This window comes from Electrona antarctica, assembly GCF_951216825.1.
Source record: "Electrona antarctica genome assembly, chromosome: 6".
Lineage (NCBI taxonomy): Eukaryota > Metazoa > Chordata > Actinopteri > Myctophiformes > Myctophidae > Electrona > Electrona antarctica.
The window spans coordinates 41,041,123-41,113,211 of record NC_136811.1 but is presented as its reverse complement, the minus strand read 5'-3'; the positions used below and the strand labels follow the sequence as shown (position 1 = coordinate 41,113,211).

The 72,089-nt window shown below is 41.1% G+C and overlaps 3 protein-coding genes across 4 annotated transcripts in view; all 3 read left to right on the top strand.

The window, feature by feature from the left end:
* Positions 1-26,696: 26,696 nt before the first annotated feature.
* Positions 26,697-33,049, top strand: LOC306925079 (cell adhesion molecule CEACAM1-like; the record flags this gene model as incomplete). The annotated part of the gene is made up of 4 exons (XM_079503760.1): positions 26,697-26,748; positions 27,206-27,547; positions 30,335-30,610; positions 32,922-33,049. 4 exons carry the CDS (start codon positions 26,697-26,699, stop codon positions 33,047-33,049), a joined length of 798 nt encoding a protein of 265 aa, XP_079359886.1.
* A 10,407-nt stretch (positions 33,050-43,456) lies between these two features.
* On the top strand, positions 43,457-59,061 carry LOC306925078 (cell adhesion molecule CEACAM6-like; the record flags this gene model as incomplete). The annotated part of the gene is made up of 7 exons (XM_079503759.1): positions 43,457-43,496; positions 53,875-54,186; positions 54,374-54,457; positions 55,754-56,032; positions 56,414-56,683; positions 56,862-56,936; positions 58,949-59,061. The coding sequence occupies 7 exons, from the start codon at positions 43,457-43,459 to the stop codon at positions 59,059-59,061; spliced, it is 1,173 nt and encodes a 390-aa protein (XP_079359885.1).
* Positions 59,062-65,352: 6,291 nt separating this feature from the next.
* Positions 65,353-72,089, top strand: part of LOC306924729 (cell adhesion molecule CEACAM5-like) — a 13,473-nt gene continuing 6,736 nt past the window's right edge. The window contains exons 1-10 of one of the 2 annotated variants that reach the window (XM_079503357.1): positions 65,353-65,563; positions 65,835-66,134; positions 66,870-67,151; positions 67,614-67,877; positions 68,039-68,305; positions 68,850-69,101; positions 69,349-69,624; positions 69,876-70,121; positions 70,468-70,749; positions 72,060-72,089. The exon at positions 72,060-72,089 is cut by the window's right edge and continues 222 nt beyond it. In XM_079503357.1, the coding sequence (XP_079359483.1) occupies positions 65,509-65,563; positions 65,835-66,134; positions 66,870-67,151; positions 67,614-67,877; positions 68,039-68,305; positions 68,850-69,101; positions 69,349-69,624; positions 69,876-70,121; positions 70,468-70,749; positions 72,060-72,089 (2,254 nt within the window). In that variant the 5' untranslated portion in view covers positions 65,353-65,508. The remainder of the gene's footprint in view (positions 65,564-65,834; positions 66,135-66,869; positions 67,152-67,613; positions 67,878-68,038; positions 68,306-68,849; positions 69,102-69,348; positions 69,625-69,875; positions 70,122-70,467; positions 70,750-72,059) is intronic. The other variant, XM_079503358.1, reaches the window with a different exon arrangement.

Sequence of the window (72,089 nt, the reverse complement as noted above, 5' to 3'; positions counted from 1 at the left end):
TGGGATTGAACGCACAACACCTGAACGGTCCCTGGTCATAGCGGGTCACACTGACGATGGTGAGAGTGGCGCCTCCATCACCAAGCTGAACTCCCTCACTGGCTGTGACCTCAGAGCTGCCATTGAGCCAGAGGTAAGAGATGGAGGAACCAGAGGAGACAGAGCAGGACAGATGGACAGAGCTGCTTAACTCCAACACGTTGGTGTTGTTGGAAGATACTTTTACACTGGAGACAGGCACTGGGAATGGGACACAGGCACGCATGTGCACACACAAACACACAAACGCACGCACGCACGCACGCACGCACGCACGCACACACACAACGCACGCACGCACACTCACACACACACACACACACACACACACACACACACACACACACACACACACACACACACACACACACACACACACACACACACACACACACACACATTGCATGGAGTCTCTTTTCATCATTCTGCTCCATCAGATATTACAGACATGATCAGTTTTCTTGATGTCACATTTCAACAAGTAGCCTATACTGTAGATACATTATATTTAAAATGAAATATATTTTCCATTGAATATCATCACCAAGTATCTACGGTACTTACTGTATATATTTAGATTGGTAGATCCTTCCATCCTTATTCCTCCATCTGAAGCTATAAGGACTGTGTATTCTCCTTTGTCATTAAATGTCACATTTCTGAGCTCCAGTGCTGCAGTAGATCTGTTGAAGGTGATTCTGTCTTCATATCCCGGTGCAGGTTCAGCTGTACTCGTATCTGAGGTTATTATTATAATTTCATGTCCTGTGTCATTAATAAAAGTCCAGTCTATTAGAATTGTTGTGTTTGGTGGATTGGTTGTTGGGCTGAACGTCACACTCCCTCCCAGTGCTCCATTCAGATGGTCTGGTAGAACTCCTGTTCCATGGCTTAAACCTGGAGGAGATCGTTGCAGGTTTAGGCAGGATTCAGGATGGATTCCATGTCATGGAATTTTGGGAGCATCAATCCAATTAGATTGAGTTGTTGTGCAGTAATCACATTCTGCTTAAATTATTATTATTATTATTATATATTTTAATAATAAGATGACCTCACCTGAGAGCAATGTCAGGATGAACAAAGGTGTCATGCATGTGCATGTATCCATTACTGTAAAATCAGGCATGTATGACTACGAAGATGAATACAGCAATAATGATCTTTACAATTGAACTCTCAGGTGATTTAGATCTCATGGAAACAGTAAAATAATAAAGGAGTGGCCTGGGCCATGGCTCAATGGTCCAGGCACCTTGGCTGGTAATCCAGTCTGGCAGTGTGCCGCGGGCTCGACATCCCCGAACCCGACGGCCTTTACTGCATATCTTCCCCCCATCTCTCTCCCCATTTCCTGTCAGCCTACTGTCTGCCCCTCCATAAAAAAGAATAAAAAAGGCGAAAGCCACAAAAAAATAATAATAATAATAATAAAGGAGTCTGGAGTAATAACAATTAGGGGGGGGGGGGGGGGGGGGGGGGTAGGTCAAGTTTCCCCTTATCTTACCCAATAAAGACCAACAAAGTCTACCATGATTGATCATTGTGGCCATATCTTTTTATAGCCATCATTTTACACACATTGATCAATCTGTTACTAATTAACCAGCTCTATGCTTTAACTTGCTGCGTTATTGATATGATGAAAGATATAGCTGCCATCCCACTATACTGTAATTGTGGATTGGGTGTTTGTGTTCGTTTGTGTCTTTCCAGAAAAAGCACTCTTCCTACAATCGCCTCCAAATATATGCCAAAAGAAACAAGGTTCACGGGTCCTGCCTTTGTATAGGGATTTTTACATTTAATTTAATTGCAATTAATAGCAGCTACCTTTTATTTACTGTTTGTTGGTCACGTGGTCTGTCTGTCATTTCACCACTTTGGTCCCAAACTATCTTCTTTGCCCCTGACTGGATTAGCGTTGGATTTTCTGTGCACCTTTATGAACCCAAGAAAGAGAATCTAACTACTGATTTTGTTGAACCCATGGCCTTTCCTCTAGCGCCACCATTAGGTCAGGTTTCCACTTGCACACATAATTTACATATTTGCAAATTAGTTTTTGAACTAACCACAACCTTGTTTTACAATTGTTATGAACCTCAGTGTTTTATCAACCTTTATCTGTAATGATGAAACCAATTTCATTGGAGGACTTTAGAGATACCGGTACAGTTGATTCTGTTATCATGATTACATTATTACTAGTTTAATTATTGATGCAATGATAAGCAGTTTTCTTAAGCAATTCTCTTTTGAACATGATCAGAAATTAAATAACAAAAATAAATGTTTTACTTGAAATAAATATATACTGTATATATTTATATACAGTATATATATATTTTTTAACAATATGCTTCTGTATCTCATTGGTATACCTCTCTGCATTGTATTGTTTAAAATAATATAACCTCACCCGAGAGCAAAAAAGTGCTACAAATAGTGCTCCTCTGAGCACAGGTCTCTGCCAGGTCAGGTAGGGTATTGTGGTCCAGCAATGTGGAATTCACAAATCACGATGGAATATGAAAAACCTTTGATCACTTGACTATAGGGATATTGTGTACTGATAGACGTGATATTTGGACACAAGTAGGAGTATTAAAAATGGTGTTGCAAAAATCAGCCTCCTGGTGGCTATAGTAGGGCAATGTTAAAAGGGTGCCATTAAAGAAGTGTGAATGTGCTTGCAAGATGCAAGATGCTGCGCTCATGATTTGCGGCAGACTAACATCTGCTGATGTTAGTCAATTGTGTTTTATCAAGTCCAGAGAGTCAACACAGCCATCTACATCTCACGGACATAGTTACACACCTACGCCCATCAAATTGTCCCTCTGACTGCATTACCCCCAAGCTTCTCAAAGAGGTTTTTGGTGTGGTCGGCCCCAGTGTCCTCCTCCTAATTAATTCCTCCATCACATCCGGCTCTGTCCCCCACTCTCTCAAACATGCCTCTGTTCGCCCTTTATTGAAAAAGCATAATCTTGATGCTTCCCCCCTTTCCAATTTCAGGCCCATTTCCCAGCTCCCCTTTTTGTCCAAAGTCTTGGAGAAAGTTGTCTACTCCCAACTGCAGTGTTTTTTTACTATCCCACGGCCTGCATGAGAAGTATCAGTCTGGCTTCAAACCTGGCCACAGCACAGAGACTGCTCTTCTCAGAGTTTTTAATGACCTTATTTTAACAGCCGACTCTGGTACCCCCGCTGCCTTAGTCCTCCTAGATCTTTCGGCCGCTTTTGATACAGTCGACCACACTATTTTATTATCCCGCTTAGAACATCATATTGGCATCTCTGGCACTGCCCTTACATGGTTCCATTCCTACCTTTCTGAGAGAACCTTCTCTGTCCACTTAGGAGAATTTGCGTCACCTGCGGCCCCCCTCTCCTGTGGAGTGCCCCAAGGCTCAATATTGGGTCCTATTTTATTTCTCCTTTATATTGTACCTCTAGGCCCTATACTAGAAAAGCATAAAATGGCTTTTCATTGCTATGCCGACGACGTCCAAATTTATATACCGCTCAAATCCAACTCCAATAATGCATTCCAGCCATTCCTTAACTGTTTACACGATGTCAAGTCCTGGATGAATGCCAACTTCCTCACTCTCAACGAAAATAAAACCGAAATCATAATCTTTGACCACCATTCCACCACATCATCCTGCACCCTAGGTGCTTTAAATGCTAATATACATCCCTTTGTAAAAAACCTTGGTGTCATTTTTGATAAAGATTTTAAATGTAATAAACAAATAAGCTCCGTTGTAAAAACGAGTTTCTTCCAACTTAGAACTATTGCTAAGATCAAGTCGTACCTCCCCCCCAAGCAGCTCGAGATGGTCATCCACGCCTTCATTTCCACACGAATTGATTACTGCAATTCTCTGTACACTGGTATCGACCAGGCGTCACTTAGGCGCCTGCAGTTAGTGCAGAATGCAGCTGCCCGTCTTCTCACCGGAACAAAAAAACGAGACCATATTAGATCTGCCGAGTCAATTGGGGTTTTTAAATCCCTCCTCAAAACTCATCTGTTCTCCCTCGCCTTTAATTGCACCTGATTTACCTGTATATTGATTTCCAGCTGTGCTATTGTATGCTCTGTTTTATATTTGTCTCTTTTCATTGTTTTATATTGCTCTACTGTCTTGTTTCACTCTGTTCAGCACTTTGGTCAGCTTTGGCTGTTGTAAAGTTTGATTTTATTTTATTTGATCTACCGGGTGATTGTATCCATATGTTTCGAGTCGCTTTATGGAGATGTTGATTCCCATTTATACCAGCAGGACTTGGCACCTGCCAACAGTGCCAACACTAGTATGTGCTGATTACTGTGCTTGATTGGCGAGCCAACTCACCTTACCTGAACCCAGTAGAGAATCCATGGGGTATAAAATATAAATAAATTGAGGCTCAACAGTAACAGTACTGTGTTAGCTACAGTAGCTGTGTGGAGGGATATGTTGTATAGGGAAGTAGGCAGACTAATGATTCTGATTTATGTCAGGTTGTGTTCCCACATTATATTGACTGACATGGATGACAAACAGGATGGAAATTCACGCAAGGGCTCAAGGGACACTGGAAAGTTTTGAATAGTGACTATACTCCAATGTGTGGGTATGAGACCTACTGTATGTCAGATTACTTTATGTTTACAGTCATCAGATTAATTACATTTATTTGGCTGACATAGCTCACAGTGGGGAAAAGAGTCAATGATAAAGGCAAGGAACATTTATTTGTATAGCAAATTTCAACAAGGCTTTACATAAAACATAATTATAATTATATTATACTAATAATAATAATAATAATAATAATAATAATAATAATAAAAGAAGAATATATCACTGGATGATACTTACGGTTCACCGTCATGTAGTAGTTAGCATCCTGATGGTTGATAGGGTTACTGACTCTGCACAAGTAGTTTCCGCTGTCTTTTTTCTTCACAGCACTGAAGGACAGCACTCTGTTATTGTCCTGAAGAGTGATGTTACTGGTAGGGGTCAGAGGTTGGCCGTCCTTCATCCAGACTCTGTTAGGGATGGATCCTTCAGCATCACAGGTTAATGTGATTGGTGTTCCCTCAACTGGTTTGTCTGTTGATGGCCTGATAACGACACCAGATATCTTCTCTGTTGATGAAACACAAATATTTTAATTTCAGTATTTTAGCACTCCATTCTCAAATTGCATATGATTTTTGTTTGTATACTTTGGTAAACTATTAATTTACTATGCTTTTGGACAAATCATGTATTAAAAAACAAAACAAAGCAGTATTGTGAGTATTGTAATTAAGAAAGCAGGGTTATTTTATGTTCCCATGGTACAGTAGGAGTTTGTATGGAAATAATGTTGCGATGACCACCTTTCGGGCTGTTAGTCTAGTAGCCAGCCCATAGAGCCCCATTGGAAACCCGGACATGTTGAGTACACCAAGGTTTTATGTTAGAAATGTTGAGTATGGGTCCCCAGCATGTAGAAACTGCCGGATGCTAACTTTCATATGTTGAGCTTGTTTTAAAGTATTTGTTTCTTAATTGCTTTGATTGAATACTAACAGAAATTTGGAACTTCAAACACTGAATAACTGAAATAGAACTAGTCGGCACAAAAGCTTTCAATGATCACTAATAGTGATCATTCACTAACAACAAAAGCAACATACCAAACAGCCTCTCGTCTGGATAAATGTATCTACTGTCCCTTTGTCTTATAGATGCCTTAATACAGGTTTCATATTTTTCCAATCCACTTTCTTTCCACTTACCCAGAACAGTGACAACTGAGGCCTCAGACATGTGATATCTCAGAGTCTTGCTATTAAAGGCCTGACAGCTGTAGTTACCACTCTGTTTAATCGTTATGTTCAGTATTTCTTCTGGTCCAGTAGCAAACATAGTTCCATTCAGAAACCAGTAAAACAGGGCAGTAGGCTTGGAGACAGCTGAGCAGTTCAGAGTGAGGTTTGACCCTTCTTCATAGTAGCCTTTTGAAGGGGAAACCGTCATTGTAGTCTTTTCTGGGCCAACTGTAGATTATTTTCACAACAGACACCAGCAAAAAAAAGCCACCAGTACATAATATTAGTAGTTGTAGAGACAAACAAATGTAGATGTAGAAGAGCAAGTATTTAGCATGCAAGTGCGTTCCTTGCAGTGCAGGTCTCCACCAGGCCAGGTTGCCTATCCAGTAGGGCCCGTAAATTAGTGTTGCACGATATATCGTTCTCGTATCGTTATCTTGATATTAACATATCGATATCAGTATCGCAAAAGGCAACGATATGGACGATATAATTCCCCCCGCTCGTCCACTGCTAAAGCCAGCAACATCCCTTTATTTTAGCCAGTGCCCAGGAAAGTAAACCACACCTCCGTTTCTCCCTCTCTTTCATGCGTCTATTGGTGTGTGTGTGTGCGTGCGTGTGTGTGTGTGCGTGCGGAAGCGGGAGGTGTGGGGGAACTGGGACCGTATGAGGAAAAACAGGGATGCTCCATTTCTATGCATGTTGCGTTGTTGTCAAAGCCAGTTCAACTCTGGCAAGAGATGTGTGTGTTTGACAAGCATACATGCGTGTATCAGACTGCTCCTACCTGCTTCATAGAGCACCTGCACTCGTCTTTCATTGAAAGCTTTCTAAAGCCTTCTGTATTATAAAGCTCGACTGATCCATTCGTTAGTACTGGAGATTTGCTGCTCATAGAATGACTGACTGACTGACTGACTGACTGATGGACGGACAGGAGCAAAAACATACTGTCCGTCCTTCGGTCATCCAGCCTTTGGCCACCTGGCCTGGTGGAGACAATGACAAAGCAACTGTTCAGCCAAGAGCACTAAAATGCAGTGTGAGCCATACAGTAAGTTGTCTTCTTCTAAATATGTTACAGCAAATGAATCAAGATAGGAAGTTAAACGTGCATGATGCAGGTTAATAACTCACAATCGGTGTTGAGCTTTACTGGTACACTGGTATTACTATTGATGGGATTGAACACATCACACTTGAATGGCCCCTGGTCATAGCGAGTGACATTGGCTATTGTGAGAGTGGAGCCTCCATCATCAAGCTGAACTCCATCACTGGTCGTGATCTCAGAGCTGCCATTGAACCAGCGGTAAGAGAGGGAGGAACCAGAGGAGACAGAGCAGGTGAGGACTGCTGTGTCATTGAACTCCACATACTCTGCAGTGTTGGAAGTTATGACTGCATTGGAGACTTTTGCTATTGGTGAAAAAGATAATGGTTTTCACTTTGAAGCAACACATTAAGGTACAATTGTGCATGTAGATGTTGAAAATGAATGCATCAATACTTGTGATGAGCAAAACTGATTGAAAGTGGTAGGCCTGCCTTATAGCTCCACACAATTAACACAAGGGGGACAATTCATTCAGTCCTTCAGTGTTTGAACTCCAAATAAAACGTCAGTATCTGCATCGTAATGCAAGTTCAGAAAACAATACTGAATCCAACTATAGTTAAGATTGTATAATACCAGAATACATTGAAATGAATACAATCATGAGGCTGAAATATTCACTGACATATTGAAGTTATTGAATCCCGTTGTGAAATAGGTTTTGTTTTGGATTTGTCCCTTTGTTTGCAACTCTGCACAGTAAAACAACAGTTGGAAACAGAATGTATCCCTAATTATCCCCTTAATTATTATTATTATTATTATTATTATTATTATTATTATTATTATTATTATTATTATATTTGTCAGATTTCAACATTCAAGAAAAGTAATTTACCATTATTATTTATCTTTCAAAATAGCTGTCACTTTTCAAAGGGCACTGTAGTATCATGTCAATGATGCAACAATATAAAGTATACTTACTGAAGCTTGTCAGATTTGTAGATCCTTCAAATTCTTCATATGGAATATGGATTATAGCCTTAAGTCTGTATACTCCATTGTCATTGGAAGTCAGATGTCTGAGCTGCAGTGATGCAGTAGATGTGTTCATGGTGATTCGATCTTGATATTCTGGTGTAGGGAAACCTGCACCAAATGTTATGCGATTAGTGCCTGTTTCATTAATAAAAGTCCACTCTAATGAGGCAAATGGTTGGTCTGGTGGACTTATTGTGGTGGTGAACGTCACACTCTCTCCCAGTTCTCCAATCAGATTGTCTTGTGGTAGAACTCCTACTGCATGGCTTAAACCTGGAGGAGATTGTTACAGGTTTAATCAGGATTGTAGGCCTACATAATGTTAGGGCAATCAATCAGATTATTTATTTATTTCTGACATGCTAGCTTTAACCTGACATTGTAGCTCATTTAGCCTACTATGGATTCTGATGAAACGGCATTAGTAGGATCAAATATTGAAGATATATAGATACATATAGGCTACTATTACAAAAGGTCAACGGACCACAACAAAGAATGAGAATCCAAAGCTAATGGGCTACCATGGTGAAATGGAAGATTTGAAATGTCTCTGCTTTGTTGCATAATGATAGGCTAATTGGTTTCGTGATGAGATTGAGGAAAGTTTTAATGTAATTTGCTTTCACAAAAGTTAGCACGTGACAGCACACTTGTTGAAATATGTACCGGTATATAGTATTGCAGCCTGTTCTCAAAGTTTGAAGTTGAACCATGTTGGGTGATGTCAGTTGATAAAACCTTCAAATTCGCTACTTCAGTTTCCTGCACCCTTTAATTCACAGTATTACATTTACTAAAACGGTATAGGCCTATAAGAGTTTGGCAGCTGAAAACAGACATGGCTAATATTCAGTTCAGGTGCACTTACCTGTAAAAGCCAAAAATACAGGGAGCATAAACATAAAAAGTAAGGCAATCATCGCTCAATCTTCCGATCAGCTCTGGTGGGGACAGATGAAAGTGAGTGTGACACATGTTATGTTGAGGAAATAAATAATTGTACACCTCGCACTGCCCCTTGCACACTTCAGTCGTTTCAAACGTATGCATTATGTCTCCCTCTAGTGGTGAAATTGATTATTAACCCTCCTAGAATTGATTGATTGAAGTATTTATTATCAGTTTGCAGAATTACAGTAGGTACATTTCAAGCACAACTCAATACTAAAACTGTCAACTGTGAGTGGACGACCAATAAAGCACTATGCTTGTTTACAAGAGGGTCGACCATGTTCAATTCATCATAACAATTAGAGACATACAAATATACACTTCTATAAAGCCAAAAAACAGGAAATCATCATCATAAAGGAGGTAAAAAGGGAAAAGAATACAGTGAGGGGAAAAGGGGGTGGGTGGGGGATTCAGATTTTACAATTTCGAATTGCAGCTGTCCCTGCAGCCGTGCCCTTTGAGAACGGTTTTGAAGGAGTCAAGGGATTCACATGTCTTAATGACCGGGCGTAAGGCGTTTCACATTTTGGTGCCATAGGAGCGAAATTAATTTAGTCCCTTGTTTGTGCCAAATCAGGGTTCCACACATAGACTGTGGTTGCACATGGTTTGTTGAGCTCCCTGGGTGTGGACTTCGTTGACATTAAGGAAGTATTTAGATGGTGGTGGTGTATCGAATCTTGTGGACCAGACCCATTGCAAGATGCTGTACTCTGTCATCAACCCTAAGCCATTCCAGCCTGTCAAAGTGGGCAGGGGTGAGTTGGGTTCGGGGAGTGAGCACAGTCTATGGGAGTGAGGCCAAGTTAACTTTACCAGATTGCGGCAGTATTGAGTTCACAAGTTCTCTCCTCCTGCCTGGTATAGTAGCTATATTTTACCTAATCTCTTTTTGAGTAGTGCAACCACATATAGACCGCTATGTGTGTCCCTGCCTGGGTCCCTGGCTGTATCCGAGCACGAAAATAGCTTTTGGCTGGTTTTCACAACCAAGTGTCACTGTTGCGCAGCCTAATAACACACACACACACACACACACACACACACTCACACAGACAGACAGACAGACAGACAGACAGTTACAGTACACTACAGTGACAGTACAGTACAGTAGAGGCCCGGGGTCGGGACCTCCACACGGAGTTGCACCACTCACTTCACACGGCTGTGATTTTTTATTTACGCTGAGGAAGGCCTCCGGGCCGAATCGTCTGTATGTTTGCTTGTTGCTGGGGGAACGTTTACAAAATAAAAACAAGAATCCTACTGGACTATGGGTTGATGATACCATACCTAATATTGCCTATCATATTAAACCCATCTGGCCTCTCTCACACTTTGTTTTAAAATGCTAATTTGGTCACAAGTGGTATAGCCTTAATTGGTAGGCTACAATGAGCTGCTTTACAAAGAAAGACAACTATTAGGGGACTAACTATTAGGACATTTGAACACTGATGCCAGCCAGTCACAATGTGGGACAGGGTCTCAATTTGTGGGACATGGAACGCCTGAAAAATCTTGGAAATTACGGACTACCAAAATGCAATTTTTTTTTTAGGGTATAATATTTTAGGGGATAGGGTTACCCAGGTAACCCTATATCTAACTCTAACCTAAACATAACTGTTATGATTCATGCTAAATACAGCTACGTAAGTCTGTGTACTGAACTTGAGATACAGTGTACTTCATGAGTTACAGTGCAGCTTGCATTGTGCTTGATAGCGAGATGTTTCTCTGTCTGCATTGTACTGTCTTGATATGTGAGGCATTCTGTTAGGTGGCACCCATAAGGTCCGCCTGGTATGCCGACAGTAAGGCTAGCCCTGTAGCCTACATCGTGAGGTCAACCTTGCGCATCATCATGCCACGTTCCTATGTCGCGCATCTTCATATCTTGCTGTCTCGTTTCTATGATCCAGCAGTATAAATATTCCCTGTCTGTCTAATAAACGTACCCCTCACCAACCTTAATCCAAAAACTACTAACGTACCCCTCATCCAACCGTAATCCAAAAACTATTAACGTACCCCTCACCTACCTTAATCCAAAAACTATTAACAGACCCCTCACCAACCTTAATTCAAAAACTAAGTAGTGGCGGCAACAGGTGAAGCATGGTATTACAAGTCGGTGTAGTAATCCACTAGACTAGCGAGGCAGCTGGCAGAATGGGGTTTTGTGTTTGTATTAGAAGGTGAGGTTCCGCCCACGCGGGCGGCACTTTCCTTTGCTACTAGTAGTAGTGGCCGGCGTAGTAAAACGAGCGATCCTTTCCTGAGCTATCCTTGGAATAAAAAACTTGCCTGCGGGAGGTTTGTTGTGTTCCAGCAGAGATGCTGATAGATAAATTCTGACATGTTGTTTACACGTCATGTCAAGTTGGCCACTCCATCATATTCTGTTGCTCAACACATATAGAACTTTGGCCCAGACCGTGTTCCATATAGGTCATATTTTGTCATCTTGCCCTTTTATCATCATTTTACTCTTAGCCTACTGCCTGTTTACTCCGGGTTGTTCTCCTTATCCTATTTATGTCATGTCACCATCCACGTGCCTAATCATCTCAGCCCTATATTATCCTTTATATTATTTTATCATATTTATATTATGGATTTCCTGACGCCACATTCAGATGTAATATCTTACTGCCTGTTTACTCCTTATTCGGTCTCCATACTGTCTGTCCCCAGTCAAGTAAACTTGCCATAATGAAAGGTCTATTTTGATTCGAGACTACATGTATTTGACCTTGATGCCTAGTGAGAAAAGAGATAGCTGCTCAGTGGGAGTCAGGGAGTGTTCCTCTCTGTCGAAAGTTCACAGTGCAGGGAAAGTTATCAACAGGTTGCCTGGCAACGCCAGCGTCCACGCTCTCCCGGCTTGAGGCGACATCAATGATACCAGTCTCATCATCCATGTGCTGGTCCAATGAGTGCTCGACAACCAGCACCACCGTGGATATTACGGATATGAACTATTTACCAGCCAATGAACGTTTATCAACAACTGACGTGATCTGCAGTATATGCCTGGGACATACTGTGAAGAGGAGTTCAGGTTCAGTTCGGATCCATATTGGAACAATTGAATACTCTAAATTATAGTGATGTATTGTACTATTATTATTATTATCTGAACCATGTAGCACATTCTCTATGTAAATTGACTTTATTACCTACTAAAAATTACAGTTAAAACCTTAAACTTCCTCTCAGAACTTTATTTCGTCTGTCTCCAATTCGTTTTTAAGGTATCTTTCTATTTTTTATGGTGGAGTGACTGTCATTCAAGATTTAAAGGGCTACTCACTCATTTTTAAGGTAAATACAGCACGGTATTTGGTCTCCCTGCTGGGTTATTGAAGGTATATATTTACAGTCCTTTCTAATTAGCATTACAGAATAGATATAATTTTTATCCATTAGATGGCCTTTCTCGCCATCTTTCCAACAAATTGGTCTTCGATCCTTCCCTTATCTTAGATTTATGCAACAAATTGATCCTTGGGTCGCCGGATTTTTATACACAACAGATGCTAGATAGAAAGATCAAACCTTGTGATGTAAATAATGAGATCCAGAACAGTTGAGAATTAAACAGCAGTCACCCTTCCCTTTTCAAATGTTTGATATCATCCACAGCACTTGAATGAACAGTATCCATGTTCCTTTGTCATTTCACAAAAATAAAGATTTAACACATGTACTACAATCTATGACATAGCTCACAGTGGGGAAAAGAGTCAATGATGAATTCCTGTTCTGTCTATAGAAGTGTCTATTTGTACGTCTCTAAATGTTTTGATGATTTGAACATGGTGGACCCTATTGGAAACAAGTGTAATGCTTAATTGGGTCGTCCACTCACAGTTAACAGCCTTTGTATTGAGTTTGTGCTTGAAATGTACTGTAATTCTGCAAACTGTTAATAAATTCTTCAATCAATCAATCAATCAAGGCACATTTATTTGTATAGCAAATTTCAACAAGGCTTTACATAAAACATAATTATAATTATATAATAATAATAATAATAATAGGCAGTGGCAAACAGAAAAACGTGTAGCTTTTATTTACAAGAACTGGAAGTAGATTTCAGTTTTCTGTGAGTTTGTTCCAAATACTGTATGTGGTTGGTGCAAAACAACTGATACTGAAGATGAATGCATAGAAAAATATTTTTCCCTTTCTTTTTCAAATCCAGAGACATTCTTTAATCATTGATGAATTCTTAAGGTGATAAAAGGCTGACTTTGATTCCATGACTACACCAATATTTCAAGTTTTAACAGCATTATGATTTCCAAAATGTGTCCCTTGAAGTTACAAATCAATAATTCCATACACAAGACAGAAACATCTTATTACTAATGCTTTGCAAAGAAACACAAATAAAAACATTTCATTTCCTTCTTTCTTTCTTTCTTTCTTTCTTTCTTTCTTTCTTTCTTTCTTTCTTTCTTTCTTTCTTTCTTTCTTTCTTGCTTGTAGATTAAAGCCTTTGAACAGGAAGAATACACATTAGCAAACATGCAGAAGTGTGATGCAGGTCTGTTAGCCTACAGTAAATCATATCAATATCTCTTAGCAACCAGTACATCCTCTTTTCTTTGGCTGTTCATCCGTCATGGCTATTGGGAAGTCAGGCGACCAGCCTTTTTGGGGGAGAAAATAGACCATTGCAGTTGTCTAACCTGACAAAAAGGCATGGATTTTGTGAGTCTTGTTTGCACATTAATCCGGCCTCTTATACCTTAATTATCTTCTAAGATAATTAATATAATAATTAATACAATAATTCATAATTCAAGCACATTCATTGAAAAGCCTATTCCTTACTAGACTTGTTTGCCTAGAGATGGTCAGGTATTATTTTAGCCAGACTAGAGGTGAGATAGAAATGCTGTGAATTAATTACTTGTTTGCATTGATGTTAATAATGTTAGTGAAGCTTGGAAGTGAACATTTCATTTCCAAGCTTTTGCTGTTAATGAGTATAACATTATAATCTATATCCGTTATTTAATTTGTGTCAACAAAACTCCTGTTCTCTTGCATTCTTAATAACATTGCACTGTTTCTCGTATTACCTTTGAAAAGATTGAGGCCAAACAAACAAACAAACAAACAAACAAACAAACAAACAAACGATCCAACACCAGGTGACAACCTTGGCATTTAGTAATGATTAATTAACCATTAATTGGTGTCCCTTATTACAGTGTGTAAAAAGTGGATAAGATTGTCATGCTAGAAATTGACCCTTTGACCTTTAGATTGCTCGTCAATTCCTTAATTCTTAGACCAAAAACTCACCTTGTGAACAGCCGGAGATTAGTTCTCATATATATGTGGAGATTCGTTCTTAATAGTTGGAGATTCGTTCTCATATATAGGTGGAGATTCGTTCTCATATACATGTAGGCCTACATCTTCAGATTCTATAGAAACAGGATACAACGACTTGTCTTAATCTTAATTGATCTTTTCTATATAATTGCCTCGTTGCTTTGGCTTGTGTAACCAAGCAAGGAACCAAAAATTAACAGCTTTGCTGGTATTAATGAACTGTTGTCAGGCTTTCATGATCATCTCAAAATACAATAATACATTATAAAATTATTATTTAATGTGCTGGAATTAATTTCGTATCACATATTATGTTAATGTACAGAACTGTTTTACAGACTTTTTCAAATTTAAAGGTTGCTGTAAGTTATATTTTGTATTGTCTTTTGTAACAAAAGTTGTTAAGTTAAAGCTATATTCCGATCATTACTTAATCATTGCTAGTGTTTGCTCAGTAACAGGGTCTCACATCTCTCCAGCTCCAGTAAACATAATTTACATTTTCCGGTGGGTTACACATTTCTTCCAATCAGTAGTGACAGAGTGACAACACTATGAAGATAAGTTGTCAGCTTGTGTTCCAGTTCCAATTTTGTCTGGACATTGTTTTATCACATGCAATTTCCCGTTTATGCTGTGAGTTCTCGCTCCTGATTTGCCACAAGTCCCTCTGGGGTTACACCAGGTCACCTGACCCCAGGGCCACAAGTCCCTCTGGGGTTACACCAGGGTGAGTCACCTGACCCCAGGGCCACAAGTCCCTCTGGGGTTACACCAGGGTGAGTCACCCACAGGTTGAAAATGTGTACTGCATATTATCAAATTTTGAATTGACTTACTAATAAATAGACACACAGAGATGTGGATGCATACTGGATATAATACAATAAAAAAGGGAGAGAGAGAGAGACTGATTGAAGTCCTGAATCCCAAGGATACAGCTGTTATGTGTTGTCAACATTTGTCGGCACACTGTCAATATAAAACTATAGAAAGACAAAGTTAAATTTGCTCCAGGTTGACATGATGTGAGTCTGAAAGCACCTAAAGATATACACGATTTTTTTAAACTGATAATATATTATGTTTAAGGAGAAAATTGATATGTTGGATCAGATTAACACTGACCTCTTGGCTTTTGTGCATCACTGGTCCAGCTTGGGCCGCAGGTCTTGCTGTTGGAAGATAGCAAAAATAATGCTACTCATGAGTCATGATCATAAGTCAATAGTACAGTATGTAGCATAGGTTCACACACCACAATTTGTAACACACACACACGCATGCACGCACACACGCGCGCACACGCACGCACGCACGCACGCACGCACGCACGCACGCACGCACGCACGCACGCACGCACACGCACGCACACACACACACACACACACACACACACACACACACACACACACACATCACCCCTCCCTCTCTCTGTCTGTGTGTATAATATGGCCTATAATATTTATACTTACCGTACATACTTTGTCCTTACAATGAAGAACCCCGCTATCACAGCCATAAAACATGCAGCTGTTATACCAGCAGCCCCAGCAGCTGAAATGTCACCAGTTGGATGTGGACATGAAATACCTATAAGGACAGTGTTGGAGCTTAATTATTTAAACATAGAAATATAGTATCAGTATGTTGTTGTGACTCAACAACCAGGTGGAGCTCTCGCTTGCAATACTACAGCAATAAACACCAACATAGTAGTTTTCTGTTTTGTCACATTTGTAACAGTTAACACATGGTCCACTGTTTGACTGAGTTCTGAAGTACAGGTGTATACTTCCCGGAGTCAGCAATGGGGCCAGATGGTATCACATATACACAGCCTCTCATTCCATTGAATAACCATGCAGGTGAAGCTTGCACATGGTGGCTTTGTTATAGATCCACACTTGGATCCACACAGTTCTCATGCTGATCCCGTCATCCACATTATTGACATTATTTAAAAGGAAGGCCACTCTTTTCGATTTTCCCCCTATTGAAATAGGTAGGCCTACTATACACTGTCCTGAGTGTTATAACACAAAGGAATTTTTCTGTGTAGGAAAGCTAAGAGTGGAGTTACTGAACCACATTAGATGCACATGATTAGCTCAGTTTCTTCTAAACAATGTTTATACTACTGACTCTGAGTCTGCATAAAGGGTTGGATTGGGGTAACCCCCTGCGACATAGTGGCATGTCCAGGGGGTGTACTTGTACATCAAGCTGTCTCACGCTCTACAGAAACAGGAGATAGGCTCCTTCCCTATGGGCCTCATGGCTCTGCAAGGCAAACATACAGTATACTATAATGAGATACATTACATACGTTACTTTCTGTATTGTCTGAAATTGATGTTCAAGATCAATAACAGGACAGGAACCAGGATGCTACAGGCTGTGTTGTATTGTTTGTGTCGTTTTGTCTGTTACATAATGCTGTTCATGATAGCACATCACTCATAAACACAATCACCCATAAAACAAACACTGGAAAAAAACAAAACAATTAAATAAAATCACTGATACTTACTATTTTCTTTCCACTTACCCAGAACAGTGACAACTGAGGCCTCAGACATGTGATATCTCAGAGTCTTGCTATTAAAGGCCTGACAGCTGTAGTTACCACTCTGGTCGATCTTTATGTTCATTATTGGTTCTGGTCCAGTCTGAGAAAACATATTTCCATTCAGAAACCAGTGAAACAGGGCGGGAGGATTGGAGACAGCTGAGCAGGACAGAGTGAGGTTTGACCCTTCTTCATAGTAGTCTTTTGAAGGGGAAACCTTCATTGTAGTGTTTTCTGGACCAACTGTAGATTATTTGCATAACAGACACCAGCAAAAGAAAAGCCACCAGTAGATAATATTAGTAGCTGTATATATCCATATTTAAAAAATGAAAACTTGCAATACATTAACACAAGCTGCCAGACAAAGACAGAACCAAAAGACAACTAGAAAAGTGTGTTCCTTGCGGTGCAGGTCTCCGCCAGGCCAGTTTGCTATCAAGGGCCTGCAACATTATCGCAATAGGCAACGATGTGGGCGATATATATCCCCCCGCTATAGAAGTGTATATTTGTACGTCTCTAAATGTTTTGATGAATTGAACAAGGTGGACCCTCTAGTAAACAAGTGAAATGCTTTATTGGGTTGTCCACGCACAGTTAACAGTTTTTGTATTGAGTTGTGCTTGAAATGTACTGTAATTCTGCAAACTGTTAATAAATACTTCAATCAATCAAGCAAGCAATCAATCAATCAATCAATCAATCAATCAATCGTCTCTCTCTCTGTCGCTCTAATTAATTAGTCTCATGTCCTGCAGCTGCGTCTAGTTTCTCCGGGCGGATCCTGACGGCCAAGGAGCATGCCTATGCCATAGAAAGCATAGGACAGTTCCAGTCTACTGACTGACTGACTGACGGACAGAAGCAAAAACATACTCCCTGACCTTCGGTTGTCCAGCCTTTGGCCGCAACTTACTGTATGTCGCTGAAATGTTCAGCGACATACAGTAAGTTGTCTCCTCCTAAATATGTTACAACAACTTCATCAAAATAGAAAGTTAAACAGGTTAATAACTCACAATTGATGTTGAGCTTTACTGGTTCACTGGTATCACTACTGATGGGATTGAACACATGACACCTGAAAAGTCCCTGGTCATAGCGGGTCACACTGACTATGGTGAGAGTGGAGCCTCCATCACCAAACTGAACTCCCTCACTGGCTGTGACTTCAGAGCTGCCATTCAGCCAGAGGTAAGAGAGGGAGGAACCAGAGGAGACAGAGCAGGTGAGGACTGCTGTGTCATTGAACTCCACATAGTCTGCAGTGTTGGGAGTTATGACTGCACTGGAGACTGGTGCTGTTGATGAAAAAGATAATGGTTTTCACTTTGAAGCACCTCATTAAGGTAAAATGGTGAATTGTTGAAAATCAATTCATCAATGATATTATTAGCCTATAACAAATGATGTTGTTGTAATGAACACAAGTAAAATTTGAAGACCTTTTTTCTTGCCAAGAAAGACAATGTGGTGCAGATCTCTACTTGGTGCTAGATATATAGCCTAATATATCAGAAATCATTACACATGAGGGTCAAGAAATGAGCCAATTAAGCTCTTACAAGCTTTATCTCTTATATATATTTTTTTTTCTTCTTCTATTTATTTATTTATTCACTAATATTATTTGATTTTATGTTTATATATTTAGTATTATTATTATTATTATTATTATTATTATTATTATTATTATTATTATTATTATTATTATTATTATTTTTTGTTGTTTATTAATTATTTCTGTGAACATATATAACCTTGTGATCCCTCTCTTCGTATCTTAGTTATGTACTCAATAGAGCACCGAAGTCCTGACGTCACTGTCAGTAGAGGGCGTCAGTCCTCAGGTTCTTGTACTTTTTATTTGCATTGTAATCTCCATAGGGGGATTTTAGATCGCCTCATATAAGAACTGTGTTTGAAAAATAAACCGATCACCCCGGCCTTTTCACTCATATGGATATGAAGCATCGACTGAAGGTGGAAATGTACAAATATACCCAAAGAGTAACAAAATAAGCGTTAGAAACGAGCCAAACAACCCAGAGACTACATTTACGGGTAGGAGGGTGGCTGCATCTGCCCGTCGCACAACAGAAACTGGCTGTATCAAATATGAATGGACATCATTAACGACGCACAGCCTCCCCTGACAGAAAGGCCGGGGTGGTCGGTTTATTTTTCAAACACAGTTCTTATATGAAGCGACCTAAAATCCCCCTATGGAGATTACAATGCAAATTAAAAAATGAACATGAACCTGTGTATTGACGCCCTCTACTGAAAGTGACGTCAGACTTGCTCTATCTATTGGTTTTATACCTGTATATACTGTATGTTGTTTGTACTGTATGTCTGGCCTCGTGGGGAAAGATGGTGGGTGGATGGGGAGGATTGGGAAGGGAGTTCTTTTTGTGAAACTTAATTGCATATGATGTCATGCTCACACAATCTGCTTCATTTCACATTTTGGCCTAGCTCTGGTATACATATCCCTTAAGGCTATATGGGACTCTCCACTTCCTGCGCTCACTTGAAATACGCACAGCCTGGCGACTTCTGCTAAAATTAAAAGAGCGATTTCGCTACTCACCGATCCAAACATGGTTTTGTGATGAAAACAGTCTACTTTCCCTAGTGGACACAATCTGAGCCCACCACCAAACGTATAAAATGCACTTTTTGGCCAGAAAGGAAAATGTTTCACCAGAAGAAAAAAATATGTTTTAGTTACTCCACTCCGCCCTCTACCGATATTGTCAAGAGAAAGACCCCATTCACTGGATTTTTTTCTTCCAGTGAAATATTTTCCTTTCTGGCCAAAAAGTGCATTTCATGGTGGGGGGCTCAGAGTGCGTCCACTAGGGAAAGTAGACTTTTTTCATCACAAAACCGTCTTTGTATTGATGAGTAGCAAAATCGTTCTTTTAATTCCCATAGCCATAAGGGAAGTCCTTAATGCTATGGAACAGAGATAATTTTGGCCTATAAAACTCTGATGCTGGCATTCAGCAACCAAAGATATGGCACCCGCATATGTTGCAAGTCTGATCGAACCCTACAAACCCTCCCGCACGCTCAGATCAGCCAACGCAGGGAAGCTGGAAGTACCTTAACTAAAAACACAGGGACAATTGCTCCACATGTCCCAAACATCTCCCTTCTGGCTCCAAAACTATGGAATGCACTTCCCATTGCAATCAGAACTGCAGACTCACTCCCAATCTGAAAAGTCTGAAAAGCCACCTCTTCAGACTCCATCTTTGCCCGTAGCACTTGCCGTAGCACTTGCCCTATCCCCTTACAGGCGTATGCAAAGGCTCAACTTATGTAACTTAGATAGCATTTTATGTAGATATAGCAAATATGCTTATATAGATATTCCACTGTTAGGTTCTTAGCTTACAGTATGTATGATTCATGATAACTATTTGTATGCCTAAATTGTAAATTGTAACTAGGTCATACAATATGTTTTTCCCCATGAAAACTCATGACACAAAGTCTCACACACATCTGCCTATACTAAATGTTACGCGATTTTCTTCTAAACACTTTTACTCCTGAATTTGTCTAAAAGTCACACAATGTTCACATATTGTGGTTGTATCTCTCATGTTTTAGCTATGTTCTGCTATGTATTTCAGTATTTGTAAGCTGTAGGGTGAAAACAAGAAATTATGACATAGTCATATTATACCAGCTGCTTTTATATTTGCGGCGGTGGTGGAAAATAGCAGATCTACAAGCTCCCAACGTGTCGAGATATGTATATGATGCAGTGTGAGCTTGTAGATAGGCTATTTTAACTATTTTATTTATTTTGTATTATTAAGGAATGGTTTTGGTCATACAAGGTTTCCACCTGACAGCAATATATTGTTCTGTATAGGTATCAGTGAGTTTGATCAGATTCCATTCGAATTGGCTACTATGACTGGCCTGGCGGGGATGTGCGGCCCGGTCGCTTAGCACTCACAGCAAGTGAGTTGTCTCTGTTGCACACCGAAAACGGCTTGAACAATGTCAAACTGTTGTGATTCTGTCATGATTGTTGTAACCTCCCAGTTAGATCTATGTTTAAATGATGAAGTTGTAGCATAGTATAGACGGACTGCTGCTGCTATATTATTATCACAACATGAAGTTATACCATGATGTCGACCTAAATGACCGTTATGAACAAGGATAGGATGATAAACATGAAGCGCTGTCCGTCCGTTGTGCATTTGTGAGGCAGCCAATCAGAACTACTCGTCAGTATGACTAGCATGTCGGTCTGTCGTCTAGATTTCATGGGCATTGTATAACCAGCAGCTTTACAAGCAGCTGGTAAAAATTGTAGACTACAATGCAGAAACCAGTATACAAGTGAGAAAAACAGAGCGGAGGGTGCCCGTTTTTCCGGCACGGGAGGCCGGGTCCCTTTGAGACTTTCCCCGGCCGGCCTCCTCAGCTCCTCCCTTCCCGTTCGGCAGAACGTCCAACCCCCCCACCCCCCATTCGTCTCACTTGTACTGGTTTCATTCTCACTTGTACTGTAAGGTATATCCTACTATTACTATTAATTCCTCAGTATATATTTTCCATGCAATGACATAAATAATCTACTTACCATAGATCACCATATGCGTAGATCCTTCCAACGGTGTCGTTGTCGTATCAAAACTGACGGTGTATTCTCCACTGTCATTAAACATCAGATTTCTGAGCTCCAGTGATACAGCAGTTGTGTTCAAGGTGATCCTGTCTTCATAATCTGGTGCAACATAAATTACTACACCTGTACTAGTTGAGGAAATTATTATTATTATCTTATTATTATCATTAATAAAACTCCATTTTATTGATATAATTGGTTGATTGACTGTTGTGATGAACATCACACTCCCTCCCAATGTTTCATTCAGTAGATTGTCTGGTAGAACTCCTGCTCCATGGCTTAAACCTGGAGGAGATAGTTTAAGCAATAACGTTCTGTTAAAAGTGTACATTAATATCACACTGCACACATGATATTAGGATAAGCTATCTTTGTTTATAAACTATTATAGATAATGAACATGTATTTCCGACATGGATAATAGCTTAAATTAACGTCTCATTGTAGCCCATATAGGCCTACTATGATTATGATAAAAAATGGTAGACAGGATGAACTATTGCTTACAATTTAAATGTATAATTAAGCTAAATACACTCAGCTAGACCTACTTCAACCTGAATACAAATTTAAACTGAATAATGAAATGCAGGATTAATTAAATATGTCTGTGTTAAAACATTGTGATGAGATTGCGAATTCTTAAAGTATAGGCCTAAAGGTTAGGTTTGTCTTTTCCCCCCACTAAAGTTAGAGCAGAAGTTTGAAAGATACAGTACACTACATTGCATTTTAGGGTGATGATTTATTAAACTTTTTTCTCAGTTTTCTCAGTATTAAAGCATTTCAGTTTCCTTGCACCCAGTATTACATTTCATTACTAAAAGGTTACATGGTTATATAATGAAGGGAAATTTGGGCAATGTCATCAGACATGCATGGCTAATCGTAATACTCAGTTCAAGGTGCTTACCTGTAAAAGACAGAAATACTGGAAGCATACAAATCAAATGTAAGGAATTCATCGCTCAATCTTCTGTTCAGCTCGGGTGGTGAAAGATTAAAGTGACACAATCATGTTGTGTTGAGTAAATAAATAACTGTACCTAGCACTGCCCCTGCAGACCTCAATCGTGTGAAAATCTGCACCATCTCACCATCTAGTGGTGTAATATATGTGAGCCCATTGCCAGGTTATAGGGTTAGGGTTAGTGACATACAGACATATGGCACCCATGACACCCTCAAGCAACTTGGAATTCATTTGGAAATCAAGGTCGCAGAGAATCTGGAGTAAGAGTGAGAAGCATTGAATCCAATTAAGTTGCTTGAAGTTCAGTGTGAATTGGATGTCATCTGCTGGTGTTTTACAAGTCAATACAACCGTCTGCCAAGAGACTGTAGAACAATTCATGCTTCCATAGTTGACAAGCGTTATGGATATGCTAATTTCCTTTTTCAGTAGGACTTGGCACTGGTGTGCTGCTGATCATGTTATTACTGTGCTAGCTTGATTGGCCAGCCAACTCACCTCTGACCTGAAGATAATCTATGGGGTGGTATTGTCAAAAGGAAGATAAGAGACACCAGACGCAAAACAATGCAGACAAGCTGACCGGTATCAAACCTGGGTTTCAATTGACCTTATGCAGACCGCATCCATCTTGCCAGCAAGGTGCTAACTTCCCATTGACAGCCCATTCATTCAAACAGAAAAGTCCTGTCTAATTGTGTTAAACAATGTCAAACATTGCAGCTGTACGAAAAGCTTGAATTATCCACTTTCTATCGTTATCCACTTTCTGAAAGTGTTTGTTTCATAAAACTCCACTGTAGACATGTTATGAGTTACTTCCTGTCAAGCAATTTCTTCAGCCGCACCCGGCAGCCAGCAAAAACTAGAGTTCTCAACAGGCCCGAAAATTAAGGCCCAGCCCTACCTGGGCCCTCATCAAACCCTGTACACTCAAGACACTGCCCCACACTGCCACGGTAAGGCTATACTGGTCTGTGTTGATTTCCAGGGCAGATCCTCCCAGTCCGCACAGCTGGCGGCATGTGCCGGTCGGCAAGCGGCAGCTGGCGGCATGTGCCGGTCGGCAAGCGGCAGCTGGCGGCATGTGCCGGTCGGCAAGCGGCAGCTGGCGGCATGTGCCGGTCGGCAAGCGGCAGCTGGCGGCATGTGCCGGCGGCAGCTGGCGGCATGTGCCGGCACCTGGCAGCAGCTGGCGGCATCGCCGCTGGCGGCCAGCACCACCGGCAGATCTGCTGGTCCGCACGGCAGCTGGCGTCTCTGCCAGTGCCATCTGGCAGCACGGAGGAGGGAAATAATATAAATAAATCCATAAATAAATAGATAAATAAATAGATAAATGAATAGATAAATGAATAGATAGATAGATAGATAGATAGATAGATAGATAGATAGATAGATAGATAGATAGATAGATAGATAGATAGATAGATAGATAGATAGATAGATAGATAGATAGATAGATAAATAAATATTATTTATTTTATTCTTTTTCTGAGGTTGTTATGCAAGCATACATTCATTTTATTTATTTAGCATATTCCTATAGTTTTGAGGTTGTTTTGTAAGCATGCATTATTATGAGTGACACAACAGTGGCAGAAGCAGGCAGCCGCCGGTTTGTGGCGGATTAGGAAACACCGCAGCGGGTGTTGTCGGCAATACCACAGACGAATAACAGTCTAAGTCCACACTATTGATCCATAATATATAAATGATAGATAAGGGTTCAGGACAACGAGGCCTTTTCGTGGAGTGGTCAGTCTGAAATTTGGACTTAGACTGTTTTTCGTCTGTGGTACTCTTATTGGCAACACCATGGCTGCTGCCGCTGCCAGAAAATGCACTCGCACTCGCTGTCCCTCAAATTAAAAGGTTGCGTGCACGCATCCGCCTGGGTGACGGCAGACTGCTGGGTGAACGCTGGCGTTTTGGCATGGGGGATCAGATCAACATATGGAATGAATTATCTTATGGAGATCTAAGGGTGGCACTGTGGCAGTGGGGGTAGTGTCTTGAATGTACAGGGTGAGGGCCCAGGTAGGGCCGGGCCTTAATTTTCGGGCCTGTTGAGTGCAGCCACTGCTGGGCGTGGCTGCACTAATGCATCTAGGTGATGATCCAGTCTTCTCCGTGTATGGCTATCCAGGGTTTGATGAAATCAGTGTCGTGATCTTATGGAGACGGCCTTATGGTGGCGTGACATGTCACGAGGTGTGATGTCATGAGGCCTGAGTAGATTACATAGATTAGATAGAGACAATTTGAAAGTGAAATATCCCTTTAACTATTGTTATTTATAGAAATTGTCTTTGTACAAAACGCAATTGGTCACTGCGTTCATGATTCGAGGCATTTTGTTAAAAAATCTGCCTCCTGGTGGCTCTATGACAGGTCCAAGTGAAACAATTGGGGCAGAGGTTCTACTCTGGCATCCAGGGAGTGTGTGCACAGTTTCACTTTGATTGAGCCAACGGACGTACCAGTGTGCAACCACCTTTCTAAGTGTCAGAGTTTGGAAGCGCTCGTTATCAGTAAAAAGCAACCTCCTGCTGCCTCCTGAGAACGAAAATACATCGCTTGGATGCACCTGGGACGTATCCTCAGTGATGTATGATGTATCCCAAGGTCATCGGGGTTTGGGGTCTCGCGAACATCATACTCCTCACTCGGGTGACCCAGCCGGGGTGATCAAGTCCCGACTTACGTCCCAGTAGTTACCCTCGATCAGACCCACTAGGGAAAGACCAGGGCCACACAATCCGTTGGATCCACTCCGGAACTACTCTGCCGGGACTGGGACGCACAATTCTGGCATGTGGAGGGACTAGGCTCTGTGGGTTGACTCCTGTCCGAGCCCCTCCTACGTCTCACCAGGTCCACTCCTGCTCTCACCAGGAGTACCGCCAGGACCTGTGCGTTCCACCAGACTTTCTTGAGCCGCAATGGTTCTGCAGGCTCCACCTGGGCAACGGTGGTACTGCAGGCTCCGCTTGCGGCTCGAATGGCCCTCCTAAAGGCCTCATCGAAGGTTTTTGGGCTTCCTCCTCACGGAGGATGCAGGCTGGGGCGCCAACCCATACTTCTCCCGGGGGGGGCGTCTACATTCCGACTGTCACCCGTCTCTCCGGTGGTCACCAGACTATACCTGTTTGTCACATAGTCTATTCCTATGAGTCACTATGAATAGAATACCTCAGAACGAAAATACATTGCTTGGATGCACCTGGGACGTATCCTCAGTGATGTATCCCTGTATTATGTGCAAATCAAAACAGGTGGTACGCAATACGCATGGGCCGTTGAGTGATCTTCAATGAGCACTTCCAAACTTCAACACTTAGGAAAAAAATCACCTGCAAGGTATTTCTTGACAGGAAGTAGCTCATAACATGTCTACAGTGGAGTTTTATGAAACAAACACTTTGCAGATAGAAAGTGGATAATTCAAGCTTTTCGTACAGCTGCAATGTTGGTGAGTTTGGCGTTGTTTAACACAATTAGACAGGGCTTTTCTGTTTGGATGAATGGGCTGTCAATGGGAAATTAGCACCTTGCTGGCAAGATGGATGCGGTCTGCATAAGGTCAATTGAAACCCAGGTTTGATACCGGTCAGCTTGTCTGCATTGTTTTGCGTCTGGTGTCTCTCATCTTCCTTTTGACAATACCACCCCATAGATTATCTTCAGGTCAGAGGTGAGTTGGCTGGCCAATCAAGCTAGCACAGTAATAACATGATCAGCATCACACCAGCGCCAAGTCCTACTGAAAAAGGAAATTAGCATCTCCATAATGCTTGTCAACTATGGAAGCATGAATTGTTCTACAGTCTCTTGGTAGACGGTTGTATTGGCTTACACCAGCAGATGACATGCAAATCACTGACTGGGTAATCTTCACACTGAACTTCAAGCAACTTAATTGGATTCAGTGCTTCTCACTCTTACTCCAGATTCTCTGGGACCTTGATTTCCAAATGAATTGCAAGTTGCCTGAAGGTGTCATGGGTGCCATATGTCACTAACCCTAACCCCAGCCTGGAAATGGGCTCACATATATTACACCACTAGATGGTGAGATTTTCACACAATTGAGGTCTGCAGGGGCAGTGCTAGGTACAGTTATTTATTTCCTCAACACAACATGATTGTGTCACTTTAATCTTTCACCGTCCGAGCTGAACAGAAGATTGAGCGATGAATTCCTTACATTTGATTTGTATGCTTCCAGTATTTCTGTCTTTTACAGGTAAGCACCTTGAACTGAGTATTACGATTAGCCATGCATGTCTGATGACATTGCCCAAATTTCCCTTCATTATATAACCATGTAACCTTTTAGTAATAATGTAATACTGGGTGGAAGGAAACTGAAATGCTTTAATACTGAGAAAACTGAGAAAAAGGTTTAATAAATCATCACCCTAAAATGCAATGTAGTGTACTGTATCTTTCAAACTTCTGCTCTAACTTTAGTGGGGGGAAAAGACAAACCTAACCTTTAGGCCTATACTTTAAGAATTTGCAATCTCATCACAATGTTTTAACACAGACATATTTAATTAATCCTGCATTTCATTATGCAGTTTAAATTTGTATTCAGGTTCAATCTTGAACCTATTATCCTAATATCATGTATGCAGTGTGATATTAATGTACACTTTTAACAGAACGTTATTGCTTAAACCTGTAACTATCTCCTCCAGGTTTAAGCCATGGAGCAGATGTTCTACCAGACAATCTACTGAATGAAACATTGGGAGGGAGTGTGATGTTCACAACAGTCACAACAGTCAATCAATCAATTATATCAGTAAAATGGAGTGTTATTAAAGATGTAAATCCTCCGGCTGTAATAATTTCCTCAACTAGTGCAGGTGTAGTAATTTATGTTGCACCAGATTATAAAGACAGGATCACCTTGAACACAACTCCTCCTGTATCACTGGAGCTCAGAAATCTGACGTTTAATGACAATGGAGAATACACCGTCAAGTTTGATACGACAACGACACCGTTGGAAGGATCTACGCATATGAGGATCTACGGTAAGTAGATTATTACTTAGTTTCATTTAAAAATTAACTAATTAATTTTCATTTCAAATGTATGCCTAATTCATTATAGCACTATATATAGCCATGATTCTGAACCTCCTTTAATTTAAAGAACCCTCAATTTCAAATGCATTAGTCCACGGACCCCCTCATTTGAAGTCAGTTACAATATGCACATGACCATATGGGCATAACAGTCGGATCACTGACATCGTATTCAATGGAAAATATATAGGCCTACTTTAAATACTGCTTCATTTAGAAATAATATTTCTAAAGTTTACTGCATGGCACGACCACAAACTTGTTGGCAATTAATGGTTCAATTACTGTAATGACAATTCTGTCTGATTGTTTTTCTTGAAAGTTGAAGTATGGGCAACAATTTTATTCCGAGGGGATACATGGGGCAAACTGGAAACTGTTGTTTTACTGTGCCAAGTTGCAAACAGTGAAAGGAAAAGACCCAAACAAAATCTAAATCAGAGATGCTTGTGTGTTGTACAGTATACTAGGCTATGATCATATAGCCTGGCGGGGCCAGACTCATAACGTGGATTCACTGACGCTTCCTCCCAGTGAATCCATGCTATGAGGCTGGCCAAGCCAGGCTAATGATCATACACTCTTTTCAGTGAAGCCACTTAAAACACTTTGAACATCTTCCGAATGGATTTGCAGCCAGAGTTGGATTCAGTAGATTCTTTCTGAATTTGCAGATATTTTTAATTTGGAGTTCAAACACTGAATGACTGAAATTGTGGAGCTACAGTAACAAGCCTTCAAATGTGTAATCATTTGTAATAGGCTAATAATATAATTGCTGAATTGATTTTCAATTTCTGCATGCACCATTGTACCTTATTGAAGTGCTTCAAAGTGAAAACCATTATCTTTTTCACCAATAGCACAAGTCGCCAATGCAGACATAACTCCCAACAAAGCAGACTATGTGGAGTTCAATGACACAGCAGTCCTCACCTGCTCTGTCTCCTCTGGTTCCTCCATCTCTTACCGGTGGTACAATGGCAGCTCTGAGGCCAGTGAGGGAGTTCAGCTTGGTGATGGAGGCTCCACTCTCACCATAGTCAGTGTGACCCGCTATGACCAGGGACTTTTCAGGTGTCATGTGTTCAATCCCATCAGTAGTGATACCAGTGAACCAGTAAAGCTCAACATCAATTGTGAGTTATTAACCTGCATGTTTTAACTTCCTATCTTGATTAAGTTGGTGTAACATATTTAGATGGAGACAATTTACTGTATGTCTCACACTGCTTTTTAGTGCTCTTTGCTGAACAGTTGCTTTGTTATTGTCTCCGCCAGACCAGGCGGCCAAAGGCTGGACGACCAAAGGTCGGAGAGTATGTTTTTACTCCTGTCTGTCTGTCGGTCGGTCGGTCGGTCAGTCAGTCAGTCAGTCAGTCATCTCCGGTAATGACGAATGGACATAATTAGTCAAGCTTTTCATACAGAAGTCTTTAGGCAGTTTGCCATAGGGAATTCATTTTCAATGAAAGGTGAGTGCAGGTCTATGAAGCAGGTAGGAACATGCGTGTGTGCACACGCACGCATGCACTTTAAGGCACACAGTCACACACACAAACCCTGTCATAGGCCATAGGGCCGTCAACAACAACGCAACATGCGGAGAAACGCAGCGTCCATGTTATTCCTCGTTTGAGTTTGAGATCCCTTATGGCCTTATCCCTCTCACGATACTGATATCGCCCGTGTTCATATCAAGATCATGATACGATAAAGATATATCGTGTAGCACAAATTTGCACGCCCTGGATAGGCAACCTGGCCCGGCGGAGACCTGCACTGCAAGGAGCTCATTTTTCTAGGTTTCTGTCTTTGTCTGGCAGCTTGTGTTAATGTATAACAACTTAACAAAGTTTACATTTTTAAATATGCATACTAAATACTTGCTCTTCTTCAGCTACAGTTGGTTGTCTAATAGTATGTACTGGTGGCTGGCGTTTATTTTGCGTGTGTGTGTTATGCAAATAATCTACAGTTGGCCCAGAAAACACTACAATGAAGGTTTCCCCTTCAAAAGACTGCTTATATGAAGATGGGTCAACCCTCAATCTGACCTGCCCAGCTGGGTCAACCCTCAATCTGACCTGCTCAGCTGACTCCAAACCTACTGCCCTCATGTTTTACTGGTTTCTGAATGGAAATATCCTCAATATTCCTGATACTGGACCAGAACTAATAAGGAATTTAAAGATTGGTCAGAGTGGTGACTACAGCTGTCAGGCCTTTAATAACAAGACTCGGAGATATCACATGTCTGAGGCCTCATTTGTCACTGTTCTGGGTAAGTGGAAAGAAAGTGCATTGGACAAATATTAAACTGGTATTTAGGCATCTACAAGACAAAGGGACAGTAGATATATTGAGCCAGACTCTATTTCAGTTATTCAGTGATTGAATTTGAATAAAATAGGTTCCAAATCTATGTCAGTATTTGATCAAAGAAACTGAGAAACAAATACTTCAAAATAATATTTACAGTGATACCCAAACGATGCTTTATGCTAAAGTATCTGTGCAACACTTTTGTTGTTGATTTACCAAAGATGGATTGATTAATTGGATTTCACAATATTATTATTATTTCCATACTATGAATTGATGACTCCTACTGAATGACCAGTACATTTATATTATTTACCAAAACATTCAAACAATACTCATATGAAATGTTGGAATGGAGTTGAATGGATTGGTAAAATACTGTACCTAAAATATTTGTTTCATCAACAGAGAAGATATCTCGTGCAGCTATCACATCACCAGACAAACCAGTTGAGGGATGGCAATTCACATTAACATGTGATGCTAAAGGGTCCATCTCTACCAGAGTCTGGATGAAGGATGGCCAACTTCTGAACACTAGCACTAGCAGTGGCATCACTCTTCATGAAAATAACAAAGTGTTGTCTTTCAGTGCTGTGAATGAAACAGACAACGGGGAATACTTGTGCAATGTCAGTAACCCTATCAGCTCTGTGGTGGCTAACTACACCATGACGGTCAGCCGTAAGTATCTAAATTTTGTTTTAATTGTTTGTTTGTTTATGTCTTCATTCATTACTAGAATAAGCTTTCATGAGTGATGATAGCAATTCTTATAATTATTAATTATACAGAATATATGTACCTTTCCTCTTCTACCCCAGATTTGAACCCTGTTTCTTGCAGACATATTTATCATTGAGCTAATAGAGCCTGCTTTCTCAGGGGATAAATTCAATCTTGTCCATCAGGTTAAACTTTGTGTCAGATCCTGTGCCTACGTGTGACAAGACCTTTGATATCTAAATATCCCAATAGAAAAGCAGGGGGACAAAATACAGCCACACCAATTATTATATTATATATAATATATAATTATATATTATTATTCTATTGACAAAATTACATTGTATTCAGTAAAAACAAAAATAATAATAATAATAATAATAATAAATCATTGTTTAATGACAAAAAAACAAAATAAACACTACACTTATGTCTTACTTTTCCAGAGTCCATAGTTGCTATTGATTTGCTATATACTTTTATAAACAATAGGCCTACTTAAAAATCAGACAGGCAGGCAGGCAGGCAGGCAGACAGACAGACAGACAGACAGACAGACAGACAGACAGACAGACAGACAGACAGACAGACAGACAGACAGACAGGTACTACAACAACAAGTATTGCGTTAATTAAAGGATATGGGCATGCATTCCCAAATTGTACATAAACTAGTACAGTTTATTGTACATAAACTGCAGATTTTCAGTGTGTTTTAGCACAGTGTTGTGTAACTTGTGTTATTGATGGAAATAATTGTGTACAAGTAGTGAGAATGAAGGTGTTGTTTTGAGTAGTGGATATGATTGATGCAAAGTTCAGAATTTGGTATATATGCAGAGATGGGTATAGTATTTGTTTTTTTAGATGATATTATATGGTTTATTGTCATGTTGTAATAGAGAACTGTAAAATTGCATTTGGCAGAAATCTGTAGCAAGTAGCAAAAAAGAGAAGTTATCGTAGCAAGTTAGCAACGTATACAAGATCCGAAAGGCCTAATAGTAGTAACACACACACACACACACACACACACACACACACACACACACACACACACACACACACACACACACACACACACACACACACACACACACACACACACACACACACACACACACACACACACACACACACACACACACACACACACACACACACACACACACACACACACACACACACACACACACACACACACACACACACACACACACACACACACACACACACACACACACACACACACACACAGAAAGTACTGGTGCAGAAAGCAGCGATCCCAATAGCCAGAACACTGAACAATATTTGTACAAATGATGGATCAAGTTGGAGCACCTGCAATTTTCAAATGCTTCCGTCATACAGTCTGGACTCTCTGGAGCAACGGAAGCTCTATCATGTGTAAAATATAAAGCGGAAGTGGAGCCTCGATCCTCCCCACTTCCGTTTCACTTTACAGTTGCGCAAATGTATCCTAATATAAATAGAAATCATCTACGCGTCTATAGCTTGCTGCATAGCAGAAATGAACATAAAAAAGCTCTAAAGACATTTTTAAATATATTTTCGTGAACGGAAATGGAAGCTTCCTTCGGGAGGTGTAGTTCAAGACTATGTAGCATTCGTTGATTGTGTAATATTGTCTGGCTATGTGAGACTAGAGCACCAGTGACCATTGGTGTGCTGTGCGACCCATACGCCCACTTGGCACTGAATGAGTGTTGCTGCGGGTTGAAATACGTGATACCCTTTTGTATTGATTGATTGATTGAAGTATTTATTAACAGATTGGATAATTACAGTACATTTCAAGCACAACTCAATACAAAACTGTTAACTGTGGACGACACCATAAAGCATTACACTTGTTTACAATAGGGTCCACCATGTTCAATTCATCATAACATTTAGAGACATACAAATACACTTCTATATAGCCAAAAACAGGAAATCATCATAGAGGAGGTAAAAAGGGAAAAAAAACATATATACAGTGAGGGGGAAAAGGGGTGCGTTTACGTGGGGGATTCAGATTTTACGGGGGCCAGTTTCGAATTGCAGCCGTCCGTAGATGCCCTTTGAGAGCGGTTTTGAAGGAGTCAAGGGATTTGCATGTCTTAATGACTGTTGGTAGGGCGTTCCACATTTTGGTGGCATATGAGCGAAAAGAATTTAGTCCCTTGCATAAACAGTATAAAGTAATTGTAACAATTATCTTTTCTTCTCCTGTTCCTTGCTTGTTTGTTTTTGTCACATGTTCCAGAGAAAGGACCTACACCACCAGAGGCTGGAGGTTTATCGGGTGGTGTCATTGCTGCAATAGTGATTGGTGTGCTTCTAGTTATAGGGACATTTGGCGGGGGAGGGTACTATTTGTACAAAAAGGGGTAAGGTTGAAATATTTCTATTATGTCAATCATTTCAAATATAGTTTAACACTGCTTTATTATTAATCAATGCAAAAGATAATACTGTGACAAAATGTTAATGCTAATATCCTTTGATGTACGTCCATAGTATTAAATTATGTGTGAACAAATGGTTGAAGTGATCGTTTAAGTAATAGTTTTCTGCACAGGACGTTTCGGAGCAATGGCAGTACGTCTGGCAGCGGTAAGTCGTGTGTGTGTGTGTGTGTGTGTGTGTGTGTGTGTGTGTGTGTGTGTGTGTGTGTGTGTGTGTGTGTGTGTGTGTGTGTGAGAGCATACTGTGCATCTCCATGTATTTTGCATATTGTCATACATGTGTGATGTGTTTTGATGATTATATTATAGGTCTAAACTGCTGCATGACCTGGTTTACTGTATCTCTAAGCATTATTGTGTGTGTGTTTTTTTTAGCAGATCCAGGCCATGTCAAAGCAGGCTCAGAGGAACCGGTAAAACACACACACACACACGCACACACACACACACACGCACACACACACACACACACACACACACACACACACACACACACACACACACACACACACACACACACACACACACACACACACACACACACACACATCCGGACATCCAAGTTGTGAGTTTAGCATACACAATTTATCAGGGTTCAAAGTCTGACCTTTTACTACACACACAACCCTTGATAAGTAAGGCTGACTGGAAGAGGGCTCAAATCTGTATTGACATTATGGTTGTAAAGCTGGTCAAAGACTGGACACTAACTATGTATGTCCTATAATAGAACACTATAAAACAACACGTCACGTTTAACAACCTGCAGTTCCTCAATGTCAAGTCTGATGGTACTGATCAGGAAGTCCACAAAGATCACTCATCAAACTACCAGTAAACTATCAGGCAGCATATGTGTGTGTGTGTGTGTGTGTGTGTGTGTGTGTGTGTGTGTGTGTGTGTGTGTGTGTGTGTGTGTGTGTGTGTGTGTGTGTGTGTGTGTGTGTGTGTGTGTGAGTGAGTGAGTGAGTGAGTGAGTGAGTGAGTGAGTGAGTGAGTGAGTGAGTGAGTGTGTGTGTGTGTGTGTGTGTGTGTGTGTGTGTGTGTGTGTGTGTGTGTGTGTGTGTGTGTGTGCGTGCACGCACGTGTGTGAGCGCACGTGCGTGTGCGTGCGTGCGTGTGCGTGCGTGCGTGTGAGAAGAAAGGTGTTACTTTGACATCATATTCTACTGTGAGTCTACCATCTAAGTCATATTAGAGTAATATCAAGTATGACCAGAACTGTTCATCTGTATTATATATATTTCATACAAACGTGCACAAATACATCCATGATTTATGTTGTCGTCAGACAACTCCAATAACATCTCTTCCTTTCAAATCTTCCTCTAGGAAGTGAACTATGTAGAAATCAGTAAATTCCAGAAGAAGGGCGGTGGAAGCGTCCCTCTGGGGAACTTTGGTACCTCACCCACAGAGTACGCCGAGATCCAGGGGAACAGCAGGGCCGGAGGAGGGACAAGGACATCATCCCCTCCTACTTACGATGCTCACATGCACGATGTGAAGAGGTCGGCCCCTCAGCCTGGACAGTTGGCTGGCCCTCCTAAAGCTTTTCCTCGGGCAGCATCTCAGGCTGCTGGCCATGGGCAGCCTGCTGATGACGACTCCACTGTCTACTCTCAGGTTAAGAAGTAAAGACTGTGGAGCAAAGACTGTGTGCGGACCACTCCTTCTCTGTAAGAAGTAAAGACCCTCTTAGATGCAGCCATGTGCAATTATGTTTTACAGTCAGCTGAGATGTGCCAAGCTATAGCCCACATCTAGCGAGAGAAATATACACTCCAAAGTTCAGTTTCATTGAAGGTGAAACCTGCGTTTAGCTGGCATACAAGCACATTAGCAGTGATTAACATTGTAGTTTTAGCTTCTATAATTGGAAAATCTTTCAGTGGGCATGATTCTGGCTTGGTTTGTTTGATTTTGGTCCAGTTTTGAGACAACTTGACTTGACTTGATCTGACTTGACTCGACTCGACTCGACTCCAATACAGTAAATGTCTAGATGCATTTCTATTTGAAAAGCATAATTCCAAAGGACTATTTTAAAAGCATTGATGCTTTTGTAGCAAGCAAATTCATTTATTTAACGTTACCCTATAAGCCTGCATGCTTTAATCATGCCAAGAACAATTCTGTATGATTCATTTCACATACATAAAATGATATCAGTAACAGTAACCTGCACTGGGCTGAAACTTCAGGTACAAATGTATGGATTGCTACATTGTTTTTTTGTTAATACTTGTATTACCCTTGAAATGGGCCTACTATACTATTTTTCCATTCAATATTACTTATAGTTTTCATGATAGTTTAAATATTTGTGATGCAACATATCGTGTCTAATCTGATGGTTCAATTTGTTTCTGCAACTCTGTTACTTCAGAGGACTAAAGAAGAAATCAATTATGTTTTTATTTCAAAGCTTTCTCTGCATAGACCAGATTGGCATCACCAATATGCTGGTCTGGTGTATTGCTTTTTTTGGTGCTTGTCCCCTAGTGGTCCTCCTAGTTGCAGGCAGCAAACATTTTATTTCAGAAATCAGTATTTCAGAAATAGTACGTGGATAATCAGAAATAAGATGGGGCTATATTTATGAATATGGCAGAAGACTCCCATGTTATCAGCCTTATTTTATTGATTTAGTGCCACAATGTGTTAAATACTTTTGCCACAATTGTAATGTTATGACTATTTGATACCTGTAAGTGTATTTAAGATTATGTATTCAAGATGTGTTAAAGTGAAGTTAATTTAAGATGTATTTTTTTATAGATGAAATTGATTAGTGTACTGTACTGTATACTGGTAGTCTTGAATGAGACTGCAGAGCCACATGCTGCATTTTGTAATTTGTTCAATATAGCAGTTATTTATAATAGTTCACCAGCAAGTGTCTATGAAAGTAAGGACCAATTAAGAGATGCTTTATAATCTGTCATACGACATTGTGCTTCATACACTGAAAATAGACGATATGTGAACTCATCGCAGTGCGACCCGTTGGGAGCGTATTTTTAGCACGCCACTCTGTCATGCCACAAAGTGTAAATCATACTGTAAGTGTGTGTGGTTTATTGAAGTATGTATGAACTCTGTCCTCCACCCCTTAGTTTATTACTGGAGTTCAAACCACCTGGTAATCTCTGCCCAGTAGTTATACACTTTTTCAGATGCACTGAAAGAACATGATGCTACAGTATAGCAGCTCCAATGCTCTGTTGTCCATTATTCTGAGCCACACAACTCGATGCCCCTGTTTGCATTCTCTTGTTTTGTCCAATTATATCTGCTTTTGCACCAATAAATACAATTTTGCTGACGGAAAAGTGGTTGGGGTTTTTCATGTCACATGTCACCAAACACACATGTCCATGATAAAATATTCAGATGCATGAACATTACTGTAAGTAGGCAAGTAAACTTCCAGAATGTAACTATACACCAGAATGTTACGTGCACTCTGTGCAGTAGCCTACTTAACATCAGCAAGAGTGTACATGTTACCAACAAGGTTCTGTATGAGGGAATACCAAGGGTGAGCCAGGAGAATGAGACTAGTAGGACACTGCCAAAGACATAAAGAACTGCCAGCCAGCAAATTGGTGTTGTGGGAACCAACACACGGGCATCGATCAGTGTGATCAATGATCACACTAACATGCGTGGATGTACTCAAGAACGACGCAGGAGTGCAAAGTACCAACGAACTGGTCAGATGCAAACCGGGATGACTGGAAGCGACAATGGAGGGCTCGTCTGAGGACGACCTAGAGAGAGTTGACTTGGACTTTAGCTCTTCCTTGAGCCACCCATTGACTATAAACGCACCTTTAATAATGTCCTGCACCTTGTCCTAAGTATATATTATATAATGTATAGCGGTTGTCGTAGTGTTGAAAATATTCCAAAGTGGCGATCACAACAACAGAGCAGAGGAGGAAAGCGCCCACACCGCACCACTGCCCCCATTGTAATGCAGTGTGCCTCAATTTCGCCTTTGCATGCCAGAGCGACGGCTGTTTTTGTGATGACATCATCAAAACACGTCACCTATCCCACTCTGTCCGGTGGAATCCCTGTATGACTTAAAACGTATTAAAAATGCGGATTAAACAATTAAAACATAACTCGTGAACGGGAGGGAAGCTGTTCTACAGTCAATTAAGTCGTGTAACTCGTGTTCAGAAGTCAAAGTGTTTGTTTAGGGCAGTAAATTACAACCTAAGACATACGTGTGATTTTTGAGTGGTGCAAACCACTCCAACAACCAGCTTTGTTTGTATCCGTGTTTGTGTGTATACCTGTACGTGGGGCCCAAAAGAATGAGCATGGTTACTATGGTCACTGACATTACGTCAGACCACAGCTGATCAGGCGCAGGCTATATAAGACCTTGCACCACTCAGTTCACACGGGTGTGATTTTTTAATATAACAATAACACATTTGAGGGCCAATTCCCAGTCCACTCCTGGTTGTTTTTCAGTTGGCCCAACTTTCTAGGGCTCCTGGGGTAAAATGTTTCTATCATAGTACAGATCAGAGGGTAACACAAATGCTTGATGCATTTACAATGACTGTATAGTAGTAGACAATGGGAACATTATAATGTTTTTTGACCTACACTGTATGTTCATTTCAATGGAATTTCATATGTCTATGATATTAATGTAGCTTTAATATTAACAGAGTTTAAAGTGATAATCTAAGAGAGGTTAACCATGTGTTTCTTCAGAAGAGGATATTAAGAAACTGCTTGATTTGGCCAACAGTGTTATTGCAGTACAGGTTACATTATCTTGTAGGACTCTAACTGTATTATAGGAGAGACGGTAGCCCCTCCTATAAACAGCTATAGTGTAGATTCTGTCTGAACACAAACATTAAATGCCATTGACAATGAACAGAGAATTTACGTCATCTGAGCAAATCGGCTGGGTATGTCAGTGGCCACCCTTGGCCAATAAGGGACCACCATTCTTGATGATGATGTACGATGATTAGAGTGCCCCTCACTTCACACTTGTGTGATTTTTGAGTGGTGCAAACCACTCCAACAACTGGCTTTGTTAGTACCTGTGTGTGTTTGTGCCTGTACGGGTGAGCATGGTTGCTATGGTTAGTGACATTACGTCAGACCACAGCTGATCAGACTATATAAGACCTTGCACCACTCAGTTCACACGGGTGTGATTTTTAGACTACTACTAGACTTGAATTTTTTAATTGTGTCAAACTACAACAAAATAATTGTAATACACATGTAACAATAGAGGAACCTTGACATATGGAATTTATTCTGTTATGCTATATGTTCTAGTGTCTATTTTATTCTGTTTAGAATCATTTTATGTTTAAAAATAGGGTCTGATTTCCGCATGATTCTTTCACACGTGTTGAGCATTTACTGGACATCATTGCCAGTCAATTTGTGCATTTTATTATTGTATTAATAAGGATGATGATAACACTTCACAGATATGACTTAGAATGCAGTCTCTTTCCGCTTGGCTGCTGTCACTGATCACTGTTATGTCAACCTTTACCCCGTCCCTGTGAGTCAGTGTGAGCCATGCACCATAAATCCAAGGAGTGTTCAACAACAGCCCCAGTGTTGTTTAATGACTATAACAGAAACACTGATGAAATGTCTTTACCGAAACCAACACCTTTGTAACAGAAACACTGATAACAGAAACACTGATTAAATGTCTTTACCGAAACCAACACCTTTGTTTCCTTGAAAGATTGATTATTACACCAATGTGAATTGTGAACCAGTACATTGTTATTCCTGGAACAGTGCGCTCACGCACAGCACACATACTGACGTGAAATGTTTGCTTTTCAATGTTTTGCAGTCAACACAAAACATAAATAATGACTTTCTATAAAGACTTTAGAAAACAAAGCATACAATTCAGCTAGATCATGATGATATCATAGCCCAGTGGATTATTTGACAGTCATAGTTTATGTAGCTAGCTCTTGGCAGAAAACTCAGCCAGTGTTGTATAAAGAAGTAGGCCTACTATACTGGCCACAGAGGTTAATGATCACACCGATCACTACAGGCAGAACGCTATCTGGTGGTCCTTAATGAATCCTGCACTCAGCTGTCTTATTTTAAACACATTTTCACAGTCGCTCTCCATGAATGCAAAATGATTGCACGCACGCACGCACGCACGCACGCACGCACGCACGCACGCACGCACGCACGCACGCACGCGCCTTCGGCCTGGTGGAGACAATAAAGGTCTATCTATGAATCTGAAGGATGCTGTATTCCAGTGTAATTGTGCAGATATAAGACCATGGTCAAAGCTGAAGTTTTTACCCGAGGCTTCTGCTTATTATACTCATGCTTAGTAATGGCTATACCTTCTATTCCTTTCAGTTCACCTTTCAGCTGTAGGCTACATCTAACCTAAATAAAATGTGATCCTGCCTTAGCTACCCTCCTTGTCTGAACTCTGAAGTCACCCGGACATGAAGATTGAGAAGCATCAGGTTCAAGACCTGTATTATAACTCCCACTAGATAGAATTTCTATCTTTCTCTCTAAGTTCAGTGACAAAGAGCTCTTCAGGTCAAAACTGTGTACTTTAATAAATTCACTCTGGGTGCATTGTGTGAGGATATTTTCCTTTTTTCTAGTATTGCATGCGTGCTTATGTGGATTTGCTCAGAGCTAAAGCGGCCCCTCCTCCTCGCCCGGTCTGGCAGTGAGTTTAAGTGTTATTTAGCACCAATAGTAGGACAAATCAAACAGCGAAAGTAGCCGATCTACATGCTGATACGTGCTCCTCTGTCCCACGATACATGTAGGCTATGCGTCTCTGTGTGCATGAAACAAAATATTCGGCATTGGAGATTCCTCTATTCACATCCTAAACCACACCCGGCACAGTATGAGGCCATAGGGACTGTGTGAAATTGTGCGGGGCATGATGCAAGTTCATTTCCAAAGAGGGCATTACAAGAACATCCAGTCCGTTTACTTTTGACTTACTCTGAGCTCTTTTTCAGTGCTTCGTAGATTGATCAGCAGTGTTGTTCAAGTTACTTTTAAAAAGTAATTAGTTATAGTTACTAGTCTGAAAAAGTAACTAATTACTTTACTAGTTACTAAATTATGAAAGTAACTAGTTACTAGTTACTTTACAAAAAAATAAAGGTTTAAAAGAATATATATATAAGATTTTCCAATTCAGACACATTGTTTTCAAGGAAAAGATATTCCCTAGTGTCACTGTGTCACTGGTCCAGTTGTGGTTTGTTTTAAGCTCTACTCTACTAAAAAACATGAATAGAACACTTATGCCAATAGTACAATATACAAAATCACAGACAATATCCAGTCTAATGATATGGATATAATACTGATGCCCTGCCCGCATGCACAGACAGGCCTAAAGTAATTACCCTATGTTAACCTATGTTGACCAATCATCATCATTATGATGCTGTTATGCCCTGTGGAAGCCACTTTATCTTTCTCATGTGGAATGTGTTTCACTCTTGGAGCGCACTCAGAGCACCATGTCAGTTTACATGACAGACTCCGCAGTTCGCACTGGCAGGAGAAGGAGACGGTTCTTTTGAATTACATTACATAACGTGGGTAACTACTAACTCACCCATTGAAAACACAGTAACTATAATGGCGTTACTGAATGGGAAAATGTAAAGAGTTACGTTACAAGTTACAGCAGAAAGAAGTTTCGTTATGTAAAGTAACTTAAAGTAAGGGCGTTAGTTCCAACACTGTTGGTACTGTAGATTGAGCAATGCTTCAGATTCACTGCTTACTGCTTCAGTGGCTTTAGCCACTTGGATGACAAACTGAAAACATGGTATTCACTCTCATTTAACTTTTGTCTTTGTTGTGATTTTGAAATGGATGACAATGTCAATGTCAGGTGGACTTCTGACTTCTGAAGTCATCATGGTAATATTTAGAAATGAGGAACAATATGATTGTGTTTTGGTAGACATTTCCCTACTCACACTGACAGCTATACATGTTAACTTCCCCATGGTATTTGAAAGGATGCTGAGGCATTTGTATATGGAAATGTATCCAAAACAGTTTAACTGAGATATTAATTATTTACTGATGACTGTGGCCTAAGTACACATTCACACATACGGCATAGAGACACAAGGCATACATTTTTGGCAGTATATATTTGGATTGATTTTAGTTGGTTTATTTGACTAAAAAGCAATACATTCTAATTCAATAAAATACTTGTGTTTGGCTATTACATGTAGTAGGTCATGTTAAATATCAAAAACATAGGCAGTACAGATGGTGTGCGGGTCTTTGTGCACTTTATGTGCATTTTTTTTATATCAAAAACATAGTAAAGTAAAATAATAAATAAAATACAATATAATCAATATAAGTACAAGGCCGATGTTTTTGTCCCAGTCCGACCCTGCAGTACCAAATGCTGTACTCCACAGTCCACACTGGAAAGACGGTAGCTAAGCTACAGCAAAGCTATATGCACTGACAGACATACACATGTATTTATGCTAAGCTACTTCAAAGAGGTTAGAAAAACTGTCATTTCTCGACCGTTTCGGACGCGGGAAGGATTGCCGGTACAGGGCCGGCCCCCTGGGCATATTCCTGGGGTCTGGATGTTCCGGAGACCCCCACATGGTAACTCTGTCATTTCTCAAAGATTTTTTCCAAAAAATAAAAAGTACAGTACAGAGCACAGTACACTACACTACAATACAGTACAGAGCACAGTACAGTACAGTAACTATAACAATAAATGTATAGGTGTGATTTTTTTGTACTTACCGGTAAGCTCAGTATCAAATGCATTCATGAGGTAAACTATGGTTTCACAAAACAGTAAACAAACATGGACATTGTTGGACAAACTTGGAACTTTTCACTAGTGCTTGAACATATCCTTCTGGTATATCCATACCAGCAGGATTATCAGGATCGATTTTTTTGTATTCAATTGTGTAAGCCTATACTGTGCAAGCATGCAGCTTATGTAAAATGAACTTCCTACTGGCACACAGAACTTCCTAAATTAAACAAACATAATTTGACCTCATAGTTTCTGCTTTTTACATGTCAAAACACCTGTGAAAAGGGTCCATATTTCTGTTGCTGGAGCTGGGTAACTATAGTCTGTAACTATAGCAGCTTTGGTCAAATCTTCCCCATTTGCAAAATAAATTATGATGTAATATTTTGTCTCTCACACACGCACGCACGCACACACGCACGCACGCACACACACACACACACACAACCACAAAGAAAAAAGGGGAATTCATGCAAATTGTGATGCAAGTAAATGCATGCAAATTGTGAAGGAAGTGAAAACATTACGCTAACACTTTCTATGAAGCTCATGTCAATGCACTGTAATGCATTACAATTTCCTCATAATACTATATAATTTTACTGTTTTAATCACAATCTAACTAATAATTGATTGAAACATTTATTTAAGATAAGCTATCTTGTAGAGGTCAGATAGCCTAGTTATACATTTAATTATGTGATTACCATTGGTGTTATAGTTCATTAAAAATAAATAAATAAAGGCTGAAGCATGGAGGCAATCTCATTTAGCCTGGAACATTCTATGACGTATGGCATGTTATATAAATACTAGTTAGTAGTTACTATAAATTTCTCCCATCCACGGCAGTTTGTCAGTGAGAACCAGGCCAGGTCTGAGGTCTCTCACTCCCCAGGCTGGAAAGACTGATCTGCCAGCCCAGGGTGCCACGCCTACACGTAGTCTGGCACAAAGATGGGCTAACTCCAGATGAAAGGACTCACTGCTGCCCTCTGATGCTTGATTCTATCGGTGCAAGGCCTCTATACGTTTACATGTCATGGTCATCTTCAGTCTGGACTATCATCTCTACACACTGACACTTGTACGAATGAATGAATGGATAGATTGTATAGTTAGTCAGTCAGTCAGTCAGTCAGTAATTGGGTCAGTCAACAACCAAATCAATGAATTAATTCATGAAATTGTCCTGTGCACTGTTACATTAGTTGCTTAAACATCAATTGTTCTGTTATAGTCGACCCATCATGGACGGTCAACATCACTGGTACTGATGTTGCGATCCAACTGAGTCGCAATACTTTCCTCTGCTTAATGCCAAGCTGCACAGGCTACTCTGGATGTTGACTGTACAATCCGCTGGGAATTTAAGCGATGTGTGCATGTTGTTGACTATGTGAACATGAACCAGAATAAGCTTGACTGGTCCCCACGCAAACGTAATTTATTTCAGGGCATTAATGTGTGTAACGGAGAATGCCTGCATACTCTGTGGAGACCACCAATGTGGTTGAAGGTAAAGCCATTTAAGTACTTACATTTAACAGAAGTGCATGTTTTGGAAAGGTTGTACATTTTAATTCAAACTCATGACAGAAACAGCAGTATATCTATCTAGTATAAATAAACCAAGTCTATGTGTGTACGACTGTACGTACGTACGTATCGTGTGTATGCGTCTGTATCCACGTAACTTGAGAACTCAAATTCAACACACACGTTCCACACTCCCACAGGGAGTGCAGTGCCCAGTGACCGGAGTCCATCGGATAGCCGGTTGTCCAGAAACGACACAAAAGCCTCTGCCCGGGTTCTGGACCTGATCACCCCTATATCTCCATATATGGAGCTGGCCTGTTCTGACACCACAATCATTGTTCTGAAATCTGCATAGACTCCATATTTGGGCATGCCTGATAAGAACTACATATGTTATAAAAGTTACACAGACATAATAACTGGGTGGGGCATTCATTTCCAACTTGCATCATTCCAACTAGGCCAGTGCCCAATGGGCACTGGCCTAGTTCTAGTCTCTGGTTTCTTAAAGATGGAGTGCCGTGGTTCCCCCCCCCCCCCCCCCCCCCCCCCCCCCACAGAAAGTGTTAAAATTATGTTTTTATGTGGCCACACCCACCGGTTCGTTAAGTATGCCTGGTTTTCACCTTAGGACCACCTACATGAACTTAAGCCTCGCCCACAGCTGTTATTGTATGATAATGTGGGAGGGGTTAGGTGTTATATGATGTCACTAAAATGGTGATATTTCGATTGGGCCTTTTGACTCAAATGCTTTCAGCTTTCAGGAAGAAACGAAAAATACACAGGGAAGACATATTTAAATATTATAACCACACCTGGGGTCCTTCTTCGGGGGTGAAGATACTAATGATGAGCAGTCTACTGGTTCTGGCTCTGGGTGTAGGAGTGCAGTTCTTTGTTGAGTCCTAAAGGAGGCAGTGTGCTCTCAGTTAAGGAATAACATGTACAACCTGTCAAGTGTGTTGGATTACAAGGCCACTGTGACTCAAATACATATACAAATACACATAGTGAAAGGATTCAGTAATCAAGATTTATTGAACCTTTCTTTAACCAGTAAAAATACATTGAGACAAAGTGCAAACATATGCACTGGCCAAGTTACACAAGTTCCATCTCACATATTTCTCTCAAGTAGCCTACACAAGAATGTAAGTGTTTAGTTTTGTTTCCTCAACATTGTAGCAATAACACTCAAAGCCTTTTGCTGAGGTATTGTGTACAGTTAGAACAGGATTCCTAAGCTTAGATTTTCAAATAGTCATTCAAATATCATAATTCTCTGTTTTGCCCATACCTTATGTATAAGCTAAGTTGATTGTCAATAAGAAAGTGCAATCATCTAAGGGTGGACCCGTTCACATTAGCTGCCTTTAAAGGAAAATCATATGCACTGCCTCCCACGAGCAATAGCATTTTCAAGGCAGCACAATTTAGAGATCTGAATGAAGATCTCAAATTCACATATTTAGGGAATAGTCTTCTTCTTATTAATATTATTTTGAATAAATGTACCCCCTATGTTTAAAACTCACTCGGTGCCAAGAACGTCTTTTACGCCTTTTTCCAATGTCGCTCGTTGCCAAGTGTGTCTTTTGACGTCTTTTTAAATATTTATTGATTTAGAATGGTCTCGCTGATATCCACCGTCTAGCAGCGTCTACGTCACTAGGTCAATGATTCCCTGCCGTCTGCCGCCATTACAAGCGCCAATCTTAGGACGCTTTTTTCTCTGAATTGAATTGAATTGTTAGGGGCTCATTATTTAATCCTCGCAACCCCACGGTTACAATATTAACGCTTCTGATGACTTTTAAAGTTATGATCGTCAGATAGGCGATTCATTTTGGGGTGAATTGTGTGGTCTTCAAAATAAAATACGCACTGCATCCAGGGGCACACAAGTTGCAGCACCGGAGTGTGGCAGCAAATGAGTTGCAACTAGAAAAAGTGCCCTTCTGGGCACAGGTCTCCACCAGGAGGATAGGAGTGTGTGTGTGTGATGTTTGGCAAAATGTTTAGGAGCAATATAAACGTGTGTGTGTGTTGTGTGTGTGTGTGTGTGTGTGTGTGTGTGTGTGTGTGTGTGTGTGTGTGTGTGTGTGTGTGTGTGTGTGTGTGTGTGTGTGTGTGTGTCGCGGCTTGGCCTGTTGTAGCGCCACCATGAGGCTGATTTGAAAACGGTCAAGTGGCATTTCTTCCAAAGCCTAGTGGGAATATGCATGCACAGTTTCACCACAATCGGACGCTGCGTTGAGTAGTTGTGGCGATTTGTACAAAACGGGTACAAAGCGGGCTACTCCTGAAAAGTTTAGGAGCCAATCGTAGCCAATGAGGGTGGATTATGAGAAATCAAACAAACCCGTCTTGATCACATGACTATGGAGAGCATGTGTACCGATTTGCGTGAAATTTGGATACAATCTGAAGGAGTAATATTAGAAAATGTGTTTTACATATGTCGGCCTTCTGGTGGCGCTATAAAGAGCAGATGTGAAACATTCCAGGCAAAGGTTTTTCCTTGGCCTCTAGGGAGTTGGCATACAAAGTTATTCACAGATCCGTGCAGTTAGAGGTAAAAACACTTTTCGGCCAGTTATAGCGCCACCATGAGGCTGAGTTGAAAATGTTCATGGGGCATTTCTTCCTCTGCCTAGTGGGAATGTGCGTGCACAATTTCACGGAAATCACATGATGTGTTCATGATTTGCAGCATTTTGTTTGAAACCGAGCACTCCTGCAAACTTTGGAAGCCAATCTTAGCCAATCAGGATGGAGTCTGAGAAATCTGAAAGACCCGTTTCGTTGAATGGCTCTAGAGAGACTGTGTACCAATTTGCGTGATGTTTGGACAAAATATGTAGGTGTACTGTCCAAAAACTTGTTTTGCACAAAGCGGCCTCCTGGTGGCGCTATAAAAGGCCATTCTGGAAATTTTGGGGCAGAGGTTCATCGTTGGCATCCAGGGAGTGTGTGTGCAAAATTTGGCATCGACCGGGTTAACGGTGCCGGAGATTAGCTGTTCACAGACGGACGGACACACGGACGGACGGACACACGGACACACGGACGGACGGACACACGGACACACGGACGGACGGACGGAGTGCAAAACAGACTCTCTCCCCATGCCTTCGGCCTGGTGGAGACAATTAGCCCTTTGCTAAGTCGCTCCCCAATCCGTCCTTGTCCAATAGGACCGGTAGCGACGTCCTTCTCCCCCATAGAGATGCATGACATGATTTCTCCATATAAATAATCGATCATTTCAGTAGCAAGAGCATCAAAATGTCTTCTAAATCTAGTCAACCAGGCAGTGCCGTCTCTACAGGGTGGGCATTGCCCCCCCAGATTGGATTTTGTGCCCCTCCAGTCCAGATTGGCCAGTAGTACCCTACCCTACCAATATTTTTATGTTTTACAAATGTTAAATCTATAAGTTCTTCATGATTATTATACATGTTCAAATTAATTGAATAGTTAATAGAAATACAAGGTTATATATGCATGCAGAAGACATTATAATGCTCAATATATTTGTATTTCTTTGTTTGTTGTTGGTGCTGCTGCATAATTGTAGCCTTTTTCGAGCATCACTTTGTTAATAGGCGACTATTTGTTATACATAGGGGGGGGGGGGTTTGGAAAAAAGTATGCCCCCCTGCTGATTTGTGCCTGGAGACGGCACTGCAACCAGGCCTGCAGTAGGCTATGCATTGGCCAAATTTGCATGACATTATTTAAATAAACAAGAAATAAATATGAGGAAATGACAGAGGGAGAAATCAACTTTTAACGACCACCCAACAGGAGTTTTCATGTTGCACAGTAAAACTACGGTCATAATAGTATTATTGCCTGGGTGGGTCAGTCGTGTAACTTTCTCGACGTTAAGCTGTGTATACTGTATGTTCAACAACACAGCCATGCAAAATAACATTGACAGCTATGAGGTGGCGAAAGCTTGACCTGCATAGCAACAGTTGCTAAACTATTTGGATTGGCTTTGGACAATCGCTTTTTGGGGTGGGATTTAGCGAAGGGCTAATTACATTCTGTTGATAATTTGTGCGATTTGACCAATTTGACTTTGACTTATACTATACAAATGTGATGTGACGGTTAGGGTTGGGGAGTCCACTTCCAAGATTCAGACCTTTATGGTTCTTTGCGTCTCAGAAACTGAGGCACACACCCAGGTCATATGGGACACACATCAAGTTTAGACAGACAGACAGACAGACAGACAGACAGACAGACAGACAGACAGACAGGGGTTTCATGAATTAATAGAAGGATGTTTTTACCTAATGTAGCAGTAGGCCTATTCATAAAATAGCAATGTCAATATTGGCTAATCAAGTGTGCTAAGCTTTCATCTGGCAGCTCTCCTGCTCTCTTTCTTTTGTACAATCAATGTCCACCAGCGCAGAACAAACTTGTGACACTTTTAGCCAGGTCAAGCCATTGATGTAACGCCTGAGTCATACATTTATACTATAAATCAGGGATATGTGGCAAGAAGCTTTATTTTATCATTATCCAATCATTTGTATAATTGATATGTTCCTTTGTCTGTCAGTAAAATATTTGCCTGATGAAGGCATATAAGGTCGAAACATTACACCATTAATAAAATAAGTTTTTGGAGATTTAAACCAGTGTTCGGATGTTTTACCTTCTCTTTGATGGCCTAAATATAGGTCCAAGATGTGCATAAAATCTACTCTAAGTTGTAAGATGCTCATAAGTCTCTGCAAGATCATAACACACTCAACTGCACACAGTCTAACAATGGAACCTGGCAATCATAGGCATTTGCAGTAATGCAGCACCATTAAATGGGAATATTTGACACCTACATACATACACATAATGCAAACTAGTGTCATTCATGCAGCAGCCTGGCACTACAAACACCATGATTTCCTATTAATAATAGTATTATTGGTTAGCCTGGAATCCAGACTGATTGCTACGTTCAATGTTTTATTAAGTTTTGTTCTCACTTCGCTAGTAGTAGTAGTAGTAGTAGTAGTAGTAGTAGTAGTAGTAGTAGTAGTTGATGTTGTACTGAGCAGCATTGATGCACTTTTAAGAAAGGAGAAAATAAATCCATTACCACCACACTGTTTGAATGTCATATGAGATGAATGCATTAGTCAAATCATTTCCTGTACTGTAGATTGGGTGGTGTCGTCCCACTCACAGAACACAAATTACAATGGCATTCTGCAGGTGCACGTGCCCACAGGAGAACTACAAATCTTGGCCAGGCGTCAGGTTAGGTTTATTTGACTGCATGTAAAGCAAAACAGGCATCTAATATAGCATAGCCTACAATAAAAAGCAAATAGAAGGTCGTTTCAGTCAACCAATCTGAGCACTAGTAATAAGTCTCGCTCTGTGTTGATGATAGACATAAAATAAACTAGATAAAGTGCCCCTCAGGGCACAGGTCTCCACCAGGGCAGGTCAGGTTGTGGCCTCCTGGTGGCGCTATAATAGGCCAATGTGAAAAGGGTGCCATTTCTTTTTGGACAGAATCTGGAGGAGTAATTTCCAAAAATGTGTTTTTCAAAAGTCGGCCTCCTGGTGGCGCTATAACAGGCCGTTATAACATTTTGGGCAGAGGTTCAACGTTGGCATCAAGGGAGTGTGTGTGCAAAATTTGGCATCGACCAGGTTAAAGGTGCCGGAGATTAGCTGTACACAGACGGACGGACAAACACACACACGGACGGACGGACGGACACACAGACGGAGTGCAAAACATACTCTCTCCCCATGCCTTCGGCCTGGTGGAGACAACTATGGCTGATGAGACCACCTAAACCCCAGAGTCCCTATTTTGTGCATATTATTTAAATGTGAAATATTTATCAAATCTAAATTGAGGATTCGCATGGTGACAAGTTGTGAGCATGTAGATTGGCAATTTTCACTATTCTTCGTATATAGTGTAGAGCTTAAGTGGTTAAAGATAATGCTACTTTGAAGAAATCTTTTCAGGCAATACAGGTGTTGCATGAAAGGCATAGATAAGAGGCTGCACCTGACCACTGTGTCTGTAATAAAATAAAAAAACACACCCTCCCATGTGTTATTGCAATAATTAGTAATACTGCATATATGCTTATTCCAACTAGAGGTCAAGTCACCTCAGGGTTGAAGTGGTCCTCGACTCCTCATAAGTCTGTACTTCATTAAACAACAGAGTTGTGTGCCAGAAATGGCAGATCTAGCCAGCCTACAACACATTGTGAGCTCATAGATCATGCTATTTTCAGCGCGCAACTCCATCGCACGAGGGAGTGTAATTTACTCTGTCTCACATGCTCTGCAAATAACCCAGGTCAGATTGTGGCCTCCTGGTGGCGCTATAATAGGCCAATGTGAAAAGGGTGCCATTTCTTCTTACGTCTGGCAATTGGATGATTTGAGGCATTTTGTTCCAAAAATGTGTTTTGCAAAAATCCACCTGTTGGTGGCGCTATAACAGGCCAATCTGAAAAGGGTGGGATATATTTCCTCAACCTAGTAGGAAAGTCTGTGAAAGATTTCACGTAAATTGCACGCTGCGTTCATGATTTGAGGCTTTTTGTTCCCAATCCTGCAAACTTTGAAAGCCAATGTTAGCCAATTAGGATGGAATATGAAATATCGGACAGTTCCGACTTGAACACATGACTATAGAGATAGTATGTAACGATTTGCGGGATTTTTGGACAGAATCTGGAGGAGTAATTACCAAAAATGTGTTTTTCAAAAGTCGGCCTCCTGGTGGCGCTATAACAGGCCGTTATAACATTTTGGGCAGAGGTTCAACTTGGCATCAAGGGAGTGTGTGTGCAAAATTTGGCATCGACCAGGTTAACGGTGCCGGAGATTAGCTGTACACAGACGGACGGACACACACACACGGACGGACGGACGGACACACGGACAGAGTGCAAAACATACTCTCTCCCCATGCCTTCGGCCTGGTGGAGACAACTATGGCTGATGAGACCACCTAAACCCTATTTTGTGCATATTATTTAAATGTGAAATATTTATCAAATCTAAATTGAGGATTCGCATGGTGACAAGTTGTGAGCATGTAGATTGGCAATTTTCACTATTCTTCGTATATAGTGTAGAGCTTAAGTGGTTAAAGATAATGCTACTTTGAAGAAATCTTTTCAGGCAATACAGGTGTTGCATGAAAGGCATAGATAAGAGGCTGCACCTGACCACTGTGTCTGTAATAAAATAAATAAACACACCCTCCCATGTGTTATTGCAATAATTAGTAATACTGCATATATGCTTATTCCAACTAGAGGTCAAGTCACCTCAGGGTTGAAGTGGTCCTCGACTCCTCATAAGTCTGTACTTCATTAAACAAAAGAGTTGTGTGCCAGAAATGGCTGATCTAGCCAGCCTACAACACATTGTGAGCTCATAGATCATGCTATTTTCGGCACGCAACTCCATCGCACGAGGGAGTGTAATTTACTCTGTCTCACATGCTCTGCAAATAACCCAGCCTGTACATTAATCTCATCCAGTCCAGTGTGTCATTGACATACACAGGTGTGCTCAGGTACTGATATGATCTTGGCTTCATAACAATGATGCAGGTGTTTACTTAGGGATGTGTGAAAGATATGTTTGCCTTACCCTCCCACCTATACTGGAAGAAAAGAAAGAAATCAGAAGATTTCACAATACCTGAAACTGTGGATATGTGGTGGAGAATGTGTTTCACCTTTTCCTTTTTTCACACAAAAATAAAGCTAGCCTGTACATTTGGATTTCAAATTTCTTTATTTAATTTTCTTTCTTTCTTTGTTTTAATTATGTTTTAGAACTAATAAACAAACTACATTGCCAGCATTCAGTTTGGAACCAGTCACAGGATGCTACTGTATACTGTCGAGTTGGGTTCTAATCTACAATAACGAGGGAACTGGCACTTCCTGGTTACCTCAGTAATACCAGTAAGACGCCCTTTAGGGCGAGGTCGCGTGCATGCATCCACCTCGGTGGCGGCAGACTGCTGGGTGAGCGCTGGCACTTTGGCATGGGGGGTCAGATCAACATGTGGAATGAATTCTGTACCAGCCATAATTATATTGAGCGTGTCTTGAGTGTACAGGGTTTGATGAGGTCAGATCAACATAAAGAATGTCAGAACATGTCAGCTCCATATATGGAGATCTAAGGGTGGCAGCGGGGCAGTGTCTTGAGTGTACAGGGTTTGATGAGGGCCCAGGTAGGACCGGGCCTTAAGTTTCGGGCCTGTTGAGAACTCTAGTTTTCGCCGGCTGCCGGGCACGGCTGCACTAATAACTTTGTGGCGGGCCCATCTAGAGTTTGAATGGACAGGTATCAGTCAAAAGGGAGACATCGAAGAGGGTGGGGAAGGATCAACATATGTGGAATGTCAGACTCAGAACAGGTCAGCTCCATATATGGAGATGGAGGCATGATGTCACGAGGCGTGACCATAAATGGAGGCGTGATGTCACGAGGCATGACCATATATGGAGGTGTGACGTGACACACGGAAATGCAGGTTTTCATAGTAAATGCGGCCTACGGTCGCATTTATTCTGGCCTCCAAATACAATGATTATAATGAGTACTGCTCTAAGTGCACAACAGGTACTAGGTGCGAGTGGCATAAATTCTCACCCTAGTTCTCATTAAAACATAACCATAGAATTCAAGACACCTACACTGTGAAATTCTCAGTGTTCATTTAACTGTGTACAAATAAACACTAATATTGTACTGTGTATGACATTGTTTTATTATTTTTCAATAGGGTAAAATAATAGAATAAATATATGGCAGCTATATTGTCACTACTGTACAGTACATCCATGTACAGTACATCCATGTGCTTTTATTAAGATGCTGGAAAGATACTAGGGTATGTGTTGTTGAAAGATGCCAAACATACCAAATGTCATAATTTGTCATTACGCTAATTGGTGATTTACGTCACTTGACCCGGGACAGTATTTGTGAGACTAATACCTCTATTGTCGTTTGACAAGAGTGAACATCAAATGATTGACTGACTGGGACACCCAAGAGATAAGTCTGCATGACTTTTGTGGGTAGGGGGCTGGCCTGGGAAATTCATGTATATTAGACCACAAACAGCAAGACCAGTGTCACAATGTGCAAAATGGAGAGGTCAAGTGGAGGAATGCCCATTCTTCTTCAGTTGGTTTTGATACAAGGTAAGCTTTCCTGCAACTGATCTAACACTACTATTAAAGAACAACATGTATCTGAAATGTATTCATCTTTACCGTGACTGCAAGATATGTGTTCAACTGACATCACCATCTTATACTTTAATCTGACACATCAACACATAATGTTTTGTGAAGATATTCTTTGCTATGCTTGCACAGTGATAGAACAGTGATTATGTGTTACTTCATTTAATTCTGTAGTAATGTAAAAAGTGAATCTTTCATATTCTAGATTCATTACACATAAAGTTAAATATTTCAAGGCTTTTTTTATCTTGATGATTACTGCTACAGCTAATTACAGATCATGAAAATAATAAAAATCCAGTATCTCAAAATGTATTACATAAAATTACTGTGGCACTGCTGTTCAGATGTTATGGAAGCCCAGGTTGCTTTGATAGTGGCCTTCAACTTGTTTGCATTGTTGGGTCTAGTGTCTTCCCCCTCTCTTTACAATACCCCATAGAAGACCCTTTTTGATTGAACAGTTTGTAGCAAAAGCGCTCAAACTTTCTTCTTTTCCTGTCTTGATCTCCTTACACTGGAAAAATGACATGATGGGATCTATGCACAAAAAAATATCTCACCCACTTTTTTGCCTGTAAAACTGTGATGTGGCATTTAAAGCTGATTCAGATTCAGATTCTAGGGTTCAGGTCAGGTGAGTAGGCTGACCAATCAAGCACAGTTATACCAAGGCACTTCCATGCTTCTGTCTTTTTGTGGCTTTCCCTTTATTTTATATTTTTATGGAGGGACAGACAGTAGGCTGACAGGAAATGGGGAGAGAGATGGGGGGAAGACATGCAGTAAAGGCCGTCGGGATCGGGAGTCGAACCCGCGGCACACTGCCAGACTGGATTACCAGCCAAGGTGCCTGGACCACTGAGCCATGGCCCAGGCCTCTGCTGGCAAGCTTGATGGAGGGTTCCTTTTTTAGCAGAACTTGGCACCTGCCCACAATGCCAAAACTGGTTTGACCATGGTATTTACTATGCTTGATTGACTCTCCTGACCCGAAACCCATATTATGGGGGAAAGAAAAAAAGCCTATAGAAATACTCACACTTACAGTATATGCTTATTCCCCAGTGGTGCTGGCCTCTAGTGCCTTGCAGGTCGTGCCCTCTGGCAACCCTTCCAGCGTTGGGGTCACACTGACGCTGGCTCTATCGCCTCCGACCACCGTGACGGGCGGGAGCTGGTCAGTGGGTGACAACGTCATCGTCAACTGGCAGGCGGGTCAGCAGGGGGTGTTCCCTGCATACACTGGCAGAGCCTCTGTAGACATGAACACCGCAACCCTCACGCTGACCTCGGTCACCGTGGCTGACTCAGGGGATTACATCATGCTGGGCACCGCACCGTCCCAACTCAGGGCGAACGCTAACATAACTGTTTTAGGTGAGATTGGATCTATGCATGTAACGTATGAATATTAGCAAGTATGATTTCTGGTTCATTCAACAAAAACAAAAAAAAGAGGAATTGCAACAACAAAAACCATAAAGTGCTGTCTGATAGGTGGTATGGATAGGTGTATACGGCTTCCATGTGAATATGGTGAATCGCACTGTTAAATTACACCTAGAGAAGTTCAAGGGTTTTAAGTTCCACATCAAGGCCCATTGTTCAGAAAAGGGACGTTTGCAATACATGAGAGAAATGAGAGAGGGTGAGTTGTAATAACGATGTATTGTGTGAGGATTAGATAAAGACGTCTCACAGTGAAAGAAAGAAAGAAAGAAAGAAAGAAAGAAAGAAAGAAAGAAAGAAAGAAAGAAAGGAAAGAAAGAAAGGGATCGAGGGAGGGAGGGAGGAAAGAAGGAAGTAAAATAAGAGGATTCAAGTGGAATACACAAACATGCATGCACGCACACACACAAGCAGCAGACACATACACACACACACACACACAAAAACCCCACAGCCCAGCTAGAGTAAATTAACTAGAGCAAGAGAGTGAGAGAGAGATGGAAAGAGTGTTTGCTCTTAAGAGGCCAGGTGTAACATTGGACCAATATACAGTATAGGGGAGGTCACAAGAAAGAAAAAACAAAACATGTGATAACAATTTGAAATTGTATTGTTTTCCTTCATTAAGGAACTCCAAGAAACAAACAACAGAACTGAGTAACAATTAAAAAAAATAAAAATAAAAAAGTTGGTCACAAAAAGAACTGAATAACAAGTTACTGTCTTGTGTGTTTTGGGTTAACCACAAACTTTGAACAGTAAATAGAAAACCTGTGTATGTTATGATTCTACCACCATTTTCTTTACATAATGTGCCCTTTGGATAGCTTGCTCGCTCACCCTGTAGCCTAACTACCTCCACCGCCACACAGACACACAAGGATAAGTATATAGGAGAAACAGCATACTGTATCATAAAAACACATTCCTCCATCTTTCCAACGGCCCCTTCCTTGTGAAGCCTGATTTACTATACAAAAATAGCTGATCTACAAGCTCACAACGGGCAACAGCTTCGACCCGTTATGAGCTTGTAGATCTGCTATTGTCGGTGTGGGACACCGTTGTACAGTGAAGAATAAATGAGGCGCCATTGTGGCCATTCACTCTGTTATCAACTCCTCAGAACCTGGTGCTGTTGTGTCAATAACTCCTGACACCGCATGAGTTTTAACGTTATTGATTGTACAAAAGTGAGACAATTATCTTGGTTAAAGGTTGGTAGATAACTTGAGTCATGGGTTAGCAAAATGTTTTTACAGACTGAGACCTGTATCTGAGCTTTTCAAGTTGGCTATTGAGCTATTACAATAGACCTATGTATTTGTATTATATTATATATCTGTAAGAACTGTTATGATTGTTTTCTCAAAAGGCATTGCCCAGCAATGGAGAAAGGAGCTCTTGAATTGCCGTTCCAACATAAAAAATAATATTATCTCAAAATGTTGGTGAGATGGAAGCAAAAGCCTTTGTCTTTTCTTGCCCCCTACAGCACCAGTCTCCAATGTAGTCATAACCCACAATACTACAGACTATGTGGAGTTCGACACAGCAGTCCTCACCTGCTCTGTATCCTCTGGTTCATCCCTCTCTTACCTGTGGCTCAATGGCAGCTCTGATGTCACAGCCAGTGAGGGAGTTCAGCTTGGTGATGGAGGCTCCACTCTCACCATGGTCAATGTGACCCGCTATGACCAGGGACCGTTCAGGTGCAATGCGTCCAATGACATCGGTGACGGAATCAGCCAGCCTGTGAACCTTACAATCAGCTGTGAGTTGGACGGCACTGATTCTGTCCATTATTCAACCTTTCTGACAGTAAATGGACAATTCAAGCCATGTTATAAATGATGTTTTCTAATTTGCTGGCTCCCTGTCCATTCTGTTTCACTTCTCCTCTGACGCTGTCCCTCTGTCTGTCTGTATCTTGCTTCCTTTGTCTCTGTGTTCCTGTTTCTTTTGATTTTGTCTCCTGTCTCCCCTTGCTCTCTCTCTCTCTCTCTCTCTCTCTCTCTCTCTCTCTCTCTCTCTCTCTCTCTCTCTCTCTCTCTCTCTCTCTCTCTCTCTCTCTCTCTCTCTCTCTCTCTCTCTCTCTCTCTCTCTCTCTCTCTGTCCATGTCTCTCTCTCTCTCTCTCTCTCTCTCTCTCCTAGATGGTCCTAACAGCATGGTGTTCACAGTGAATGGGCAGCAGAACTTCACTACCTTTAGCGTTGGGTCCAACTTGACCATGTCCTGTTCAGCACAGTCTCAACCTCCAGCTGAGTTCCAGTGGGCTTTCAGTGAGCAGGCTGTGAATGGAACGGGTCCGGAGCTGGCATTGTACAGTGCCAGTGAGGCACAGAGCGGGTCGTACTCTTGCGTGGCCTTCAACAACAAGACCAACACAAACAGTACCATAACCAAATACATCACCATAGGCGGTGAGTTTTCTTAGTGTATAAAGCAGCACCAACCTCTATGTCAGTCTGTCTACTGCTTTGTCAAGCCATTCATCTGTCTGTCTGTGCCATATATCCGTCTATCGATTGATTGAATATCAATGCATCAATCGCTCCATCGATCCAACTATAAGCTCATTTCTTACATCTCCCATCTCAGGCTCAGAGCAGCAGGCAGTCAATCTGTGGCTCCTCCCCTTCCTGTCATTATTTGGGGCCATCTTCTCAATGTCAGGTACGTTTTATTCATCAAGACAAGCTTATTAAACCCATATGTCTTAATTGAAGACAATTACTCATTTACAACAATCAGATAAATAATATAAGGGCAGTTGTATATCTTTTTCTATCTTCTTTCAATTGAAAATATGCTGCGCTCTAGGCATGGTAAAAGTCACCAGGAGGCTTACAGTCCAAACATAAATAGATCAGGAAGCCAAAAGGGATTTAAATGTATGAGTAGCTGACACGAGTACAGTATTGTCACATTATGGCCCTCTGTATGGTCTATAATTTTGACTCTAATTGTATGATTTACAATATCCAACCAAATGAGATCATATGACTCTGTAAAATGTTATTACTAGTACAATGATGATGGCCACAGGCTTATGTGTCATGATCTGTCTCTTGTTTTATTTTTTGAGGGGTGCTAGCCCCTCCTATATTCAGCTATTAGTGTAGATTTTCATCTTACACAAACATTAAATTCCCATTGACAATGAATGGAGAATTTACGTCATATGTGTCTGAGCAAATCGACATGTTACGTCATGGTGATGTAAGATGATAAGAATGCCCCTCACTTCACACAGGTGTGATTTTTACTTTAGTTTTACTAATTGAAGTAATGTTCTTGTGTTTCCTGTTGCCCTTTGTACAGTAGCTGGTGTCTGTCTTCTCTCACCCAGCCTGTGAAGTAGTGTCCTGTTAGTCGTAGCCAATCATGTGTTAATTGTCCACCGTGTTCACCTTCTTGCCAGTTCATATATGTTACTAATTCATCTCACGTTTTGGGTCCTGCATGCCCTCCTGAAACGAACGTGACAGAAATGTACTCTTGCCAACCCATCGCCCTGGGGAAACGACATCATATATTCAGTTCTGTCTCATAACTAAATTCTGGTTTACTTTTATAATAGCCTTTCCATTAACTTTCCTCGGTTAATATGCTGATATCTTGAATAGAACAGCCTATACTTGAATTGAACCCATGTTAACCTTATATACAGTATGCAACTTATAGACCTGATGTAATGAGTGAAACATTTGTACATATGCTGAACTGTGCAATTGCAATGTCACTGATTCTAACTTTGTGTCCTATTTCCACGATTGACGGCAACAATAGCCATTGAACTGACATGCTATTTTCAGTAAGAGAAACATGTGAATGAATATTATTAACACAACAGCTCTCAGCTACAGTTAAACATTAACAGTAGAAAGAGTAGATTATGGAAGAATCTGCTTGATCCTCACAGTAATCTGTCATATCTGGGAGTGGGAACCCCCCCCCACCCCAGGCACCCTGACATAAGCACAACGTGCCACTGTGTATGGATCATATGGATCATATGGTCAATATGACTAATGACTTTGTTTGTCTTCCTTTCACAGACATGTGAACCCGCATGTATCTGATGGTGATGGATCTGTGAAATGTTGTGAAGCTATATGTTCATTACCATAATATATTCTAATCACATTTTACACTGTATTAAATGTTGATCTAAAACACTGCTTGCACTATATTCAAATAAATATTTTTTGCACACAAGGAACAGCCTATATATTTCCAGAAGCAGGGTGATCTCATAAGCTAAATACCTAAGAAAGAGACCAGAGTCTTAAATTAAGTGATATTTTATTATAAGGTCGCTGCAGCAAAGCTGACACAAAACAAAGGGGGTATTAAATCAACTGGCAAAGACAAGATTTCATGTTCAATTTAGTGTTTCTGCATATGTGTATGCATCACCGTTTCCAGTACAGATACCTCTCTAATGGTAATGGGAGCAAACAAACCCCCAATGGCAAAGAGGCTGCACTCTTTTATCTTTTTTAACTGATAACCTACAGAATATAGGCATCGCCCCTCCAGCTCTCCTGGAGAGAATGTCAACCTTCTACAATGTTATCCTTTAATGGCTGCCATACTGTTAACATAAAGGAGTATTGCAGAGAGGTTTATATCAGGGCATACTGTAATCCCACATGCATGCATTCCTTGTTCATCATCTCTAGGGAGGCACCAAACTGTCATCACAGGTCGGTACCCAGCAGAGACTGGTACTAAGGAAACAAAGCAGCGTGCTGGTCACAGTGACCTTAAAGTACAAATTGTGTACTCAACTTAACTCAACTGGAACTCATAGAAGTTGCCATTTTAACCCATTAAGACCTAAGGCCGATTCTACTGTAACTAAGTCATCCTCAAACTTTTTTGTGCCAAGGACGAAGGACCCGCAAAATTATATTTTGTTAGTTCTTGAGTTTGTTTATTTATAGCATATGAAATTGATGACTTGATGAGCTGTGAATGGATCACTGGAAGAGGGGATGAAGAGCAGGAGATGAGAGCATGATGGTGAAGAAATGTTGTGAGGGGATAGCAAGCAAAGGGGCTAAGGAAAGAGAGGGAGAACAAAAATGAGACAAAGGACTGAGAGGCATGATGTGAGGGGTTGAGGGATTGGAGGATGAGGGGAAGAGATAGAAGTGGATGAGGAGGACAAGGAGCTGAGGAGTGAGAGACACAGGTGAGGATGACAGTTGCAGGGGTTGAGGAGAACGCTGAGTATTTGGCTTGGGGTCCTGTTATGATCCTATAGGATAGGGTCATATGTGTGTATTTTTCTGTGTGTCGCCCTGTTTGTCATTTCCCCCCATGTGTCTGATTGGCTCCCAGGCAGGCATAGTTTTAATGAAGTTAGGTTTAGGGTTAGGTTTAGGCATAGGCATAGTTGCAAAAACGATAACTGTCAATCACATTGACTACTGGCCAATCACAGCAGGGCTAGAACGTTGGTGGGATACATAATAACGCCTCATTGGTGTATGTGTGATTGAGTGGTGAGGAGTGACTGATTGAAGACCAGCTGCCGGTGTGAATGGTGACTGAGTGGTGACTGAGTGTGAGTGGCTAACCTTTAGGTGGAACCAGGGTAGGCTGGTGATTGGCTCCTGTGAGGAGCTCAAATATAAAGCTGGAGGGCTGGCTGGATCCAGCATTCAGATGTCTTCCTCCTTGCCAGCCTCCAACAACACCAGTGGATTTCTGTGTTTTTAGGTTTAGAGGTGTCACTGTTGGCATGAGTTCCCAATTGGTAGTGTATGGGGTGGGTGTCCTTTCTTTTGTGTTCTTCATTGATCCTGTGCTTCTGTAGTAAGAGTAGGTAAGAGAGTGCATTATTTTTTGGTTTAAGGTAAGCATAGTTTTTGCTTGCTTAATAGGATTTGATGTTCATGGCCCACCCTAAGATAACTTTCTCATGTAATGTCACTTTTGTAAATAAATTACTGTATTTTTTTTACTTTTAAACTGGTGTCGATGATTGTGTTTGGGGACCGGGAAGGAGGGAGTACACTTTTGTTTTGCGTCTTAGGCTCTGCCAGTCTTAACAAATTGTAGACACATACAGTATACTGTTCTGTATCCACAGGTTTCCCAAAATAATTCCCAAGGAGCTTACTGGGGGAATGTGGTGTGCCATTATCTGTTATCAATCATTCAATTAATTTGAGGGATCAAATCAGTCACTGATAATGTGGGGACGCAACATAATAGAAACCCTTAAGATCTCCCTCCACATAACTGATTCAAATTAATGATGAATCTTATCAAGCGCTGAAGTCACTAAGCACCATTTAATCCCCATGCAGATATTCAGCTGTCACAGCAGCACCACGCAGTAAGAATGAAACACAGGGCAGGAGTTAAGGCCTATTCATAGTCCAGTTTTCGGTGATGAGGTGACCACCGATATCACAGAAACTACAACATGACGTCACTGAGCGGCCGTGAAGAGTAAACCACCGCGCTCTCCCCAGCTCTTCGCTGTTTTTACTCGCCACCGAAACAGTGGTCACCTCTTCACCGAAATCTCAACTATGAATAGGTATTTTGGCTACTGCTAAGAGCATGTGTCAAGAGCTATTGATCATTCATTTGAATCAGGTGGAGGGAGATATTGTAGGGCAGAGGACAGAATAATGTGGCCCTTTCTGAGGTTGTGTTCCCACTTTATCATTGACTGACACAGGTCACTAAAATTACTATTCCGTATTTTAGCCGTGACCGTGACGTGATCGCAGAGATACTTCCGGGTCCCATTTTTGTGTCGCTTTTGTGTCCCCATAGAGTTATACTGTGTTCCTCCGTCGGACTAAATCTGACAAACAACCACGAAAGTCTCATTTTACCGCTTTCCTTGCAACAACAAAGCTACTGGTATCCCAAATCGGGCTGTAACAGGCCATCTGCCCCACACTGAATACTATCGGAGGATCAGGATGTGTCACATCAACCTAAAAGAAGGAGCATATTGAGCAAACGCCTTGGTGAAAGTGTTGTGTTGTCAACTGTGGGTCATACAGATACTGTCTCAGTCTCTCAAAAGATCCTTGCTCAGCATCCTCGACTGGGCCATTTCAGAAATGGAAAACAGATTCTCAAAGAAGAATTTAGAACTAATGACAGCCATATCAAGCCTTGTACCCTATTCTGAGAGATTTCTAGACTCCACCTTGTTGCAGCCTTTGCATGCACTTGCTGGAACTGGAAAAGACTATGCAACTCTGAAAAGCGAACTCATTGTTGCAAAGCCAATGTTGGCCAAGATATAGTGTCCAACCGAAACAGACCTGGCCACTGTGTCTAAACACATGAAGACATACAAGAAAGCATTTCCTGTGTTGCACAAGTTGTATGTGACAGCCCTTGTAATTGGTGTGTCTTCAGCTTCATGTGAGAGTTCCTTCTCCATGCTGGCACGTGTCCTAACCCCCTACCGTCGCACCATGTTGCACGACAGAAAAAAGAACTTGCGGTCATCTTGGCACATGAGAAATCTATAACAAATACATTGGACATGGATGAATTTGTTACCATTTTTGCCAGGACAAACAGAAGACTCATGTTATAGAGATAGATAGAGAGAAAAAAGAAAAAATAAAGAAAATAAAGAAAAAAAGATAAATGTGTCTGTGTCCTACAATTTACAATTTAGGCATTTAGCAGACGCTCTTAATCCAGAGCGACTTACATTAAGCAAGAACAAAAAGCATGGGAATACATCACATATATAACTAGAAAAAGTGCCCTTCTGGGCACAGGTCTCCACCAGGAGGATAGGACTGTGTGAGATGTTTGGCAAAATGTTTAGGAGTAATATAAACATGTTTGCCTTTGATGGCAATTGGATGATTTGAGGCATTTTGTTCCAAAAATGTGTTTTGCAAAAATCAACCTGTTGGTGGCGCTATAACAGGCCAATGAGAAAAGGGTGGGATATATTCCTCAGCCTAGTAAGAAAATGTGTGAAAGATTTCACGTAAATTGCATGCTGTGTTCATGATTTGAGGCTTTTGTTCAAAACGGGGCAATCTTGCAAACTGTGAAAGCCAATTATAGCCAATTAGGATGGAATATGAAATATCGGACAGATCCGACTTGAGCACATGACCATAGAGATACTGTGTAACGATTTGTGAGATTTTTGGACAAAATCTGGAGGAGTAATATCAAAAAATGTGTTTTACAAAAGTCGGCCTCCTGGTGGCGCTATAAAAGGCAGATGCGGAAAATGCAGGTCAAAGGTTTGTCCTTGGCCTCTAGGGAGTGTGCATGCAACGTTTCATGCAGATCGGTGCAGTTTTATGTAACAAATGTGAAAAGCTGCCTCATGGTGGCGCTATAACAGGCCGTTCTGGAAAATGTGGGGCAGAGGTTCATCGTTGGCATCCAGGGAGTGTGTGTGCAAAGTTTGGTATCGACCGGATTAACGGTGCTGGAGATTAGCTGGTAACGGACGGACGGAAGGACACACGGACGGACACACACACACACACACACACGGACGGAGTGCAAAACATACTCTCTCCCCATGCCTTCGGCCTGGTGGAGACAAAAAGCATTTATCAAGAAACATGCGTAAGCTAAGAACGTGGCTAGAACATATCTATATAATGACACTGTACATATAAACTAGAAAAAGTGCCCTTCTGGGCACAGGTCTCCACCAGGAGGATAGGACTGTGTGAGATGTTTGGCAAAATGTTTAGTAGTAATATAAACATGTTTGCCTTGTATGGCAATTGGATGATTTGAGGCATTTTGTTCCAATCAACCTGTTTTGCAAAAATCAACCTGTTGGTGGCGCTATAACAGGCCAATGTGAAAAGGGTGGGATATATTCCTCAGCCTAGTAAGAAAATGTGTGAAAGATTTCACGTAAATTGCATGCTGTGTTCATGATTTGAGGCTTATGTTCAAAACGGGGCAATCTTGCAAACTGTGAAAGGCAATTATAGCCAATTAGGGTGGAATATGAAATATCGGACAGATCCGACTTGAGCACATGACCATAGAGATACTGTGTAACGATTTGTGATTTTTGGACAGAATCTGGAGGAGTAATATCCAAAAATGTGTTTTACAAAAGTCGGCCTCCTGGTGGCGCTATAAAAGGCAGATGCGGAAAATGCAGGTCAAAGGTTTGTCCTTGGCCTCTAGGGAGTGTGCATGCAACGTTTCACGCAGATCGGTGCAGTTTTAGGTAACAAATGTGAAAAGCTGCCTCATGGTGGCGCTATAACAGGCCGTTCTGGAAAATGCGGGGCAGAGGTTCATCGTTGGCATCTAGGGAGTGTGTGTGCAAAGTTTGGCATCGACCGGGTTAACGGTGCCGGAGATTAGCTGGTAACGGACGGACGGAAGGACACACGGACACACACACGGACGGAGTGCAAAACATACTCTCTCACCATGCCTTCGGCCTGGTGGAGACAACTATACATATATACTATACTATGCTGTACATATATACTATGAAGTGCTATGACTACATATTTGTGCCGGTCCCAAGCCCGGGTAAATGCAAAGGGTAGTGTCAGGAAGGGCAATTGGGTTAGCATACTGTTGGTCAAAGAAGGAGAAGATGTATGAACTGATATGATGATAGTATAGTTTTCTATGCATTTCGGGGGTTTGGGGGGATTTGACACCCCAAAAATGTTTCGCCCGCGTCTGCCCACCGTAGTGGGCCTGGCTAAATCCGGCCCTGATGCAGAGCTGATATCTTTCTGAAATGTTTGTCATTGTTTAAGCAAGATAGAGAAGCATTCGCTAACATTGTGACATAATGTTCCTGGTTGGAGCAACCATGCAGTGAATTGGAAAAGTTGATGGATGATTATGATAAAATATAAACTTTAATAATACGTTCATAAGTGGAGTTGAGTGGTTCCCATTGACTTTTGTAAGACTAGTGGTATGTATGGTATGTAACTTTTTCAGTGTAATTTTGTCCTGGACATACATTGTCATGTCTGATTTGGACTTTGTCCAGCCAATGGTTAACTGGAGCCCTCCTTTAAATAAAAGGAACATGCGTGCGTGCGTGCGTGCGTGCGTGCACGTGCTCATGCGCCATGTGTGGGACTGTGAGAGAGGGTCTCTTTCCTGCTAAATCATGTCAATATTGTATTCGTCCATTTGCAAAGATATAGGAAGCAATGGATACAGGTCCAGTGATTACATATAGGCCTAAAGTAGCCTAGATAATCCAATTTTCTGCTTTGCAAGGCTACTATATGTGGAGATAACAAACCCAAATACTTAAATGTTACTAAACAAAGGCCTTGCATCTTCATATCTCAAGGTTCAAGGTTTAAGCTTATCTCGCAGCCAGCGGTCACATACAACAGAATATAAAAGGTCAACATCAAAACCAATCGCACAGCTTGTACAGGTAAGTATAGTGAAAAGTTTTAATTTTAAATTGTAGGTTGTGCAAGGAATGCAACCATGTGCTATCTGCCATTAACTATTTTTTTACAGTATCAAGCACATTCGCCCCAAAAGACGACTAGGGGGTTTATGCCTGTTATGAAGACTTGCGAGTCTGTTCTTTTTTTTGGACAGATTTAAGTTTCCAAATGAAATTACACAATAATACAAAAAGTTCAAACTGATTCAATGCAACTTCTGTAAAAGAGAGTCATATCTCAGTAGAATATTGTTCTGTACAGAGAGTCATATCTCAGTAGAATCTTGTTCTGTAGGCCTAGACAGTTATCTTCATTTGTAATAAATATAAGCTATTCATATACCGGTAATACATTATTAATTTCATAATTTGTGAACTGTTGTGATGTTTTGTGAGCATACATCTGACAAGACGTGACAATACATTCAATATAATATAATCCGAACCGTGCTTTATTTATTTATTCACCATTTTCATTGCTTCCCAGCTGATTGGTTTCTATTTCTATGTAACATGCATGACTTAGGTTTACTGTAAATCTCATTGGACACTCCCAGTTGTGTCTACCAATAACATCCAGTCAAGTAAAAATGGACAAACACGGTAGAACAAGGTGTGGCCAGGCTGATCTATGAGGTAAGGTGATGGTGGGGTGGGTGACTGGGTGAGCATTTGCATTGTGAGAACAGAGAACCACAGCATGGTGCAGAACAAATATTTGATGAATTGAAACACATCTGATCATATCAAGGCAGAGCTGCATTGAAGAAGGTCCAGTTTGCTTCCAGACCAGAAAGGCTACATCTGACCAGCAGTATGGGGTCTCCCCTTGTGTCTGTATTAATCCTTACACTGCTGACACAAATGAGTGGTAAGCCTAGATTACTCAAATATTGAACATTTATTTGATCCATATTTGTGTGGTTAGGTAACATTTCTATAAATTATGTATAGATTCAAGAATGCTATGGTTTTGCTTGCTGTCTGTAGGGAATAACTGTCTCATTTAACAATAATATCTCATAATTGCTTTCCACATTTCAGTGTATTCTTGCTAATTTCTTACAATGTGTTAATATAATTTCTGTCAAATCAGAACTTATTGGACTTTAACTCAATGTCCTCTACTATGTCCTTTACAGATCTTGCTTGTGGCCAGGAGTTAAATGCCTCTGAGAACCCTGTACCTGTTGGAGACAGTGTAACGCTTAGTTTACCCAGCCCACTCGACATCAATTTGGGATCCTGGCTTCACAATGCAAACACCATTGTATATATCTATCCAGGTGCTTTTCACTCAATGGATCCTAGGATCACATTCAACCGTACCTCCTCACAGCTGTCAATAACATCTCTAACACTGTTAGACTCTGGGATTTATAAACTGCAGTGTGCAACGTGTCCAACATCTCTCATTGCAAGCCTTACATTGTCAGTCCAAGGTAAGAGATTTTAAATGGCTACCACATTTTTTATGTATTTTTTGATTGATTGAATACTTTATTAACAAGTTTAACAGTATCCTACATGTAGTACAATAAAACGTTATGCTACAAGGATAACATAAAAACATAAAAAGCTAAATATAATACAATGCAGCAAAGGGTACAGAAAAGGGAGTGGGGTCATAGAAGATGCCAAGATCACCTCTCTTTCACACACACACACACACACACACACACACACACACACACACACACACACACACACACACACACACACACACACACACACACACACACACACACACACACACACACACACACACACACACACTCTTACTCACGTTCTTAATTCCATGAACTGTTCTGTTCAAGTTGTACTTTCCTCACACAAGGCATGTGACTCTCTCTCTCTCTCTCTCTCTCTCTCTCTCTCTCTCTCTCTCTCTCTCTCTCTCCCCCATCTCTGTCTCTCTCTAACTTTCTCTCATTCACTCTATCTCGCCTTTCTTTTCCCCTATTAATAATCAATCCTGGTGTTACTGTTGGCTAACCTTCAACGCAACAATGGAAAGCTAACATTTACATTTGCCAGTGCTTACTAATATGTTTGTGAAGTCAACCTTTAGCAGAGTAAGAATATATAGAGACAATTGTGAGTTCCACCGTGATGACTTTGGTGTAGTACAAACTATTTTCAAGTGTATCCTGTAAATCTTTCTATCCCATCTACAGCGCCCATTTCAAACGTGACCCTGAGAGCCAGCGCAACCAACTTGGTGGAGCTCAATGACACAGTAGTCCTCACCTGCTCTGTCTCCTCTGGTTCCTCCCTCTCTTACCTCTGGCTGAATGGCAGCTCTGTGGTCACAGCCAGTGAGGGAGTTCAGCTTGGTGATGGAGGCTCCACTCTCACCATCGTCGGTGTGACCCGCTATGACCAGGGACTGTTCAGGTGCAACGTGTCTAATAACATCAGCTCCGACGCCAGCCAGTTCGTGCATCTGAACATTAGCTGTGAGTTTTGCTCTGTAAAACAAGGGCAACCTAGCGGTGTGCAGAGATGAGCAGTGTGGCTCTTTGCCCACCTTTACCTTTGGTCAACATATATTGAGTTAGGGATGTATGCAGTTGCATGGCCTGGAGTTGTGATGTGCTACTGTCCACAATGTGGACAGAGTTACATTGATATCACATAGCCTACTGTACACATACTGTATACACAGACACTATAAGAATAATGGGAAAGACATGGGATAGAAAATAGTGCTAATACAGTAAGTGCTTTGTGCTTAAGAAATGTACTCATTTCACTCAGGATATCTATCCCGAGTGACACTATCTATTAGTTAGTTACTATCTATTAACTACTACAAACATAAGCAAAACTTGTGTTTGCATGCACTGCATTTACTTTACTTGGACAAAAATAGAAACATTTCAATTGATAAAGCATGCTTTTTTCTTGCTCCTTGCTAGATGGCCCCAGTGACCCAAAGATTATGGCGATGCCCATGAAGGTTGTGTACCCAACAGGCTCAAACATTACACTGTTATGCGAGGCTGAGTCCAAACCTCAACCGACGGTCCAGTGGCTCTTTGACGAGAGTAATCTTGACCAGTCTAGTTCACTGTTGCATCTGGTCAATGCCCAGAAAAGTCAGACAGGAAACTACAAATGCCTACTTCATAACACCGTCACATCCATGTTCAACAATGTTAGTAGGATGATCACGATTATGGGTAAGATAACTGTATTGTCTGTTTTGAAATGTACCCATTCTGCATACTTAGAAATACATTTTTCAATCAAGAAATCAATCAATGTCTTTTGTCACACATGTGGGTGGAAAGTGTGAAAGGTGTGCAGGAAAGTAAAACATTGTGCGTTTGCTTTCCCATAGATCCAATATCCAACGTAGAGTTGAAGCGTGTTGGTGGACCAGCGATACTGAATGGATCCTTCACTCTGAGTTGTGAAGTGAATGTGCCTGTCGACTATTTCCACTGGTTGAGGGATGGTGAAGCCATCTTAAGGACCAACATGAGTACGGTCAACAACACCATGACTATCAACCAGGCCCAGCTTTCAGATGATGGCGATTACACATGTGAGGCTTTTAATGCTGTGAGCAACAAGACCAGCAACCCATACGGCATTCTTGTAAACTGTAAGTATACAACAACAGAGGTACTCAAGGTTCTAGGTCTGTCTGTCTATCTTCCGTCCATCCATCCATCACTCTATACACAATTCTTTTCCCCTATGTGCATGCAATATGTACTGATATACTGTATGTGTACAATATGTAAACATGATGTGCATACTGTACGTATATATGTAACATACTGTACATACAGCCACACGAATGGGCATTTAACCCATTCAGGCCTGACGTCGAAATTTAAAAAAAAAAGTTTTCTAAATCATGACAATTTTCGGAAAGATTTGAGGCACATTTTAACGATTTTTTAAAAATAGCAGACCTACAAGTTCATAGCGCGCCACTCGGTGGCGCGCTATGAGCTTGTAGATCTGCTATTTTTCAATAGCTAAATTATAACATAATGTTTAAAACACCAAAAGGGGTTCCCGCCCAAAATGGGTTAATGGTTAATGTGGTTAAACGCTAACGTGACATGGATGCGTTCCAGGTCTCAATGGATTAAACATAAAGCTTAGCTAACCCTGTAAACTGCATTTTACATTAAAAGATGGGCCGGAGAATACATCGATCAAGGGGCCATCCGCATCCCTGACAGGACGAAGTGTGATATTCAACTGTACATCATCTTCTCAGCCTCCAAGCCAGTTCGAATGGTACTTTAATGGCTCACTGGTTGGCAGTACCTCAGAACATAATACTGGCCCTTTGACATTAGCCATGGATGGGAAGTACAGCTGTGTGGCACACAACAACATCACTGGAAAAAACGACACAAACTACAAGACACTCATTGTTTACGGTAGGACAAGGTGTTTCACAAGACTTGTTACCGTGGGTTGTCAAATTGTGAAGTATGACCATTTGGACCTAGCCTACATTAACCACTTAATCCCTAAATACAACATTGTATAGTATTGTATGACGAATTGCAAAAATAGACGATATACAAACACATTTTCACTTGAATTTTGATAATATAGATAATCGGCAAATTAGCACGTTTAAATATTGCTGATCTGTTCATCTCATATTAATCCCTACTATAGCTCCAGTAACCATGACTTCGGTAAAAATAGTTGGCTCACAGCCAGTTCTGAACCACGCATTCAGTCTGGCTTGTGAAACTGTTGGAAGCGTTCACTCTATCTACTGGATGAAGGACGGCTGGCCCCTGCATGCTGACAGCACAAGAAACTTCTCTATGGACAATGCCACTCTCTCCTTTAACCCTGTCCTGCCCTCCGACAATGGATTATACCAGTGTGACGCTTCCAACCCTCTGAGTAGCGACCGCAGTGACAACTTTACACTGAAGGTTGAGTGTGAGTAGTGTTTGTTGTCTGTCTGTTCTTTGACGTTTAAAGTAGAGATGAATATCACAGTTGTGTGCTGTGATGATGTGCATAAGATTTGCATTTACATGTTCCTGATTAACAGAGTTAATTATTATATACATAGGGGAAAGATTCATATTTGAGGCAACACCACTCGTACACATTAATCGCATGAATGGCCAACTGGGTGGCAATGTACCATAGTATGTTACATTTAAACTAATCTTCCATGTATCCAGTTGGACCGGACAACACAACTATAACGGGACCAACAGTAGCAGGCACAGGACAAAATATCACCCTTAAATGTGTGGCATCCTCATACCCTCACAGCCATTTCAAATGGTTCTTCAATGAGTCCCTGGTGGCCAATACGTCTGAGTATGTAATTGGACCTCTCACCCCAGACATGGGTGGGAAATACACCTGCACGGCTTACAACACCATCGCTGGCCAAAACAGAACAACCACGCTCACTGTAGTTGGTGTGTATACTGCATGAATCCTTTTGCATGTTTCTGCATGGTTATATTTTACCATTTGGTAAAGATACTGCATGCCAGGTCACCACCTGAGTCACTGTCAAGGAACTCTCTTGGATATCTTTCTACAGTATGTTACTAATACAGTACACTAGTACAGTACTAATTTATCCTCCTATCGTATTCGTATGTATCCTCCACCATATGATGGTGTCCCCTGCCGGGAATAGCAGATCTATGCACATGCACAATGTGTTGCAATGCATGCTGTGCGCTTGAAGATCACCTATTTGTGGCCGAGGACACCGTCGTACGAACATGTATAAATCAGGCTTTCGTTAATTTACAGGCCCAATAACGGACGTGCAAATAGAAGTGCCTTCTAAACCTGCTATAGAAGGTCAGTCATTGCAGCTGACATGTAATGTGACGGATGGATCTGTTGACATGTATGTTCTCTGGAATAAGAATGATGAGCGGCTGCATGGCAACAACAGAACTGTCTTCTCTGCGGACAACAAGACAGTCACTCTCAACCCAGTTGAGCAAAATGATAAGGGAAATTATGAGTGCGTTGCGGCCAATCCTGTGAGCAATATAACCAGCCATCCCTATTTCCTCATTGTTAACTGTAAGTATTGCATCACATGGCATTGCCAAACATGTATTCACCAAGTGCAGCAGGTGAACAGGAAACTGACTTGATGGCAATGGTGCTGGGCATATACTGTATCAACATTCATTCACTCACTCACTTATTCTTATTGACATAATACATTATACAGTACAGAACTTACAATAGGACAATATGACCTCACGTACTGTGAGAGGTCATATAACTTGTATACCTTTGGAAGGCCTGTGTATGTCCCTTTTCAATGGTGACCCATTTGTAGGGAACAATCCCATGCATTTGTGGGATAGGCAGCTGAGTAGGTAGTAGGTAGGGTTTGGGCCATTAAAATGTGACCAATCACAGTTTATTCTGCAGTTGCAATTGACTCTTGTTTTGAGCTCCCGGGTACCCCAGGAACTGCTGGAGGTGGGGCTGTTCCACTATCTTATCCGAGGAACAGTCCTTAATTTTTCCACACATCTGCTGGCTCGAGTCCCTCTGTTTTTTTGTTTTTCCCAGAAACGAGAGAGGGGAACAAGTCTCCCCATAGGATCCCACTCTTAGACATCCAGGGGTACCTGGAGTACCATCGATACCCCATGTACCATGGTGTGTCTGGGGTGGGAAGCTCAGAGTCAATAGCAGAATAAGCTGTTTGGCATTGGCAGAGAAGATTTCACAATAAACAGGCTTTCCAACGGTATAAATGTTAATGCTAAAATCAGCAAAATAATCTACGTGTGTGTGTGTGTGTGTGTGTGTGTGTGTGTGTGTGTGTGTGTGTGTGTGTGTGTGTGTGTGTGTGTGTGTGTGCGTGCGTGCGTGCGTGCGTGCGTGCGTGCGTGCGTGCGTGCGTGCGTGCGTGCGTGCGTGCGTGCGTGCGTGTGTGCGAGTTTGTGTGCGAGTTTGTGTGCGAGCGTGCATCATGAGTGTGTGCGTTGCTTTGCATTTAATAATGGATTACATCGCCACCCAATTTTAATAGCCATATTAAGGTGTTCCCTCAAATATGACTACTTTCCACCATTTGTAAATGACTCAGTTCGTCATGAACATCGTAAATCTAATAGAACCCAATGAGAATAAAGAGCAGTAACACAGATTAATTTCTGCTTTTAAGGTCAAAGATCATGAGTAGAATTCGGTTTTAACTAAACTTCCTACTCATGTTGAATGACCATGCCACTTGATCATGCATACATACAGTATCTATGTATTTATTTTTATCTATGGACATATATGGTCGTTTGATGAATTATAATTAGCCGTTGATAAATTCTCACATGCACTAAGGAACATGCACTCACAATCCTGTGTTCTTTCAGTTGGACCTGACAAGCCAGTCATCTCTGGAC